Source organism: Oryctolagus cuniculus, chromosome 21, assembly GCF_051225735.1.
Source record: "Oryctolagus cuniculus isolate XC-2025 breed Fujian yellow rabbit chromosome 21, ASM5122573v1, whole genome shotgun sequence".
Taxonomy (NCBI): domain Eukaryota; kingdom Metazoa; phylum Chordata; class Mammalia; order Lagomorpha; family Leporidae; genus Oryctolagus; species Oryctolagus cuniculus.
The window spans coordinates 16,988,211-17,055,023 of record NC_142887.1 but is presented as its reverse complement, the minus strand read 5'-3'; the positions used below and the strand labels follow the sequence as shown (position 1 = coordinate 17,055,023).

Here is a 66,813-nt window from a genome sequence, read left to right as displayed (position 1 = left end):
GTAACACGCTGCTCCGTGGCAGACACCAAGGGTCCTGCCCGTCACTCCCCAGTCCTGGCAGGGTCGCCAGAGTCACCTTTGTCAGGAGCAGGACCAGGACCCCACTGCGTGCTCCGGTGTCTGTGGGACCCCAAATTTCCAACACATCCCCACCAGGCCGCACCCGGGAAGCCCTGGAGGGTGGGCACTGAGACTGGCTCCTGTGCAGGCAGCACCAGCAAGTGGCGCCTGACAACCCCTGCCTGCCGCCGCCCCACCTCACATCAAAGGCGCAGCGCTCCCGGGACATCCGGTACAGCCGCTTCCTCTGGACCTGCGCCCTTGGTCCCCTCCCCCTCCCGCCAGGTGCTCCCGGCCCTGGCTTTCCAGCTCTCTTCTCTCTCGGCCCAATCCGGGCCAGGTCCCCGGTTAAAGTCCGGCCGTGCCGCTGTTTCCTGCTTGGTAGCAGTCGTTATTCCATTCGTTCTTTGGGTTAATTACCCGATCGCCGTCTCCTCTTGACTGTATGCTCCATGAAGGTGAGACCTCTGAGCACGTGGCCTCCAGCACAGAGCGCGGTGTGGTCAGCTGAAATACGGGGCACAGCCGGCAGTCACTGCTCGGGCTACCAGCGTCCCCCTCACCGTGCGGGTTTCAGTCCTGGCTACACCACAGCCAGCCCAGCTTCCTGCTGATGTGCACCTGGGAGGTGGCAGGTAATGGTTCAAGAACTTGGGTCCCTGCCACCCACATGGGAGATTGCAGGAGCTCCTGGCTTCAGCCTGGCTCAGCCCTGGCCATTGCGGGCATTTGGGGAGTGAACCAGAAGATGGAATCCCTCTCTCTCTCTCTCTCTTTCAAATAAAATAGAAATGAGATAAAAAAAATTAAAAAGAAATATAAAGTAAGCCAAGTATTTAGAATTTGCTAACAATAACGTAAAAAGAAACAGATAAAACTAAAACTAATTTTAATGATACACTTAACCCAGTATACCCCAAATATTATCATTTCAAAGTGCAATTAATGAAAAATGTTACTATGATGGTTCCCCGTCTTTTGCTCACACCAAGCCCTCAATCAGTGTCCTACGATCCAGCGCAGCGCAGTCTGGGGGCTGGATTTCCACTGGCAACGCTTCATCGTATGTAGACTGCAGATCGGGGATGGGGAGAGTAGACTCACTTGCACAAGCTGTTCCAGACATATGCGAGAGCTTTCTGATGGTTGCGTGAACAAGTTCTCAGCTTTAAATTCACTGAAATTAAGTAATATTTAAAATACGGTGGCTTGTGCAAAGAGCCCTGTTTCTAATGCTGCAAAACCTCCGTGGCTGCCATCTGAAAGGCAGAGAGACACACACACGTGCTCCCGTCTGTGGGACGGGACGCCTTCAGAAACCGAGGGAGCCCCGGGGGCTTGTGAGCCCTGAACTCTGATTCTCCACCTCCCAAAGGTGGAACCTGCTCCCTGCCACCTCGGGGCAGAGGCCAAGGCCGATGACTCACTGCGGAGTGCAGGGCTGGGGCTGGGTGACAGCTGCGACTTCCCAGGCTGGGTCACCCAAGTGTGTGGCTTTCTCCCGGCAGCTGTGCAATGGCAGAGCTAACACAATCCCACAGGAGGGGCCACGTGGGAAGGGACGGAGGCCCCCAGCCCATAGCCAAGAGAGTGGCCTCTGAGCCGTGGCGCCCCCAGCCCCGGTGAGGGCCCAGGTCATGGCAGCGTCAGCTCACGCCTTCCCTACACCTTCACGGCACACCCGAACCCGCACCACCCGGCTGTGCTGTTCCCAAACCCTTGACTCACAGAGGCAGGGAGGGAGGGAGTTTCTTGTTTCAAGCCACTAAATCCTCCGGTAATTTATGGTGCAGTACTAGATGAATAACACAAACCGTAGCCTTTTTGAGTCTCAGTGGTTTCATCTATAAAATGGGCCCAACCATTTTCTTACTTAAAAGGATTTTGAGGGGCTGAGAGGAGACACATGTAGAGTAATTAACAGAGTTCTTGGCACACAGCAAATAGTCCATCAGTGGACACTAGCATTGCCTTGTTTTCTTTTTTTCTTTCTTTCTTTCTTTTATTTATTTATTTATTTATTTATTTTTTGACAGGCAGAGTGGACAGTGAGAGAGAGAGACAGAGAGAAAGGTCTTCCTTTGCCGTTGGTTCACCCTCCAATGGCCGCCGCAGCCGGCGCACTGCGGCCAGCACACCGCGCTGATCCGATGGCAGGAGCCAGGAGCCAGCTGCTTCTCCTGGTCTCCCATGGGGTGCAGGGCCCAAGCACTTGGGCCATCCTCCACTGCACTCCCTGGCCCCAGCAGAGAGCTGGCCTGGAAGAGGGGCAACCGGGACAGAATCCAGCGCCCCGACCGGGACTAGAACCCGGTGTGCCGGTGCCGCTAGGCGGAGGATTAGCCTAGTGAGCCGCGGCGCCGGCCAGGCCTTGTTTTCTTTAAAACACACACACACACATACACACACACACTCAACTCCCATCTGCGGGTTCACTCCCCAAATACCTGCACAGCCAGGGCTGGGCTGGGGCCGGAGCCAGGAATGCAATCCGGGTCTCCTGCATGGGTGTCAGGAGCCCAGCCCCACGAGCCCTCATTGCTGCCTCCTCCCAGGGTCTGCATAGACAGGAAGCTGACGCAGGAGCTGGCACTAAGACTGGAGCCCAGCACTCTGCCGCGGGATGCGGACCTCTTACCCAGCGTCTTAGTTGGAAGGTCAAGTGCCCACCCCGCTGTTCCCGTCTGTCTGTCTTGTCTTCTATCTCCTTATGTTTCTCTTGTCCATTCATTCATTCACCTTCACGCTGACCAAGAGTTTTGTTCAATGCATGTAATTTGACTTTGGAAAAATAGAGGTAGATGTTTACATTTCATTTTCCAGCCGCCTTCTAGCTGCTCTGCTTATCCCAAAGGCACCACAACTCCCTGCACGAGCAGACGAGTGAACGAGTCGTTCCCTGGGGAGTCGCTCTGGTGAACGCTGTGATGAGCCAGTGTTGGCTCATGGCTCTTGGACTGCGGAAGGAATTTTAGCCCGCTTCAGGGAGGGACTAACCACCCGGGTGCTGGGACGCAGGCCCACAGCGGGCCCACAGCGGGCAGCCCCTCCAGGAAGCACCTCAGCCACATGGAGCCCTTGCACAGGCTATGTCCTTCCAACTGCTGGCTTTGGCAGGGGGCAAAGGATGGGCCCATTTGGCCCATTTAGTGGGGGAGCAGCTCTGACCGGCTGTATACGCCCATGGGGGTTGGCCAAGGTCTTACAAAACCTGCGTCCCCCACTCAGCTGCTCCCTCTACCCGGTCCTGCCGCCCCCTCCCTCCTCCCCTCCCCACGTGTTGATTCCTGGTGGACATCGTGGGCCCCAAAGTCCATCCAGCCTCTGCGTCACAGAATCCACCCTAACACACCTAGTGCAGAGACGGTCAAGGTGGGTGTCTCCACTTCTGGACGACTGACATTCTGGTTCGTTCTTGGTGATGGGGTGGCCCTGTACCTTGTGTGAAGGAGACGAGGCAGAGCCCCGGGCCTCTGCACACCGGATGTGAGCAGCACCTGCCCCCCAAGTGGAGAGTCTTCGGATGTTGCAGCTGGAAGTCCCTCCCCCGTGGAGAATCCCTAGTTTGGAGTAAAGATAACGGGGAAATGGGGAGGGGCGATCAGTCTTAGGCCAGGCACTGCCGGGCCGAGCCGTGCTGGGAGTAGAAACAGGATCCACCATGCCTCCACATCCTGTTGCAGCCCCGGGGGTAGAAGTGAGTCGTGGTCCAGTAGAGTATTCTTTCTGCAGATAAACTGAGCCAGCTTCACCTCTGCATCCGCCCCCCGCCATTGCTATGGTTTGAATATGCTTTGCTCCCCCCATTCGCGCCACTACTTCTTCTCCTTTGTGAAGTATCAAGAAAGTGGGAACTCAATGTCCCCTTCTTCCAAGAGGCAGGGCTCTTGGATGGCACTGGGTTCAGATAAAGCCATCAGGTGCCGCCCCATGACCGCAGCCTGGCGGCTTTCCAGGAAAGGGGAGCGACCAGGCACACGTGCACCTGTGTGCTCCCTATCTCTTGCCCCGTGACGCTCTGTGCCACCTTGGGACTTGAGCAGCCAGGAGGTCACCACCAGCGAAAGCCCCTGGACCTTGCACTCCAAAGGCATGAGCCCAAATGCACCTCCTTTCCTTGGAGGGAGGCCTGCCTCAGGCATTTCAGGATAGTTACAGCAAGCGGAAAGCAAGAAGAGACCAGTTCACTGCTTTAACAGCCAATCTTGGATCAACACGTGCTGCTGACTCATGGGGAAACTCATGGTTTCTGCTGACTCATGGCTTCCATTGACTCATGGTTTTTGCTGAGTCATACTGCTTTTCCCCCTCTCAGCTTCTGCCCAAGCTTTTCGAGGGTCACCTCTCAAAGCCTTAGACTCACCAGAGAGAAGGGCCAAGTCTCAGGCAGGAGTCTCCCGCAGGGTCTTGGCTTTCGGGTCAGGCCAGTGTCGAGTCCTGTTAGCTGTGGTCAGGGTGGGGAGGTCACACTTTGAAAGGCCAAAGCACTGAGGGTGCGAGTGTCTCATCTCGGTACAGCGACCACGGGTTAGTCCAGGAAAGATTGTGGGCCTCAGTTTCCTTGTCTGACAAATGGAACAACAGTGTTTAACAAAGCCCCTTTCCAACCTCAATGCCTCACTGCAATATTATGGCTAGAGGAAGGCAACTCTGTCTCCAGGAAGCGGGGCTGCGATGCTAGTAATTCCAGTACTCGTCAGAATTGTCCTAGTCAAAGGCGTCACGTAGACCCAGGACACTGGACCCACGTTAAGCACCAGCGAGAGGCAGGAGATGAAGCCGGCTCTTGCCTGTGGCATTTTTAGCTTGTGCACAGCGTCCCTGTAATATTTCTTCTTCCCTTTTTTGTTAATGGCTTGGGGGTTTGAACACTGTTTTGTTCAGCCACACGGGGAAATGCTTAATGAATCCTCGTGAATATTCATTAAATGCTGTTAATATTTCCTAGCGGGGGAGGCCACGCTGCCCGTCCAGCGGGTCTCCAAACGGCAGCGGCGGGGGCACAGCCCACCTCTTGATTTGTGCTATTTGTTTTCCATTTCAGCTGCCCTATTTTCAGGGATCTCGGGAGGTTTGCCAGGGCCAAGGGTGGAGGCAGAGCTCACTTCCTTGCCTCCTCCCTCTGGACTGGGAAAGGAATTTTAGTGGGGAGGGTATGAAATCGGAGAGCCAGAAACCCTACACCCCAGCGACCCCACTCCTTGGCGTGTGCCTCCAAGGAGCACCCGTGTGTGCACAAAGAGATGTGCAGGGAGTGTTCACAGCCCCGCCGCTTGTAACAGCAAAAGAGCAAGAGACGACACAAAAGTCCACTCCCAGGAGAACGGCTGGATGCCCGCTCTTCGGACGCGTGGACTATTACACGGCACTGAAGATGAAGGACCTATGGGTTGCAAAGGTTGACTCTTTTATAAGTGAGATAGAATCCGCATCTCATAAAAGCCACTCTTTTAAAGTATCCAGGGGCCGGCACTGTGGTGTAGTGGGTAAGGCTGCTGCCTGCAGTGCCGGCATCCCATATAGGCACCAGTTTAAGTCCCGGCTGCTCCACTTCCAATCCAGCTCTCTGCTATGGTCTGGGAAAGCAGTAGAAGATGGCCCAAGCCCTTGGGCCCCTGAACCTATGTGGGTGACCAGAAAGAAGCTCCTGGCTCCTGGCTTTGGATCGGCCCAGCTCTGGCCATTGAGGCCAATTGGGGAGTGGGGGAGTGTACCAGTGGATGGAAGACTCTCTCTCTCTCTCTCTCTCTCTCTCTCTCTCTCCCCCTCTCCCTCTCTCTCTCTCTCTCTTCCTCTTTCTCTTTCTCTCCCCCTCTCCCCCTCTCCCCCTTTCTCCCTCTCTCCTCTCTCTCTCTGTCACTCTACCTTTCAAGTAAAATAAACAAGCATTTTTAGAGGTTTATTTTTATTTGAAAGGCAGAGAGAGAGAGACAGAGAGACACAGATTGTCTGTCTGCTAGTTTACTACCCAAATGGCCACAATGGCCACAGCTAGGCCAGGCAGAAGCCAGAAGCCAGGAGCTTCTGCTGGGTCTCCCACATGGGTACAGGGGCCCAAGCACTCGGGCCATCCTCTGCTGCTTTCCCAGGCACATTAGCAGGAAGCTGGATTGGAAGCAGAGCACCTGGGACTCGAACTGGTGCCCATATGGGATGCTAGTGCTTCAGGCAGCAGCTTAGCCCAGCTACCCCACAGTGCCATCCCCTAAATAAACATTTTATTTTTATTTTCTTTAAAAAAATTTTTTTTGACAGGCAGAGTGGGCAGTGAAAGAGAGAGACAGAGAGAAAGGCCTTCCTTTTCCGTTGGTTCACCCCCCAATGCTGCTACAGCCAGCGCGCTGCGGCCGGCGCACTGCGCCAATCTGAAGCCAGGAGCCATGTGCTTATCCTGGTCTCCCATGCGGGTACAGGGCCCAAGCACCTGGGCCATCCTCCACTGCACTCCCTGGCCACAGCAGGAAGAGGGGCAACCGAGACAGAATCCAGTGCCCTGACTGGGACTAGAACCTGGGGTGCCGGCGCAGCCGGTGGAGGATTAGCCTAGTGAGCCGCGGCGCCAGCCCTAAATAAACATTTTAAAAATTGCTTTGGGGCTGGTGCTGTGGCTTAGTGGGCAAAGCCGCTGCCTGTAGTGCCAGCATCCCACATGGGCTCCAGTTCAAGCCCCAGCTGCTCCTCTTCAGATCTAGCTCTCTGCTGTGGCCTGGGAGAGCAGTAGAAGATGGCCCAAGTGCTTGGGCCCCTGCACCCACGTGGGAGACCTGGAAGAAGCTCCTGGCTCCTGGCTTCGGATTGGCCCAGCTTCGGCGATTGCAGCCATCTGGGGAGTGAACCAGCAGACGAAGACCTCTCTCTCTCTCTCTGCCTCTGTCTTTCTGTAACTCTGCCTTTCAAATAAATAAACCTTTGGAAAAAAAAAAAAAAGGAGGGGGCCGGGCTGTGGCTCAGTGGGTTAACGCCCTGGCCTGAAGCGCCAGCATCCCATATGGGCGCTGGTTCTGGACCCGGCCGCTCCACTTCCAATCCAGCTCTCTGCTATGGGCTGGGAAAGCAGTGGAGGATGGCCCAAGTGCTTGGGCCCCTGCACCCGTGTGGGAGACCAGGAAGAAGCTCCTGGCTCCTGGCTTTGGATCGGTGCAGCTCCAGCTATTGCGGCTAATTGGGGAGTGAACCAGCGGATGGAAGATCTCTCTCTCTCTCTCTCCCTCCCCCTTTCCCTTGCCCTCGCCCTCTCCTCTCCTCTCCCTGTGTAACTCTTTGAAATAAACAAACAAATCTTTAAAAAAGTAGCAGCAGCATAGTAGCAGGCGCCTGCAGCAGCCTCTCTGATATGGGGTTGGCGTCCCAGGCAGCAGCTTAACTCACGGCACAACACCCGCCTCTCTCCAGAGTCTTTGTTCTCTTTAGGGATGGAGCTGAACCTGGGATAATACCGTGGCTTATTTCTAGCAAACAAAAGAGAGGGGCCAACGTATGATTTCAGAGCCATGGTCACGTCCGTCACTGGGGCGCCCTCCTTCTGACTTCCATGGGTCACTTTCATCCTGAAGACAGGCAATGGTCAAGCTGACCCACCGGGAGGGTACAGGGGGCGGAGCTGAGGCCTCCTACCCGCCCTCTTGGACAAGGCTCCTCCAGCCCCAGTGCAGCTGGCACTGGCCCGGAACCGGCCAGGACCTCCTAGCTAAGCTAGGATCCCCAGCTTCCAGGTTGGCACACAGCAGTGGTGTTAAAGGATTCACTTCCGCGCATGCCGCGTTTCCAGAGGGAGCAAGTCCCAGAGCGCTGAATTCATGGCATCTGAGCTCCCATGATCACTCCATCTTCTGCTTGGCTCTTCCCTTCGCGCTTGTCCCCGCAGGATCTCAAGGCGGCTGCCACAGCTCCAGACATCACATCCCCCTAGGACTGCATGGAGAAGAAGAGGTGAAAATGCCTTTCCCATAAGCCCCCAGTATCACATAGGTCCAGGCACATCTCCTAGTCCTGCCCGAGCAGGTGCAGCCCCAACCAGCAGACTCACTTGGGCTTGGACGGTGATGTGAGCCCGTCAGGTGCCCCTGCAAGAGCGGCTGCTCGGGGCGGGGGGGGGGGGGGAGCGGCCTGGCACCTGGAGTTGCTACATGTTCGGATCTGCGTCACGCAGAGGCTCTGCTCTCCCAGGCTGCTCCCGGCAGGACCGGCGCAGGGCCGGGGTCCCAGGGCCAGGCGCTCTGCCCTAACCCCTGAGGCTCTCTGAGGCCCCCAGCATGCTCTTCCTGGTCCTCCTGCCTTCCCCTCCCTTTGCAGGGACAGACCAGCACTGGGACCTGAAGCCTCCTCCCCCCTCCTCCCCCCTCCTCCCCCCTCCTCCTTCCCCCTTCTTCCCCTCCTCCCCCTGCCCTCCTCCCCCTCCTCCCCCTTACTTCCCCCTCCCCCTTCTTTCCCTCCCCTCCTCCCTCGTCTTCCCCCTCCTCCCCATCCTCCCTCCCCCTTCCTCCCCCTTTTCCTCTCTCTTCCCCCTCCCTCCTCCCTCGTCTTCCCCTCCTCCCCCTTACTTCTCCCTCCTCCCCCCTTCTCCTTCCTCCTTCTTCCCTCTCCTCCTTCCCCTCTTCCTCATCTCCCCCCTTCTCCCTTCTCTTCCCTCCTCCTCCTGCCCCCTCCTCCCCCTTCTCCTCCCCCATCTCCCCCCTCCCCTTCCTCCTCCTCCTGCCGCCTCCTCCTCCCCCTCCTCCCCTTCCTTCCCCTCCTCCCCTCCCCTCCCCCTCCCCTCCCTCCCCCTGCTGCCCCCTTCTCCTCCCTCCTCTGCCCTCCTCCTGCCCCCTCCTCTTTTAGAGGCAGGGATTTGGGAGGAGGCTGGGGTTCTGGCCAAGCAGTGTGACCCAGCAGCAACCTGTAGCCATTGCTCTGTCTCCTGGGAACAGCCGGCGCATCGAGGGAGTGTGAGCCCGGTGGGCATCCCAGCCCCCCCCCCACACACACACTCAGCTCTGCCACCTGGGTTCCCTGAGCCTCAGCTCCCCAGCTCGAACCCTGGAGACGAACAGCATCCACCTGGAAGAGCACCCTCTTGTTTTTGCTTTTGCAGGATTTAAACGGGGAAAAAGCGTTTGTTCACAGCTAGGACAGCGCCGATCACGCTAGCAGGCTCTTAATTAATCGTCACAGGATTCCTGGTGCTGTTGACATTTATCCCTGATTTTTCGTCTTTACAGAAATCGTAAATCTGGTTCTGATTATCACCTCACGCACAGATTCTTCCCAAGGATTCGCAATCTTGTTCTTTTATCCACTCTCTAAAATATGATCCAATTTGCAAACTTTGACTTACGGCCCCGCGAGAAGCCCAGTTGCTGCAGGCAGCGACGCACTGCGCAGCGCGGGTCCCTGGGGCCCTGGCCAGGAGCAGCAGCTACAGCTCCTTTGTGTACCGCAGGATGCTGCTGCAGACCGGGTGGCGCCACATCGTGTCTCTGTTAGGACAATCCAGGGCCTCCTGCCTAAAGCTGAGCCCCACCCCCACCCCCCAGCATCTCATTGTCCCCAGGCAAGGCCAACGTCATTGTCACCCCTTCAGCTTCCGTGATTGGGGGTCACTATTCTGCTGCACCTGATGTCCCCTCGCTCAGTGTTCTCATCTGTGAAATGGGCGTGAATCGTTGCCCCATATCAGTATCACCTGGGAAAATGAACCCAGGCACGGGAAGTCCTTGGCCCAGCAAACGCTTATGGACTCTGAACTGATTTAGTCATTTTGGTCACTCAGCAAGAATCCATTGAGCCAGCCCCACAGATCGGAGAGAGATATAAGAGGCTGTCATTGGGCTGTAAGAGGATAATTCTCCAGCTGAAAGACACACTGTTACATGGAGCGGCTTCTCTATTTCTAGAAAACAGAGAGAGATTTCCCATTCACTGGTTTGCTTTCCAAATGCCTGCAACAGTTGGGGCTGGGCCAAGCTGAAGCCAGGAACCAGGAACTCAACACAGGCCTCCCACGTGGTCGCGGGGACCCAAGTGCTAGAAGCCATCCCTGCTGCCTCCCACGGTGCACATTAGCAGGAAGCTGGAGTCGGCACTCAAACCAAGGCATCGTGATATGGGGTCCAGGTGGCCCAGGGGAGGCTTGACCCACTTAACCGCTAGGCCAAACGCTCTCCCTCGAAGTCTTTTTTGGGGAGAAGTAGCCGATGGTTTCCCGGATGCAGACTCCTGGGGAATCCATTTCCAGGCACAAAGATTCAGCTCAAACCAGGTGACTCCACTTGGATCCCCTGCACAAAGCAAAGCTGTTCCCTCCTGCACAAAAGGGGGCGCGCCTGCAGGGCCAGGAGGCAGGGGAAGGGTCTCAGCAGGCGCTGGGCTGCAGGACCCCAGGGCGGGGCCTCGCCTGGTGCTGGGGGACAGAGGATGTGTGCACGCAGGGAGCCCAGGGAGGTGGCAGGAAGGTGCCGAGGACGAGGACGGGGTCCCTGGCTGGTGGCCGCACCTGCTCCCAAAGCTTCCGAGGCTGCTTAAATACCTGTGAATCTGTGCGCTTCCAAGTGGGCAGCCCTGGGCCCAGGTCCGATGGGGTCCCAGGGGGCTTCTCATGCCCGCCCTCGGGGCTACATGTCAACCTCAGCCGCTCAGGGAGGCTGCCGGCCTCCTCCCTCTGCCGCTGCCCGCCAACCTCGCCCAGCCCTCGAGCCACTCCCTGACCCATGCAGTCCTCCCCGCTGCCCCTGAGACTCTGAGAGGTGGCCCCCGTGGAGTGCCAGTCCCACAGCCCCGTCTGCCCCAGCTTCCCACCCGTCCCATGTCTGCGGCTCCAGGCTCCAGCCCTGCGCCCACCCCACAGTGCAGCCCTGTGTGCTCCCTCCCTGCTTCCCAGGAGGTGCGCCCAGCACCCAGCACCGACCCCGGCCCCTCCAGTCAGGGTCAGTTGCCCCCTGCCTCCTCGAGGTGTCCCCAGACAGTGCCACGTGTCCCTGGTTCAGAATCCCTGCTCTGTGAGAGGCGGCAAGAGAGGGCTCAGACCGCCCACTGCTGAGCCCGAGAGCCCTGGGCCGGGTTCCCGTCCCTGACTCTGACAGCTGCACAGCGCTGAGCCTGTTGCTTCCAATGAGGGTGAGCCGCTGCCTGCCTCAGAGGACGGCTGACTGGCACAACCTCACAGGTATGAAATCGCAGGGCCGGCATTGTGGCGCAGCCGGCTAAGCCACTGCCTGTGACGCTGGCATCCCATATGAACAGCTGTTTCAGCCCCGGCTGCTCCACTTCTGATCCAGTTCCTTTCTAACCCGCCTGGGAAAGCAGGGGAGAGTGGGCCCTGCCATCCGTGTGGGAGACCTGGAATGAGTCCCAGGGTCCTAGCTTCAGCCTGGCCCAACCCCAGCCATTGCAGGGGTGAACCAGTGGATGAAAGATATTCTCTCTTCCTCTCTCTCCCTCTCCCTCTCTCTCCCTCCCCCTCCCCCTCCCTCTCCCTCTTCCTCCCTCCCTCCCTCCCTTTCAAATAAATATATTTTTTTTTTAAATTTAAAAACAAGAAGCGAAATAGTAGAGTCACTGTAATAGGCTGTTTACATGTTGACAGAATTCTCCGATTCCTCCAAAGTCTGTAACAAGTCCCAGTATGGTGAGCAGTGTCACGGTGCCAGCACTGGACGCGACCTGACCGACCTCTGATTCTCTGCACAACCGATGTCCCAGGTAAAGAGGCGGCGGCATCACACCCCGCGTTTCACTGTTGACCGCCACACCGGCATCTCTTTATGTTCCTTAGCCCCAGCTTGCTTTCTCGACACCGGTGGACATCCACGTTCTCTAAACGGACCCCACTATTTTGTTGTCAACCACTGCATTCACCCAGCGCAGCGCTCCACTCAGCGTGTGCACTTCCCCACCACTCCTACTGAGTCTCGTGTGCCCCCACTCCCGACTTTTCAATCAGCTTCTTTTTTTTTTTTAAGATTTATTTATTTATTTGAAAGGAAGAGTTACAGAGAGTCAGAGAGAGAGAGAGAGAGAGAGAGAGAGAGAGAGAGAGAGGTCTCCCATCCGCTGGTTCACTCCCCAGATGGCCACAATGGCTGGAGCTATACCAATCTGAAGCCAGGAGCCAGGAGCTTCTTCCAGGTCTCCCACATGGGTATAGGGGCCCAAGCACTTGGGCCATCTTCCACTGCTTTCCCAGGCCATAGCAGAGAGCTGGATCGGAAGTGGAGCAGCCGAGACTCGAACTGGCACCCACATGGGATGCAGGCACTGTGGGTGGCGGCTTTACCTGCTACGCCACAGTGCCGGCCCCTCAGCTGCTTCTTGTTGAGCGCTTCCACCTCTCCCCTTCACTGGTGGGCTCTGCTCCAACTGTGAATAGCATCGCATCGTAGCTAAGTGACAAGTGACACACTGTCTTATTTCCTCGCGATGACTTCCTCGGAGTGGAATCGCTCATGCATATTTTAAGGCCCTTGCCCCGCACCCTCCGGAACAGCTGGCTGGCTGCACTCCCACCCGCAATCCCCGAGCTGGCTGCAACCGGACATCGCCGCAACTGCCCATGCTTGAGACCCAGTTCCTTAGAGACCAGACCGTCTGTGTGCCCAGGCGCCTGGCCCTGCGTCTGATTGCACTTGGCGAACCTTGACCTTGAGTGTTCTACATGTGGTACCGTATGTTCCTACTTCACAGCCAGGCAGTTTTCAAGGGAAATCTGACCCCTTCCGTTTTGTAGTAGGTGGTGGGTGGAGAACCTAACTTTCCCCTTCAACCTGACACCTGCCGCCTCCCTAAAGAGTCCTTCTCGTGCCCAAGCCTCCTCCCCATGGCCACCGCGATTACTGCCATTACCGAACACCTGCAGTGGCATCTGGCAGTGTGTGGCCTCAGGTAGACCCTGTGAGGTTGGCACTGCTGCTGCCCCATCTCTCAGGGTGACTCTGAGCCACACGAGGGTCAGGGACCTTGTCCCACACTGCACAACCCGTGAGTGATGGAGCCCGTGTGGCCCCAGGCAGTGCTGCTTTCCAATGGACAGTGGACCGCAGCCGTGAAAGAGTGTGTCCACAGTTGGCTCCTGTTTGTTGACTGACATTGTTGCCTTTTTTATTCCAAATCAAGTAGATGAAAATTCAAAAGTATAGCCTCCGTGGCCTCTTGCTCTATGGGTCTTCAAAGAACAAGGATCAGTACTGAGATAGGGACAAAGTATGGGCCAGGCATCAGTCTTGGCTGGCATGGAAACAGCTACACCCAAAGGTGGTGGTTGGCTTAAGCAGCCTCTTAACAAGCCATCCGTGTCGAGGTGCAGCGCCGGCATCCCATATGAGTGTTGGTTCAGGTCCCAGCTGCTCCACTTCCCATCCAGCTCCCTACTAAGGCACCTGGGAAAGCAATGGAAGATGGCCCAAGTGCTTGGGCCCCTGCTGCGCACACAGGAGGTCTGGATGGAGCTCCTGGCTCCTGGCTTTGGCCTGGCCTAGCCCTGACTGGAAGTTGTAGCCATTTGGGGAGTGAGCCAGCAGAAGAAATTTCTCTCTCTCTCTCTCTCTCTCTCCCTCCATCTCTGCATCTCTGTGTTTCAAATAAATAAGTAAATCTTTAAAAAAAATCTGAAAATAAAGTGCCCTCCAAAACCCAGGTTCTGCAGCTGCTGACGTAAGTTCTGTGGTAGGGCTGTTAGAACTGCCTTCGAGCTTCTTAGATGACACTACACTCAGAGCTTGCAAGGGTGGATGTGTGCGCGCGTGTGTGTGTGTGTGTGTGTGCACGCGCGCGCTTGCACAAAGGCAGCCACCCATGCCCTCTTGCCTCACCTCCAAGAAAAACTCCTGGCTGTAAAAGAGAGGAGCCCTTTGAGCTTCTGGGAGGAAGGTGTGCCCACAAAGCGCAGGGTGTGATTAGGTCGGCCAGCACCTTCCTGTTCCAGCCAGAGGAGCCAATTAGATGATCTAATGGGAAACGTTTTTGTTGTGCAGAAATTATACTCCGCCGCCGCCGTGAAGCTGCCCGCGATTACAATTCCTTGGTGATGATGGGGGAGGGGGGGAGGGTAGGAGAGGGAGGAGTGGGGGAGGGGGGAGGGGGATACTGTCTCCTTCCGGGATCTCACAGCCGAGGGGATTCAACCCTGCACAGCCTCAGCGTTGATGACTGCACCCATCTGGCTGCTGGGTAGAATGAGACGGAGACAGGTGCTTGCCTGGCTCATCCGTCCTGTTCATGGTAACATTCACCCAGCGGCCTCAGTGAAATTCCAGCCGCACTGGAATGTCCCCCGAAGTTTGCTCTGGGGAGCACCAGTTTCAGGAGGACCTCCGTGGCCAGTTTAGACAATGCTGCTGCTTTTCCAGTCCTCTGCCAGGTACTAACCTGTTCATGCTTCAAAGGCTCTGAGAAGTCCTGCAGTGGCGGCATCTCTGGTGTGGTAATTAACCAGGTACTTCTAAAACTTGTTTGACCAGAATTGCCCTGAAAATCCCCCCCTGGAAACCCCTCTGGAAATCTGGGGTTTGAGAAATTTCCACGGCTTCTGATGTCTCAGAAATGTTTACAGAGAGGTCTTTTGGTCCGACAGGCAGACGTTGAGGCCGTCACTGGATCACGGGTTCCAGGATCTGAAGAACCGAGCGGCTTCTGGGGCATTCTGGCCATCCCGTCAAGCAAACGTTCCTGTCCGGGCACCGGAGGCGCCCCAGCCCCTGCCAGCTCAGAGACAGCCTCACCACTGGCAATGCCACTCACTCTGCACCCACTTCCAGACTGGGGCAGACTCAGCGCCCGGTGCTGAAGTGACGCATGTCACCTTGGGGCCAGAGCTGGGTTTGGATGCGATGGGCCCACAGGGCCTAGGAAAGCAAGCCGTGGGCAGACAGGCAGGTGAGCGTGAAGGCGGAGGGGGAGTCCCTGTTAAGCTCCAGCACCGCCTCTTGTCCTCACCTCCCAACCCAGACGTTAGCAGTACAGCAAGGCGGAGGGCCACGTGCCACAGTCGTCACCCGGCCACGCGCCATCAGCTGGAAGGGGGAGGGGGAGGTGAGGACAGAGATGGAGACCAGGCCACAGGTAGAGCTACCTGGAAGAGGCAGAGCAGCGGCGGGGAGAGCGAGGGGAGGGGAAGAGGTCTCCGGGGCATAAGCCTGGAGTGGAAGGGCTCGATGGTGCACAGGGCGCACCTTCAACCTCCCGAGATAAGCAGCTGTGCAAGGGCTCCTGTTCTCCACTTCCTCACTAGCATATTTCCTTGGCCATTTCCTGGGGTTTAAAAAAAATATTTATTTCTCATTTATTTGAAAGTCAGAGTTACACAAAGAGAGAAGAGGCAGAGAGAGAGAAGTCTTCCATCCACTGGTTCACTCCCCAGATGGCTGCAACGGCCGGAGCTGCGCCGATCCGAAGCCAGGAGCCAGGAGCTTCTTCCAGGTCTCCCATGTGGGTGCAGGGGCCCAAGGACTTGGGCCATCTTCCACTGCTTTCCCAGGCCATAGCAGAAAGCTGAATTGGAAGTGGAGCAGCCGGGACTCAAATCGGCGCCCATATAGGATGCTGGCGCTTCAGGCCAGGGCGTTAACCCACTGCACCATAGCGCCGGCCCCCATTGCCTGTCTTTTATTCCCCATGATCACCTGCTGTGTCGTCCCTCCCCCATCTGTTCACACACAGACAAGCGAACAGGCTGGGCACAGCACACCGGGTAGTTACACAGTCAGAACACCAAAGAGCTGGTCCCTAGATCCAGGTTTCTCACCACCTCCCAGAGTGATCCCGACCATCAGCCTTGCGTGAAGTACGTGACCTACAACTTGACAATTACTTATAAAGTCCTGGGGTTGAGGGTCCTCCCCCCCCCATACTAAATCTTATGCAAAACGCAATGTCTGCAGGCTCTCCAGAGATCTTGTAGTGTGTCCAACGAAAGGACTATTCCTGCACTTCCAAAATTTGTGCACCAAAATCAACTTATCTTTTTTTTTTTAAGATTTATTTACTTAGGCCGGCGCCGCGGCTCACTAGGCTAATCCTCTACCTTGCAGCGCCTGCACACAGGGTTCTAGTCCTGGTCAGGGCGCCGGATTCTGTCCCGGTTGCCCCTCTTCCAGTCCAGCTCTCTGCTGTGGCCAGGGAGTGCAGTGGAGGATGGCCCAAGTGCTTGGGCCCTGCACCCCATGGGAAACCAGGAGAAGCACCTGGCTCCTGGCTCCTGCCATCGGATCAGCGCGGTGTGCCAGCCGCAGCGCGCCGGCCACGGTGGCCATTGGAGGGTGAACCAACGGCAAAGGAAGACCTTTCTCTCTGTCTCTCTCTCTCACTGTCCACTCTGCCTGTCAAAAAAAAAAAAAAGATTTATTTACTTATTTGAGAGACAGAGTTACAGAGAAAGAGAGAGACAGAGAGAGGTCCTCCATCTGCTGGTTCATTCCCCAAATGGCCGCAACAGCTACAGCTGGGCTGATCAGAAGCCAGGAGCCAGGAGCCAGAAGCCAGGAGCCAGGAGCGTCTTCCAGTTCTCCTATGTAGGTGCAGGGGCCCAAGCGCCTGGGCCATCTTCCGCTGCTCTCTCAGGCCATCAGCAGGGAGGTGGATCGGAAGTGGAGCAGCCGGGACCCAAATCAGTGCCCATTTGGGATGCAGGCGCTGCAGCTGGAGGCTTAACCTGCTTTGCCACAGCACTGGCCCCCATCTTAGATTTTAGTTCTATTTTCCATAAGCATTTCCATAAGCAAGAACCAGAGCTGCCTGCTTGGAGCGTGGGGGTCAGAGTGCAGGATGCCATGAAACAGGCAGGACAGCTCTTCGCCACACTCATCCCATTGCCTTCTGCAACAGAGCCAGACTACATTTCCCAGCTGCCTTTGCAAGTGGGTGCAACCATGTGACCGCGTGAATTTGCACAGAGGAGTGGAGGGGGCGTTTCCAGGCAGGGATGCAGGCTAAGTGCAGAGGATGTGGAGGCTGAGGGGTGAGCAGAGCCCTAAGCTGAAAGGGGCTGGGGTCCTTAAAAGATTGTGCAGCAGGTGCCTGACAAGCAGGGCTACCCATTGTAGATTCTGCCCAGTGAGAAATAAATGTTGTGTTGAGCCACAGATACTTGGGCATTGTTTAGAAGACCACACTACAGTGAAAGGACATGCCATGTGCCATCAGGAGACTGGGACCTGGGTCTTCCTTCCCCCGTAAGAGTGGGGACAGGGGACCCTGCCTCTCTTGGCTTTTGCAAGGATTTCGTGAGATAATGTATTTGGAAAGCGCTCCGGGTGTGGCGACAGGCATCTCAGATGTGAGTTATATTTAGTGATCAGTGCCGCGTTCCCGCATGCTTCTCCCACTGCATCTGCAGCCAAGCCTCTCTCCAGTGGCCACTCCACAGAAACCAAAGAAGCATTAATGCAGTAAATCTAAAACCTCGGCCCCTCGCTCCCTCCTCCAGGCAGGGCTGGGCCGCTGTCCCCAGAGCAGCTGGGCCTGAGAGCAATGCAAATGCGGAGAGCAAGGGGCTATTTTAAGATAGGCAAGGAGTACAGCTCCCGCTCTCCCCATAAGAAATGGACATCATTCCCTGTTCTTTAATTTACTTTTGATTAAAAAAAAAAAAACAGCCTATCTGAAAAATAGCTACTGTCTGTGCTGAGACAGACGAGAGTATTTTTTTTTTTTTAAACAACAACAAAATATGCTCCCTGGCCCTTCCAAGTCACAAGGACCATTTAGGACGTCTTTATTTTTTGCTGTGCGAGCTGTGTGGATGAGGGTATGGGAATCTGACTGGAACAGACTGGCGCTTAGAATTACCACTGGGAGTCGGCTGCACTTCTCTGGACGGCAGGAAGGGACAGGCCTGAGGGGTGGGTGTTGGTCCTGCAGTTAGGGTGCCCCAGGACACCTATACCCCATATCAGAGTGCTGGTGGGGTCCAGTTCTGGCTGCACCTCTGACCCAGCTTCCTGCTAATGTGCACCCTGGGAGGCAGCAGGTGATGGCTCAAGTACTTGGATCCCTGCCAACTGAGAGACCTGGAGCGGGTTCTGGCTCCTGGCTCCAGCCTGGCCCTGGTTTCGGGAGTGAACCAGTAGATGGAAGATATCTCTCTCTCTCTCTCTCTCCCTCCCTCCCTCTCCTTCTCCCTCTCCCTCTCCCTCTTCCTCCCCCTGCCTCCCTCCATCCCTCTCTGTCTCTTCCTTCAAATAATCTTTAAAACATTTAAAGAGGCAGGTTCAGCTTCTAAAGCATGTGATTCTGATCCCAGCTTCCAAGCCAGCCTCTCCCTGTCTGATGGGACCGCCCCCGCTTTTCTCCTGGTCTCCAAACACTGACCCAGACCCTTACACTGTCTTTGACTTCCCTGTTTGCCCTGGGTCCATCCCTGCTCTCTGCACATACCCATTCATTGCAGCAGCTGTCTACCAGGCCCTAGCACCCAGTAGGGTGGACAGTTCCCATTCCCTCGAACGCACAAAGTCCTGAGCACGCAATCCAGCTCCCCACCACAGCAGGTCTCCCTGGCACTCAGGGCGCTGCCCCCCTTCTCTTCTCATTTATATATGGGGGAGGGGAGGGGTGTCAGTGAGAGTGAGAGCAAGAGAGAGAGAGACCACTCCCATCTGCTGGTTCACTCTCCGAATGCCTACAGTGGCTGGACCCAAAGCCAGAACCCGAGAACCTAGTCCAGGTCCCCCAACGTGTATGACAGGGACCTATGATGGGAGCCTGCTGCTGCCTCCCCGGGGTCTTCGTTGACACCAAGTGGGAGTCAGGAGAGAAACCAGGAATCGAACACACGGCTGCAGGGGACACGGCTGACTTAGCTGCTAGCTAGAGAGCCAGCCCTGCTGCTGCTTCTCCCTGTGTCCAACACACAAGTGACTCTCCTAGGGCTGCTGTCACAAATGGCCATGCCATGGGTGGCTTAGGAAAGCCCAAGTTGCTTCTCTACAGTCGTGGAGGCCAGAAGTCAAGGTCAAGGTCTGGGCAGGGTTGGTTCCTTCTGCAGTCGCTGCCGAAGAAGCTGTTCCGTGCCTTTCTCCTGGCCCCCAGCAGCTGTCCTTGGCCTGCAGTCACCTCGCTCCCCTCTCTGTCCCTGTGGTCCTGCCTCCTTCCTCCCTCCTGGCCCTGTGTCCTCTCCTCTTTAATGACACCAGCCGTTCAGTCTGCACAGCCCTCCCTGCCCACCAAGCTCCAGTCATTCGATTTGCCCTACCCCGAGATCCAGAATGATTTCATCGTGAAATCCTCAACAGATGGCATTGGCAAAGACCCTATTCCAAATGAGGTCACATTTTGAGGTTTTGAGTGGACATAAATTTGGGGAGAGAGGGAACACTATTCACACCCATTATAATCCTCTCTCTGCACCCCTATCACATCCATTCCACATGCAACGTACACTCACCCCCACGCCAGCATCTGGAAAGAGAGGTGATTGCAAGACCTCCCACAGAGTGTCATCGGGACAATAAGGTAAGGCGCCCGGGGGTCAGCACAGTGCCCCGCTTGTAGAAAGCTGTACAGGGGGCCAGCGCCGCGGCTCACTAGGCTAATCCTCTGCCTGCGGTCCTGGCACCAGGGTTCTAGACCTGGTCGGGGCGCCGGTTCTGTCCCAGTTGCTCCTCTTCCAGTCCAGCTCTCTGCTGTGGCCCGGGGAAGGCAGTGGAGGATGGCCCAAGTGCTTGGGCCCTGCACCTGCATGAGAGACCAGGAGGAAACACCTGGCTCCTGACTTCGGATCAGCGCAGCGCCGGCCGTTTCGGCCATTTGGGGGGTGAACCAATGGAAGGAAGACCTTTCTCTCTGTCTCTGTCTCTCTGTCTAACTCTGCCTGTCAAAACAAAAACAAAAACAAAAACAAACGAAAGCTGTACGGGGGAGCAGAGGACAGAGCTAGAGGCCCAGGGCAGCACTCGGCAGCTTCAGGGTTCCAAACCTGGAGGGTGGGCGGGATTGCTTTTACAAGGATGTCCTCTGCCTCCTGCTGGGCTGGTGCCGATGCCTTCCTGGGAAGCGTTTCTGCAGCAGGCTGCAGGAGACAGCCACACGCCGCCGTGGACTCCACGGTTCAGGCTGGGAAGGCCAGTGGGCGGGGCTGCGGGGCAGGTGGTGCCTTTGGCATCCTTGAGAGGCAGCCTGTCCAAGGCCACCTGAGTGAACCGAAGCCCAGCCCTGCCGATAACAGGCCCCGGCGTGAGTCTCGGCATTAATATTTACAGCCGGTAGTGTTTGCACACCTGGCACAGAATGCCCCAAACAGCAGACCTTGTACCGTGCATGCAAAGGAAAGTCATTGCCTTGGCTGGGAAACTCCAGGATGTGATTCAGTAAATGTCCCGCCCACCGTTCCAAGGGCGTAGAAGACGCCAGAGAGATGACGGCCACCTCCTTGCCCACTAATCCGGGCAGCTAGAGGTTTGTGGTTGAGAGTTCGGTTGCTGTAGGGACATAAATCTGAATTCAAACGCGCTCTGTTCTCAGAGCTGCTGTGAGAAGCAGGAAGGGACACAGCTGACTGCAGCCTCCACTCGCCCCCTAGATGACCTTGACTAAGTCATTTATGCTTTCAGTCTCCTCATCTGTGAAATGGGCATAATCATAGCCCCTACCTTACCGCCTAGGTGGACTAGATGACCAAATGTATGCCAAGCACACAGCAAGCACTTAGTAAGTGCCAGTGTTAACCAGATTATGGCAACTATCATATCCTGCCTGCCTGGAGGGAGACCAGATGCCCTGGCTTGCCCAGGACTTAGAGGTGGGACTTTGGACTTTCAGTGTTAAAACGGGAGAGGCCAGTGCTGTGGCATACCAGGTAAAGCCACTGCCTACAGTGCTGGCATCCCATATGGGCACCAGTTCAAGTCCTGGCTGATCCACTGCTGATCCAGTTCTCTGCAATGGCCGGGGAAAGCAGTAGAGAATGGCCCAAGTCCTTGGGCCCCTGCACCTGCGTGGGAGACCTGGAAGAAGCTCCTGGCTCCTGGCTTTGGATCGGCGTAGCTCTGGCCATTGCGGCCAACTGGGGAGTGAACCAGTGGATGGAAGACCTCTCTCTTTCTCTCTGCCTCTCCTCTCTCTGTGTAACTCTGACTTTCAAATAAATAAATAAATCTTTTCTAAAAAGGGGTGGGGGAGCTGCCAGCCAATGGGGGTCAGTGGGACACCCCACTGCTGGAGCTGTGCAGGACAACCCCAGGGCCATCCTAGCTCAGGCCCAGTTGCTGGGCAAGGGTTCCACATCCTACACTGGGCTCTTGACCCCAGAGGTGCGTGGCTGGGTCTTGGAGTGGATATCGCTGCTGACCTTGGAGGCTCCTCCGAGGTAGCGACAGAGTCTACTTTGCTTGGCACGGCGTAGGCAGACCGGAAAGAGGTGCTGAATTGGGCATGCGCACCTGCTCGGCGTGGCCAGCGTGGCCTCGGGCCAGCTTCCTCACCCGGAACAGGTGCATGCTGGCGTCTGGGTGAACAGTTGGGGATCTTACCAATGTCCAATCCTGGGACAACCGGGGCTGGGGAAACAGCAACCAACAAGCCTGGGCGCTTGCCTTGAGCTGGGCTGCTGGTCCTCACTTCCCCCACTCACACACACCACCACCTGGTTCAGTCCTTGCCACAGCCAGCCTTGCGGGTGGGAGACATTGTGGACCGAAGTTCACAGCCAAGGACTCGGAGGCTCGGCAGAGTTGATGAACTCAGCCACCAGCTGTGGGCACAGGGAGAGTGTCCGTCTTCTCTGGACTGGCTCCACCGACCTTGACAAAGTCTCCTAGGCAGAGAGGAACCCATGAGCACGGGTTTGGAGTGCATCAGAAGGGCGCAGGTTCAAGGAAGAGAGCACCCCTTGCAGTTTAGCTTCATGGAGGGGCTTCCGGGAGCAGAGGGCCGAGCGCCGCCCCTCGGAGGAACTCTGGAGAAAGCCAGTGGCAGCATTGCTCCGAACGCCATGGCCCCTCCGTCTGGATTTGCTCCCGTTTCTCTTTGAATCTCTCTGCACCTTGGAGAAGCTGCGATCCGAAACTGCAGCCATCTTGTCAGAAGTCCAATGACACAACCCAGTGACCACTTTGGCACCATCAACTTGAGCATGGCCACTGCCCAACGGGGTCATGGCATACATCCAGCCAGGGCTGGGTGCAGATAGCAGTTCATGGAAAATGTGCATTATGGGAAAAAAAACACCCAAAGCAGGCCCTTAGATAGCACATCAATTTCGTAGATATTTAGAATTAATGTAGTATCCTTTCTTTTAAAACTTTACTTATTGGAGAGGAAGAGAGAGAGAGAGAGAGAGAGAGAGACAGAGAGCTCCTATCTACTGGTTCACTCCTTCAATGCCCGCGGCAGCCGAGGCTGCCAGAGGGTGAGCCAGGACCCAGATGTCGCATGTGGGGGGAAGGAACCCACTCGCTTGAGCTGCCACCTGCTACCTCCCCGGTTTGCATAGGGAAGCTGGAGCAGGAGCCAGAACCAGGCTTGAACTCAGGCCCTCGGATATGAGATGTGAGCGTCTGAGTTTGTTCAGCTCCCAGTGTGGACGGGAAGGGGTCCGGCCCCTTTGTGTGGGTGGATGGGTCCCCAGCCCTGGGTGCAGCACCATGGGCCTGGCCGCCTCCGGCCCTGCAGCCTTCATTTCAATGATGCCAGGAAGGCCTCGGACGAGGCCACGAGGGGGTTGAGGGGCACCTGCTCGGTTTTGAGCAGACTTCGTTTTGTAAGGGGCAGGCGTTTGGTGTTGTGTTAGGTCACTGCTGGGGATGCCCATGTCCCATATTGCACTGCCTGATTCAAGTGCTGGCTCCTCCACTTCCACCCCAGCTCCCGCTAACATGCCCCCTGCACTGCAGTAGATGATGGCTCAAGTACTGGGGTCCCTGTTACCCCCATTAGAGATGTGGAGAGAGTTCTGGGCTCCAGGCTTCAACCTGGCCCAGCCCTAGCTGTTGGGGTCATTTGGGGAATGAACTAGCAGTTAGAAGATTCCTCTCTCTCTCTCTCTCTCTCTCTCTCTCCCTCTCTCTCTCTCTGTCCTCCTCTCTCTCCCTCCTTCCCTTTCTCCCTCCCTCCCTCTTTGTAGTCTGCCTTTCAAATCAGTAAAGTTAAGTAATAAAAATAAGTTAATTTAAAAAGCATTTTTAGGCTGGCACCATGGCTCAATAGGCTAATCCTCTGCCTGCGGCGCCGGCACCCTGGGTTATAGTCTCGGTCGGGGCGCCGGATTCTGTCCTGGTTGCTCCTCTTCCAGTCCAGCTCTCTGCTGTGGCCCGGGAGTGCAGTGGAGGATGACCCAAATCCTTGGGCCCTGCACCCGCATGGGAGACCAGGAGAAGCACCTGGATCTTGGCTTCAGCACGCCGGCCGCAGAGGCCATTGGAGGGTGAACCAACGGTAAAGGAAGACCTTTCTCTCTGTCTCTCTCTCTCTTTCACTGCTCACTCTGCCTGTCAAAAAAAAAAGCATTTTTAGATTTACAGAAAAATTATGACCGTAAGTACAGAGAGTTCCCATGTACCCCATGCCCAATTTTTCCTATAATTAACATCTTACATTGGTAATGATATATTTGTCACAACAAAAGAACCTGTATCGATACCTTCCGGTTAACTAAGCCCATGCCTTATTATTCATGTTATGGTAGCTTTCCCCTAAGGCCTTTCTTTTTTAAAAGATTTATGTATTTATTTGAAAGAGTTACAGAGAGGCAGAAGGAGAGGCAGAGAGAGAGGTCTTCCATCCAGTGGTTCACTCCCCAAGTGGCCACAACGGCTGGAGCTGCGCCGATCCGAAGCCAGGAGCCAGGAGCTTCCTCTGGGTCTCCCATGCAGATGCAGGGGCCCAAAGACTTGGGCCAACTTCTACCGCTTTCCCTGGCCATAGCAGAGACCTGGAAGTGGATCAGCCAGGACTTGAACCAGCGCCCATATGGGATGCAGCACTCCAGGCAGCGGCTCTACCCACTGTGCCACTGTACCAGCCCCTCCTCTGAAGTCTTTTTTTTTTTTTAAATCTGGGAGACCTTGTCACTTTGAGTCCTTCTGTCTGCTCAGCCTGGGCTGTGACAATCCTTCAAATTCTCGATTTTGGTGGCCCTGACGGCTTTGAGTATTGGTCAGGTATTTGGTGGACAGTTACTCAGCTGGAACCTGTCTGATAACTTCCTGGTGATTGACCTGGGTTCTGTGTGTTGGGGTGAAGGAAGGACATTCTCCCCACATCACATCAAGCTCAACACGACCTTACCACCCGTGATGCTCAAGCCTGGCTGTCGGCTTTCTCCACGGTCAAGTTCCTTTCCTGCTCTGGGGTCTACCTTTAGATCACTTAGAGTTAACATGCTTTATTTATTTTTTTAGCTAGAGGAACTTTCTTTGTTTCCACCATATGTAATCTGACCTAGAATGGCAGCTCACAGGACCCCACAACCAGGGCAGGCTGCATGGTTTTTCCTGCTGCACTGACATGGTCTTGAAATCCTTAGTAATTTTATCTTGGAATCTGCTTGGCAAGTGCAAGTTGATGGGACAATGCAGCACGTGGAGCAGGCTTGAAGCTTCAGCCCTGCGCGACCTGGCCTCCTCTGGACGGCTTCTCGGTGTCCGTGCCCTCCCCTGACTGTTGTCACCCTCTGTCCCCAAGGCAGCACAGAGGGAGCTGGAGTTGGCTGAGAGTGTCCTGTGGCATCTCAGGTAAAGACACAGCAGTGGCCACCAGCGGTGCGTGAGGCTGGCAGCTCCGTGGGACAGTCAGCGGACAAGGCAGAGCAGGTGAGCCCTATAATCCACGCAGACTGCGATATTCGAGGGTTGGAGCAGCAGGTTCACAACAAGAAGCGAGGTCGGGCTCAATTTTCCCCACTCCTCCCCAGGCCATAGCTCGTGGGTCCAGTGGCCGGCAGGAACCCAGAAGCTGGTTGGTCACACATCTGAGTGTGCCAGGTCATGGGCACAGCTGGGCGTGGGGGGTCTCCGCTCACTCTCAAAACATCTTCATGCCTGAGAGAGCTCGCAATAAACAGTGATCAGATATACTGCAGCAGGCAAGAGAGGAGCAACTTTTCTGTTCTAGGAATCGTCCCGGCCCTGTTCCTCCTTTTCGAGCAGGGCCCTGCGTTTTCATTTTGCTCGGGCAGCCACAAACGATGCAGCAGGACTGCCCACACTGATCCTGGCGTCCACACCCTGCGTGGCGCCCGAGTGTGTCTACAGAACCCCATGCCTCCATAGCAGGAGGGTTGGAAGCTCCGGGCAAGCTGTCTTTCCTCTCTGAGCCTCAGTGTGCTCATCTGTGGAATGGGAGTAAAGTATGCTTCATTAAGATAACGCCCTTGAGAGGGGCAGGTGTTGTGGGGCAGAGAGTTAAGCCCCCTGGGAGGCCTGCGTTCCACATCAGAGCTCTTGTCTGAGTCCTGGCTTCTCTGTTTCCGATCTGGCTTCCTGCTCATGCACGCCCGGGCAGGCAGCCGATGATGGCCCAAGTCCCTTGGTGCCCCCCGCACCCTCATGGGAGACCTGGATTGAGTTCCCTGCTCCTGGCTCAGCCTGGCCCCGCCCTGCCTGGAGAGTGGAGCAGCAGACGGAAGCGCTCTCTCACTCTGTCTCTCTATTGCTCCGTCTTCCATGTAGATGAACACAAATACGAAAGCATTTCAAATGTTTTTTAAAATGCCCAGGAGACTCTTAAGCTCCGGAATGCCCAACCCGAGGACGAGGTGTCAGCGCTGTGCCCACTGTGACTTCATCCTTGGCTGTGTCTCCACGTGTCCACACTGCCTTTCGGGAGCTGTGGATACCCAAGAGGGCCAAACTGGGCTTGGCTCACGTCCCTCCGGTGCTGGCTAGAGCAGACCCTGGCTTAGGGAGGGAGGTGGACGTGCCCCCGCCTCACCTGGAGCAGGCTCCCCGTCTCAACTCCATAAACTGTGAAGGCGACAAAGCCCTTTCTGTATTTTGCAAGAGATGCGGTTGGCACATGGGCTCCGTACCCCCAGGGCCAAGTGTGCGCTCCGGGGAGGAGGGGGGACTCTAACAAGTGGCCGTAAAACCTTCCAGGTCCCTCGGCCCCTGCGCTCCCCCCTCCGAGTCATGTTCTCTGTTTGGGGTTGAACTTGCTGTTTTCCCTCTTTCTCCTTGCACTTTCACTCATGTTAATTATATTAGTTGCCATGGAAACAGTGATGTCATTGGCACGGGAGTGCTCAATGACATCCAAAAAGCACAGTTTATAGCATGGCTCGAAATTTATTCCATGGCTCGCAGCCTTGGAGGGGGGTTATATGGCGATTCTATCTCGGGCACCATCTGGAAATGAGGGTGGGAAGAGAATGAAAGTGACTAGGCGGCGGGGGGCTTCGGACGCCCCAGTTTCGGGGGGATGTCTGTCCTGGGAGGGCCTGCAGGCCGCGTGGACAGTCCCACAGGGAGCTCTCCGCGTGTCCCAGCACGGCCTGCCTCGCAGCACCACGCACCACGTTTGTGCCCCATTCAGGATCCCAGCATCCCGAGGCCGAGCCGAGCTAAGGGGTGGGTGCACGCGAGCGCGTGGGCGTGGGCCTCCAGCACCCTGGCGGACGCGATCGGGTGGTTCTCACGCAGCGTCGACATGCACACTTGCGCTCCCATCTGCGCCAGGGTCCCGCATTCTAGAAGGTGCAGTTCCCCCACGGCCGCGGGGTCTGCCGGCCTCCCCGAGCTGTCCCTGCCGGGGCTCACCGTGGCAAGGACAGGGCTGGAGGGCCCCGCCTCCGGAGCCCTGGGGAAAGTTGGGCTCCCCTGTGCTTCTCCCAGATGGGAAGCTGGGGCTGGACAGCGTGGACAAGATGAGGGAGAGGGGGCTGGCAGCTGTCCACGGCCAGCCTCCACGGCTTCTTCCTGTCCCCATTGAGCTGGGCTTCTCCCCCACAGTATTCTGCCTTGCTCTCGTGGGAACCAATACTGCTGGGACCCAGCGCCTCTGCCCCACCGCCCAGCTCCCAGCCAGGCAGGAGCTGCCGAGGAGAAACGGAGCCCCTGTGCTTGCCAGGAGCCCCGGAGAAGTCTTTGGAGAGGCGGTTAGGTCAGAACCAGGCCCTGGAGGAGGAGAAGCAGGGAGCAGGGTGGAGAAAGGGGGCTGGGGGCCAGGCAGAGGAAGGGACAAGTGCACAGTGCAGAGGTGTGAAAGGGTCTGGCTCAGGGACACAGGCGCCACGGGCACCGGACGTAGTGACAGTAAGGCTACCCAGGGTCAAGATCAACCTCACATCAGCCCCGCGACATGGGCGGGCCCTGAGCAATGAGCTGGTGTATGCACAAAGCCCGCGGTTGGGTCCCTAGCCTGCAGACTGCTGTCTCTGATGCATAGGTGACAGGGCCACTGCTCAACGTCCCAAAGCACACAGGCCAGCCCTGCCCAGCCCCAACCCTCGAGAGGCGTGAGGTTGACAACTTCCGGCTTCAAGGAAACACGGAGACTGCCACAAAACGGGCAACGGATGCTCGCAAGGCGCTCTGGGCAGGACAAGGGCCCTGCGGTGACCAAGCCTGGACCAGCCTCCCAGCCTCCTCTCCCACCCGCGGCTCCGCGAAACCCCCGTGGGGGTGGGGTGGCTGGCAGGGCCAGGTGCATGTCACCCACCAGTGGCACGGTGGCCGACTCTCGCTGCTGAGTTCCAGATGCAGCTCCTGTCCTGCGTCAGCTCCCAGCCTGGGGATTCGGAGTCTTTTTGGCCACTCAGCCTGCAACATCATGACGCCCTGGGTGCACACAGAGGGGAGAAAGAGGGAGAAAGAGAGACGCGGCGAGTCCAACACCAGGAGGACTTCAGTCAGAGCCTTGGAGAGACGCACTCTGCTGGAGAAAGACCTACGAGGAAGGAAAAGCACAGAGGATTGGGATGGAAGGAGGCAGAGCGAAAGGGGTGGGAAATCAGAGACAGAAAAACAGAGACCGGGAGCTGGGTGGTGCGGGCCTGGCTTCGCTGGGCTCGAGCCCCGAAGCTGGGAGCGGGGGCTGTTTTCCCACGGGCGGGTCTGGGACGAGTGCGCATTGTTCACGTTACTGCTGGCATTCCCGCTCCCTGGACGGTCGCCAACAGGAAACTCCTGGGACAAATCTTTCCACTCAGAGTCTTGAAAAACTAAACTTTTATTTATTTATTTAATTTTTTTTTTGGCATGGGTTAAAAAAAAAAAGGAAAATTTTAAAAGAAAAAAAAAAGAGATGAACCACCTGGTCTTAGAAAAACGGATTGAACCCCAGCCCCAGCCCCAGCCCCATTGGGCCAGGGGAGGCTCGGGACCCACGGTGTCCCCTCTCCACATTCTTCCTCCGGAAGGATTTATGACCTCACACTCCCATGACATCACACAGCGTTGCCATGGGCCCTGCTTTGTTGTCATAAACAAAGGCTGTTCCTTGGGACGCTGGCTGGCTGAGGGGCAGGGGAAAAAGCTCTGTGTGATGTGTTTTCCTGGGAAGGCCGCTTGTTCAGGAGTCTGGAAAGCTGCGGAAACCATTGTACTTGTTCCTCCCTGTAGCCCTGTGGCCTCTGGACAGGGTTTGGGCCAGGAACAGCCAGGCTGACATCAGCCCCCCTGCAGGAGGAGCCCGGGCATGGCTGCTCCCCCAGGCCCCCCCTCCTGCTCCCAACAGGCTGCTCATTCATGCCCCTGGGGATGCACTGAGCACCTACTGTGTGTTAGGCACCGACCGAGCTGGGTTCGTAGAGTGTTGAAAAAGCACAGACATCAGCCATGCTCCCTTGGAACGTGCGAGATCCAGCAAGTACAGGAGGAAGCCCAGGTGAGCGTGTGAAGTGGCAGAGTGGGCTCGCTGGGCGGAGGGAAGCGAGGATGGGAACAGAGGGAGGACAGCGCTGAAGATCAGCAACCGATCGGCACCTGTCTGGGAGGTAGCGTTGTTTTAGATTTAAAAGATTTTTTTTTTTGCAAGGCAGAGACACAGAGAAAGAGGTGGAGAGACAGAGAGGGCTCTTCCGCCTGCTGGTTCACGCCCCCAGATGACTACAACCACCAGGGCTGGGCCAGGCCAAAGCCAGGAGTCGGGAGTGCCATCCGGGTCTCCCACAGGGGTGGCAGGGGCCCAAGGGCTTGGGTCATCTTCTGGACACTTCAGCAGGATTGGAAGTAGAGCAGCCAGGAATCCAACCGGCGCTCATACGGGATGCCGGCATCGCCGGTGTTGGCTTAACACGAGCCCCGAGATAGAATCTCGACATTCTCTTAAGAGAAATAAAGAGATCTGAGTGGCACGGCTCCGTACGCCGTTCCTGCCAGTGGTGAGACAGAACATACGTTAGGCTCTGTGGCGAAGTCGTCTGTATCGCGCTTACCCGCTGTGCTCTTCACAGCCCGGACGTGGCAGACACGTGGGCCCGAGCGTTCGGATGAAGTGCTACTTAAAAACGGGGGGCGGCAACTTGGCCCTGCTAGGACGGCTGCATCTACAAAAGCCCCAGTGACAAGCGTGGGTGAGGATGTGGAGACGCCGGAAGCCACCTGCGAGGACGCAATGATGTAACTGACTAGAGAAAGCAGCCGCCAGGTCCTCAGATGGTTAAACGCAGCACCACTGGCCGGCGCCGCGGCTCAATAGGCTAATTCTCCACCTAGCAGCACTGGCACACCGGGTTCTAGTCCCGGTCGGGGCGCCGGATTCTGTCCCCGTTGCCCCTCTTCCAGGCCAGCTCTCTGCTGTGGCCAGGGAGTGCAGTGGAGGATGGCCCAAGTGCTTGGGCCCTGCACCCACATGGGAGACCAGGAGAAGTACCTGGCTCCTGGCTTTGGATCAGCGTGGTGTGCTGGCCACAGTGCGCCAGCCGTGGCAGCCATTGGAGGGTGAACCAACGGCAAAGGAAGACCTTTCTCTCTGTCTCTCTCTCTCACCATCCACTCTGCCTGTCATAAAAAAAAAAAAAAAAAAAAAAAACAAGCAAGCACCGCCTCCCCTCCCCGCCCCCGGGCAGATAAACATAAGACACAGAAAGGTTGGGCACGGCTGCTCATGCCAGCACCATTCAGATAGCCACCGAGGTGGAAAGGGCTCCGTGTCCACCAACCACTGCGTGGAGAAACACGACGTGGCCTGTCCACCAGTGGAATATTACTCAGCATGCAAAGGACAGCAGGCCTGCTCCAGGCTGCACCACACGTGAGCCTTGAAGGGCAGTCAAGGGAAAGAAGCCAAATACGAAAGGCCACCCATCGTGGCTGGGGAGCGTCAGGCCCGTGGGCCGGGAAAGGCCGGTGAAATCATTTGGTCTGACCCCTGCCACGGCCACCACGGGCTGATTTGGAAGTCGGGAACTTTGTATGGCCCGTGAATGATGTCATGGATCTCCAGGTGGCCCTGGGCAGAAGCAGGGTTCCCCAGTCCTGGAGCCCGCTGGTGTTAAGGGTCTCGAACAGACAGCTTCATAGAGAGAGAGGGGGTAGGTTACTGGTTTCCAGGGGCTGCCGTGGGAGGGACCAAAGAAGGGGAGTGGGGGAAGGAGAGCTCAAAGCTGCAGGGATCTTTCTGGATTGATGGAAGTACTCTGGGGGGCAGCCCCGTGGCATGGAGGCTGAGCCACCCCAAGGACGCCTGCATCCCACACCAGACTGCCGGGTCATGTCGCGGCTCCTCCACATCCAGTCCAGCATCCGCTAATGCATCCCGCAGGCAGCAGGTGGTGGCCCAAGCGGTTGGGCCCCCGCAACCCACATGGGAGACCCAGATGGAGTTCCAGGCTCCTGGCTTCAGCCTGGCATAGTCCTGGCTGGGCAGGCATTCGGGGAGTGAACCGGCAATGGCAGATCTCTCTCTCTCTCCCTCTCTCTCCCCCCCTCTATCTCCCCCCTTCTCTCTGTCCTTCTGTGTTTCAAATAGATCACACACACACACACACACACAACTCTGAAGCCAACCATGGTGATGGCTACACCTATCTGTGAATACATTAAAACACGGAATCATCTCTCAACAAAGCTGAAATTTAAAAAAAATTACTGATAAAGCCAAAAGGGCAGGAGGGAAATTTGGGGGGTCGGTAGAAGTGCTCCCAAAATTGATTTTGCTGCTAATTGCATGACTGTATATATGTGTTAACATGTATCAAATTATTCACTTTAAATAAGTGAATGTAATATTATGCAAATTATACTTCAATCAAGTTCTCCAAGGAAAAATATGTGGTCGATTGTATTTGGCCCATAAGCCATGGCATGCTGACCCCCAGTCTAAATGGGGAGGCGTTTTAGACACTGGTTAAGATGCCTGCATCCCATATCAGAGTGTCTAAGCCCCAGCCCCAGCCCCAGCTCCAGTCCCAGCCTGCCACTGGTCCAGAGCCTGAGAGGCAGCAGGTGCCGGCTCAAGTGGCTAGACTCTGTCCACCCATGTGGGAGACCCAGCCTGGGTTTGTGGCAGGCACGTGGGGAGTGAACCAGCAGATAGGAGCACTTGCTCGCTCACTCACTTACTTTTCAATTTAAATTCTATTTTATTTATTTGAGAGACAGAGGGAGAGAGATCTGTCATCTGCTGGTTCTCTCCCCAAATACCCACAACAGCTGGGGCTGAGACCAGCCAAAGTCTGGAGCCTGGAACTCAGTCCAGGCCTCCCATGTGGACCGCAGAAACCCAGCTACATGCACTGTCGCTTGCTGCCTCCCAGGTCCCCATTAGCAGAAAGCTGAAATCTGCAGAACCCGCCCACTTCCTATGGGATGTGGGTGTCCCAAGGGGCGGCTCAACCCTGCTGCACCCGACACCCTCCGCTCCCTGCCTAACTTAAAAAACCGGGGGGTACATCAGTACTCCGCAGATCCCAAGTAGGCAAACGACTCCAGCAGGCTAGGGCAAAATGAAGTCACCCAGCGAAAAGTGTCGAGGAGAGATGGGATCTATTAGGGCTCTGCACAGAGGCAGAACCAACAGGCGCGCACACACACGCACAGGCTGGGCCCCATGTAGACTCGGACACGTGTGTGCACACCCACAGGCTCACGTGATGGCAGAGGCTGAGCAATCCACGCTCGGCATCTGCAAGCTGGAGACCTGGGAAAGCCGGTGCTGTGCTTCCGTTCGAGTTCCCGAGCCCGAGATGATGTCAGCCCCAGCCTGAGGGCAGGAGACCGGTGCGAGGCCCCGGCTCCCACAGCAAGGCAGGCCAAAGAAGTGACTGCAGCCTTCCTCTGCGTTTTGCTCCATGCGGGCTCTCAGCAGCCTGGACACTGGCCACTTCCAGGGGGAAGAGCCAGCTCCTTCACTGAGCCCACCGATCCGAGTGCTGATCTCGTCCACAAACCCCTCACACACGCACACACACACACTCAGAAGCAATATCTCACCAGGACGCCCCCAGCCTGCCCGCGTGCATGCATAAAATCAGCCAAACCAGGTGAGCTTCAGGCATGGCTGGATCTAGGGGCGCAAGGATCAGCAGAACCAGGCCTCTCTTCTCCAGGCTGCTTCCACGCTCAGTCTCCACGAAATCTCTCCCAGAGGAGCAGCCTTTTCCAAAGACTCTTCTAAGCATCACCATGTCCCTTCGATTCTGATTGGTCCGCATGCTCAGGTCAGAGCCAATCCCCGTGGCCAGGAGAATGCAGTGTTGTGATTGGCCCAATTGTGAGTCACATCACCCCACCCCCTGAGCTGAAGAGTGTGCATTTAGTGTTGTCCAAAGCTCAGAACAGGAGAGGTGACCCTAGTGGAAAACCAGGGTGCTGAGCCCGGGGGAGCCCAGTGACATCACCAAAGCACTTCTTGTGCCTTTTTTTTTTTTTCTTTGCTTAGGCAGTTCCAAAGCAGAGGAATTAAATCAACGCTGTCAGTCATGTGGTGTATGTGAGAGACAGGAGCCCCCAGGAGTGGAGGCAGCCTGCAGGTCGTGGCAAAGCCAACCCCCGGCCCGGGGAATTCCACCTTCGCTGTCCGCGTGGGGCATACCCAACGAGCGAGGCAGACCGGAAGGGGTCACTTATTCCGCAGACGGTCAGCACAGTCAGCCGCGCACACCCTGTCTGCGAAATTCTCCAAGATCAGGAAATTGAAAGTCCCAGAAATGAAAGGGCAGATGTGACAGCTGTGGAGCTGCGCCCCGGGCTGGCGCCCGAGCTCTGGGGGCAGTGCCCACTGCGCGGACGAGTCCTCTTGGGCAGGCAAGAGCCTTGGGGTCCTGACCCCAGCTCGATGCTAGCAAAACTGTGTGACCTCAAACAGTTTTGAGGCCTCGGCAGTGGCCGGGAGTGAGAGTCTGCTCACGCATCAGACTGTGCCCAGCCCTGTGCCCGCGTCACCTCCCCGTCCTACCTGACAGGTCCTGTCTCTTGTGCCTTGGAGACCCGCTGGCTTTCACTGCCTTCCCCTCCCCCCATCACAGGGCCAGCCCAGGAAGGCCTCTCCCGACCGAGAGCCCCTGGCTCTCTCCCTCACAAGGTCTGCTGTTGCTTTCGCTGTAGCACTGAACACCGCCATGAGTGTTTTCTTTAGCTCTCATCTGTCCGCCTCCACTGGAGTTCATACACATCGCGAGAGCAGAGGCCGCGTGTCTTTCCTGTGTCTCTGTCGTCTGGAGCCTACAGGGGTGTCCGGCCCTGTAGCATCTAAAGCATCTGTGGGGTGGCGTGAAATCCTGCCCGGCGTCAGAGCCCAGCCATGATGCCCTTCCCAGCTCCCCCGCCTTCCTGGCCGCTTTCAGGGCTAATTTCTTCCACCTCTTTTGAGAACTTCTGTATTTATTTTCCTTGTATTTGAAGATATAGGTAGATCTTCCATGGGCTGATCCACTCCCCACATGCCGCAGCAGCCCAGGCTGGACAAGGCCAAAGCCAGGGGCCTGGACTTCAATCCAGGTCTCCCAGGTGGGTGGCAGGGACCCAGGTACTCGAGCCATCGCTGCTGTCACCCAGGGTGTGCATTAGCAAGAAGCTGGAATCAGAAGCAGACCTCTGAGAGGGGGTGTAGGCCTTAAGCACAGCGCCAAATGCCCGCCCCTCGCACCTCTTTTTTTTTTTAAGGATTTATTTTATTTATTTGAAATACAGAGTTACAGAGAGAGGTAGAGACAGAGAGAGAGGTCTTCCATCCGCTGGTTCACTCCCCAGATGGCCGCAATGACTGGAGCTGCGCCCATCCGAAGCCAGGAGCCAGGAACTTCCTCCGGGTCTCCCATGTGGGTGCAGGAGCCCAAGGACTTGGGTCATCTTCCACTGCTTTCCCAGGCCATGGCAGGGAGCTGGATTGGAAGAGGAGCAGCCGGGACTAGAACTGGTGTGCATATGGGATGCAGGCGCTTCAGACCAGGGCTTTAATCCACTACGCCACAGTGCCGGCCTCCGTACCTCTTACTTTGAGCATTTGTGTGTGCCTGGGTCTTGAGCCCAGCTTTCCCACCGTCATGTGACTCTGCACCTGTCACGCCCCGCTCTGAGCCTCAGCATCCTGTTCTGGGAGCAGGAAGGGCGAATGGACTCCGTGCCGTGGGGTGTGAGGGAGAATGGGACAGCGGCTCTGCAGGGACTGACGTTCTGTGTGCTGTGTGTTCTCTGCTGAATTCCTCAATGTCCATGTCAGTGCCAGGCATATAGAAGGTGCCTAATAAATGAGCTCATGTCAGTGAACTGCTTGGCATGGTGTCTGGTACAAGTCAGTCATCCGTGAGGCAGGACTTGATGTTGTCACATTCTGCATGCACGTGTGTGCTTTGAGTGTGCATGTGTGTGCCCGTGTGTGTGTGTGTGTGTGCGTCTGTCTCCAGCACTCTGCATGAGCCCCCCTGAGGCCAGAGCGTTCATCCTAATTCTCTTTGGACACTGAGGGTCCAGCCAAGGAGTGCAGTTCCAAGATGCTTAATAGATATTTTCCCAAAGGACAAGAAAAACACAGGCAAGGACATGCAAGTGCATCTTTGCCCAGGACCCCAAGTTCCATCACCTGAGCCAGTCCCCAAGCCCGGAGCGGTGTCCGGTCTGTGCACAGCAGAGCAGCCTGGCTCACACGCCCTCTCCTGGTTTCTCCCGTGCATTGGTCAGTCCGGAAGTTGACCGTGGGCCTCCGTCCTCCCTCCCACAGTGCTTTGCCACCGCAGGCCCTCAGTCCTAACTGCCAGCCAGGACAGCTGCCCCACTGCCCATTCCGGCAGGGTACAGGGTTCGGACGGCTCTCTGTGAGCCAGGGCCCTTCTGCAAGTCCTGCCAGCCCCCACCTTGGCACCACTGCAAACCAGACCCCCGCCCCTCCCATCAGCTCCCTCCCATCCTCCCTGCCAACCCCTGGCATCTTCTAGGGGCGACTTTGCCTTCGGCCTTAACACCCTTCCCTGTTTCTCTGCCTCCTGCCAGTTCCCTCTTGGGAATCAGCTCAGTACTATAGCTTTCTAGAAGCTTCTTGGAGCAGCCCCTCCCTCTCTCCCTCCTCAAGGCTTTGTGCCCTAAAGGAAATTGCCTGCTGCCTTGTCTCTCCCTCCCCCACTGGATGTAAACATCTTGAGGACAGAAATGATGTCATTTGTCTTTGCTGCACCTAACAGTGTCTGGCACACGGTAAATGCATGATGGATGCTTTACTGCAGGAATGGATGAATCGAGTGAACGGATGCAGGTAGGAATGTGAATGCGGTGGGACTGTATCCATTTGGTCTCCGGTGTTGCTGATGCCTGAAAGAGGCTGGTCTATGGTGGGCACTCAATATTGAATCATTGAATGAATGAAAGGAATGGGGGGGGGGGGCGGGTGGATGGATGGACAGACGGATGGACGGAGGGGCAGATGGCTGGCTGGATGATGGATGGACGGATGTGTGGGCAGACAGATGCATGGCTGGCTGGATGGCTGGGTGGATGGACAGGTGGACGGGTACATAGATGGAGGATTCCTTCAAAGCTTAGGTGAAGTCGACTTCTCCATGCAGGATGACAAGTCACCCCAGTTTTCTCGGATCGTGGGCTACCCAGTGCTAAATGCAGGCAAGTCTCAGACAACCCCACCCTTCTTCCTGCACAGCACCCTGTGGGCCCTGACCCCTCACGTGCTCCTTCCACGTGTTCTACAGCTTCCTGACGGCTTCACACATGTATCCCTGCACCGTAGTTGGGCGGAGTCCCTCCTTCCTTCCAGTGACAGGAACAGATGGGCAGGGCAGGCATTTGGCACGTCCATTAAGATGCCACTTGGGATGCACGCACCCCATACCAGAGCGCCTGTTTCCAGTCGCGGCTCCGCAGCTTCGGAGGCAGCTTCCTACCAACACGCACCCTGGGAGGCAGCGGTGGGGGGGTGGCTCAGTTGGGTTCCTGCTGTCTGCGTGCATGGGGGCCCCCTGCCCTGAGTTCTCCGTTCCCAGACATTTCCAGAGTGAATGGGAGCTCGCTCTCTCCCTCTCTGCCTCTCAAATAAATAACTTGTGAATACCTTTAAGAGCGTATAAATGTTATTGACGCGCCATAACCATACACATTCGTGGAGCTCTGTGTAATATCTTGACCCACATACGGGTATACAATCTGTAGGAACCAAAGCAGGGCAATTGGCATCCGCATCACCTCAATCATCTTTAATTTCTTTGTGTTGGAAACATCTCAGATTCTCTCTTCTATCAATCTGAAACATGGAGTAAGTTGTTGACCACCATCATCCTGCTGCGCCGGAGACCCCCAGGGCCTGCCCTCCCCTCCACCGTCTGTTGTCCGTATCCACACCCGAAACCAGCCCTCCCTCTCCCTCTGTGTCTCCTCCGCCTACAGGGACACCTATCACTGGAGACAGGGCCCGTCCTAAATCCACGACGCCTGCATTTCGAGACCCTGGCCTGGTTGCATCTGCAAAAAGGTCACACCCTGATATTGCGGTGTCATGAATTTGGGGACCACCACTCAACCCCCTGCAGAGGGTGGCTGCCTCGGGGCCTCCCAGTGTCCACTGAAAATGTTGCGCTCGTCCCCACCCCCTGCCCCTGTTGCCAGGACACTCCTGCAACAGCTGCTGTGGAGGAGGCTGCCCCGCACCCCCCGTTCTGGGAGGGGCCCCTGCTGGCCCCCTGGAGGTCTGGCAGCTCTGGGATAAGCCCATAGCCCTGCTGGGAGAGGCGTGGGGGCAGCCCCAGGTGCAGGAGCCCAGCGCGCAGAGAGGGAGCGTACTGACTGTGGCACGGAAGGCCTGGCAGATGCGCGGCTTCCTAACCCCGCAGCGCCTCGCGGATCCCAGCGCCTTTGCTCGTGTGCGTCTTCATCAAAGCGACGAGCGCTGGCCCCGTGGCGGCCCGGCCTCTGCTTCCACTTCCCATGCTCGGTTCTTCTGCCCGCTCTCACTCCTCCTTCCCCGCGCCCTGCGCCCTGCGACCCCTCCCTGTGTTCATTCCTGTGCTCCCCTTCCCCAGCGCCCCTCCATCCCATCCTCATCTCCCTCCCGTCCTCCTCCTTCCCGTGGCTCAGTGAGATCAGCATTGGTTGAGCACATGGAACCCCAGCGTGGCTTGGTCCATGTGGGCCACGGGTGGCTCATGTACAAACAACAGCCTTTCAGGGCGGGCAAGTTCAAGATCGGGGATGCCAGCAGGCTCGGTGTCTGCTGAGGGCCACCTCCCCGGTCACAGGCGGCGCCTTCCTGCTGGATTCTCACAAGGCAGACGAGCAAAGGAGCCAGCCGTGCCCCTCCGGCCAGGGCGGTGTGCAGGTGCAGGGGTTCAGCAGCTGCTTGCAATGCCCACATCCATGTGTCAGTGCCAGTTCAAGTCCCAGCTGCTCCACTTCCCACCCTTCATCCTGCTAACGCACACCCCGGGAGGCAGCAGGCGAGGGCGCCAGTGATTCAGCCCCTGCCACCACATGGGCGATCTGGGTGGAGTTCCGGGCACCTGGCTTCGCCGACCTGGCCCAGCCGGGGCTGTTGTAAGGCATTCGGGGAGTGGACCAGCAGATGGGAGATTTCCATCTGTCTCTGTCTCTCCTTCTCTGTTACTCTGCCTTTTAATTTTTTTTTTTTTTTTTTTTTTGGAAAAACCATCAAGCCCATTTTACAAAGGCACTTGTCCCACTCACGAGGCAAATGCTCATGACCCAGGCCCCGCCTCTCGCTACAGCACCTGCGGATCCGACTTCCACACAAACGCAGGAGGGAGCAAGCGTTCAGACCCCAGCCATGAGGCCCTGAAGACAAAGCAAATGACAGCACTTGTCCCGCAGGGTTCTCGTCACCTCTTCCTGCCCTGCCACTTGCTCTCCCTCCTCCCTGTGTCTCCCCTCCTTGCTCCGGGGATCTGATCTCTCTCCTTCCAGTTCCAGGCCAGGCCGGGCCGGGCTGCTTCTCCCTGCTTTGTACCGGGCACTGCGTCGAGTACCAGGGATGAGAGCAGGACTACCCAAGGAGGTCAGACTTGCCTCGGTCTCCCCACTCCATCTTGCCTCCTTTCTCCGTCATCCCCTCTTTCATTGCTGCAAACACGACCATGTTCTCCCTTCTCCCACTTGCAGTCCCAACATCGGCATCCTGAACCCGACAGGCACCATGCTACTCGCTCCCTCTGGAGCTGAGGCCTGGCTTGGCCAAACAGCGAGGCAGCGCTGGAGCCCTGGGCCAGGGGCAGGGACTGGCCGATGCACACAGACAGCCCACATCCAAAAGGTCCAGGCTCAGGACTGCGGAGCTGCCAGATCCCTCCGACCGAACAGGAGCAGCTGTGAAGGGCCCAGGCTCTGCGGGGGACACGTGAACGGGAGCAGAACGACACGTCCCCCGCCTGGCTGCGAGCCTGGCTGGCTGATGGGAACCGACGTGCAAGGTCACTGGTGGGTGGGACCCCCCGGGGCTGGGGGTGGGGGCGGCCCAGGGCAGATAGCCAGTGAGGATGCCCAGGTGCTGGGCTGCAGGCTGCAGGAAGGCCTTCCCGGGGCTCCGCTTTCCTGAACGCCCAGGAGGTTGAGAAGGAAGCAGCCGTGGGTTCAAGCCCAGGCTTGGGAGCGAGACCGCGTAGCCACCGGCTGGGTTGTAGCGGGGACGTGCCTTTCCCTGGATTTCCTATTCTGTAGGAAGTGTTGACTTGTCTTTTTCACGCATGTAAATTTTTAAATAGTCAAAAAAAAAGCACTACAATGATAGTAGTGTATAATTAGTATCATTTTGTTTAACAAAGATTTAAACAAAGTTTGACAAAACACTGAATTTGCAGCAAAATTGATATGGCTTCTCTCTCTCTCTCTCTCTCTCTCTCTCTCTCTCGCTTTCTTTTGATTTTAGCTCCCACACGTAAGGGAGAACATGTGCTCTTTGTCTTTCTGTGTCTGGCTTATTTCACTCAACGTGATGTCCTCCAGTTCCAAACACTGTGCAGCAAATGATAGACTTGCATTCTTCCGTACAGCTGAGTAATACTCTGCCGTGGCTCTGGACCACATTCTCTCTGTCCGTTCATGTGATGATGGACACCTTGCTTGCTTCTCTGTTGAGGCTCTTTGGAACAGTGCTGCAGGTTCTCTCTCTGGTACGATGAGTTCATGCCTTTGGGGCGTATACCCGGGAGTGGAATTGTTGCTTCATTGCTAGCTTCTGTAAGAAATCTCCCGACTATTTTCCACAGTGGCTACACTAATTTACATTCCCCTGTGACTTCTTCCTCTTCTTCTTCTTCTTTTTTTTTGACAGGCAGAGTTAGACAGTGAGAGAAAGAGACAGAGAGAAAGATCTTCCTTCCGTTGGTTCACCCCCCAAATGGCCACCACGGCTGGTGCGCTGTGCCGATCCAAAGCCAGGAGCCAGGTGCTTCCTCCTGGTCTCCCATGCGGGTGCAGGGCCCAAGCACTTGGGCCATCCTCCACTGCACTCCCTGGCCACAGCAGAGAGCTGGACTGGAAGAGGAGCAACCAGGACAGAATCTGGTGCCCCAGCCGGGACTAGAACCCGGAGTACTGGTGCCGCAAGCGGAGGATTAGCCTAGTGAGCCGTGGCACTGGCCTCTCCCATGACTTTTACAATCTAAAGCCACTGGCACTTCAGTTGTGCTGACTGTAACCTGCAGCCTATAGAATCCTCCGGAACAGACTGGCACAGCCTTTCCTGTCTCCAAACATCACGAGAGCTCCTAAAGCCTGCACCCCAGGACTGCTGTGAGAATTCAGGAAGCGGTGCCTTCAGCGGGGTGCGGGGCCCCCAGGGAGCACCCAGGGGGTGCCTACAGATCAGTGCATTCTTTCCCATCCGTTAGACGTGGTCACTTCTGGCCTTCTCCCCACTTCTTGGTCCCTGTGAGTAATTCACACCGGCCAGCCCCACCCCCACCACCACCTTGCAGCAGCTCGGACCAGTACTGCCCTGCGGCAGCTCAGGCACACTGGGCACACGACGCTGCCCGCTTCAATGCCGCTTGGACAGAGGTGCTGATGACAAAGCCGCCTGGCCTCCAGTGAGCTAGCTCTTAACTCAGACACACCTCCCCTGAACGGGGCCTGCGCAGCCTGGAGCGGCCCCGCCAGCTGCTGGATGGGGGCTTTTCTGGACGTCTGGAAGACGGTGCTGTGTCTGGTCCAGTGGGCAGTCACGGACTCCTCTCAGCCCCCCGAGGAGTCAGCCATTTCAGAGCCGGCGTGTGGTGCAGTGGTTTAACCTGCTGCTCGGGATCCCAACTCCCAGTGCCCATTTGAGTCCCACCCGTGCTGCTTCTGATCCAGCTCCCTGCTAATGCACCTGGGAAGGCAGCAGATGACGGCCCAAGTATTTGGATTCCTACCACCCATGTGGGATACTGGCTCCTGGCTTAGCCTGGTCCAGTCCTGGCTGTTGAAGAATGAACCAGAAGATGGAAGACCTCTCTCTCTCTCTCTCTCTCTCTCTCTCCCCTCCGCTCTGCCTTTCAAATAAATAACTCTTTAAGAAAAAAAAAGTGGGGCTGGTGCTGTGGCACAGTAGGTTATGCATCTGCCTGCGGTGCTGCCATCCCATATGTGTGTAAGTTCAAGTCCCAGCTGCTCCACTTCTGATCCAGCTCCCTGCCAATGTCCTGGGAGAGCAGTGGAGGATGGCTCAAGTGCTTGGGCCCCTGCACCAGTGTGGGACACCCAGAAGAAGCTCCTGGCTCCTGACTTCGGATCCAATCAGCTCTGGCCATTGCGGCCATTTGGGTTCAACCAGCAAATGGAAGACCTTTCTCTCTTTCTCTCTCTCTCTCCCTCCCTCCCTTCTTCCCTCTCCCTCTTATTCTCCCTCTCTTCCTCTCTCTGCCTCTCAAGTAAATAAAATAAATCTTAAAAAAAAAAACAGTTGGCAATTTCAAAACATACTCACAACAAACAAAATAGCGAGGGTTGGTGAGGATGTGGAGGAATCAGAACCCCTGTACGCAGCTGGTAGGAGGGAAAATGGTGCAGCTGCCCTGGGAAACAGTCTGGGCTCAGCACAGGTAGCAGGTGCAATGGTTAAGATGCCACTGGGGATGCCCACACCCCACATCAGGGTGCTGGGTACAAGTCCTAGCTCCACTTTAAAAAATTATTTATTTGAAAGTCAGAGTTATGCAGAGAGAGAGAGAGAAGGAGGGATCTTCCATCGCTGGTTCACTTCCCAGATGGCTGTGACAGTCAGGGCTGGGCCAGGCTGAAGCCAGGAGCCAGGCACTTCTTCCAGGTCTCCCACATGGGTGCAGGGGCCCAAGCACTTGGGCCATCTTCCACTGCTTTCCCAGGCACATTAGCAGGGAGCTGGATGGGAAGTGGAGCCACCAGAACTGGAACCAACACTGATATGAGATGTCAGTGTCGCAGGGGGCGGCTTTCCCTGCTGGGCCGCAGCGCCAGCCCTTCCCCTCCATGTTTTAAAAGTCAGAATTACAAAGGGGTAGGGAAGAGAGGCAAGAAAGAGGAATGGCGCCCAGCTCCACCCTAGAGAAACCCAAACCCACATCCTGCCAGGCCCCAGGCACTTTCTCGGCCTGTCTGTCCGGCACAGAGCCTGACGCATAGTAGGTGCTCAGTGACTGTTCCTTCTACACCTGCTCCCCAGGTAGAGGGAGGAGCCTCTGTCCACCGTGGTCACCGCCGCACTGGCCCCTTTGGGCTGAGTCGCATCTGCCCCCGAGGGAGGGGCCTGTGCCCTTGTGCTCTGCCACAGGCCTGCACCTCGGGACCGGCGCCACCAGCAGCGCCGCTTGCCAGCTTGAGAAATCTGCCCAGCTCAGCTCCAGCCGGCGTAATTACACGTTGTGCTGGGTTTCCCGGTAGCTATTTATAGAGCTGGCGTCTCCCTGAGCCATTTGTTAGGGTCTTTGGGGCCTAGCTGGGCCTCCCCCGTGGCCACAAGCTCCAGCGTGCCCTGGTTGCACGCTGCTTTCCGGAAAGCCCCATTCCCTGCCACCAGCCTGCCTCTCACCTCCTCCGAGAACCCCTGGGCTGGAAGCTGTTCTTGGGGTTGCTAAGGGGAAGTGGGGGCGGGAACAGCAGCTGTGGCCCTCTTTACCTGTCTCTCCCGGCCAGAATGCAGGGATCTGCCCCGTGCTGGGCATGGGCTGGGCTGCACATGGACATGAGACTGCTTCATCCTAAATCCCAAGGAGTTCACAGTTTGGGGAGGGAGGCAGGGCCGGGGCAGGGGGTGGGGGGGAGGAGCTGTCCCTGTAAGATCCGCAGCAGGAGCAGGCAAGGAATGCTCAGGTCTGGTGCGAAATGACAACGGGGAGCCCCTTGTTCAAACATTAAGACTTTGGGGGCGGGGGTTTGGCACAGCCCGTGAGACACCCTCACCCCATATCAGAGCACCTGGTTTCTACTCCCTGCTCCACTTCCGGTTCCAGCTTCCTGCTAACGTGCACCCTGGGTGGCAGCAGGTGAGGCTCAGATACACCTGCTGCCCGCGTGGGAGACCTGGAGTGAGTTCTGGGCTGCTGGCTTCGGCCTGGCCCTGCCCTTGGCTTACTGCAGGCGTTTGAGGAGAGAACAAGCGGATAAAAGACTCTCTCTCTCTCTCTCTCCCTCTCTGTCTCTGGCTCAGTCTCTCTGGCTTTTAAACAAAATGAAAATAAGTAAACTTTTTTAAAAAGAAAAAAATTTGACTTTCAAGAGCTTTAAACACACACGGCCTTCTAAGCTCCGGGCCCTGAGTGGCCGCCGTGGTCTCCCACGGTGCAGCTGTGAGCGCTGCTAACAGTGACCCTGAACTGAGCACTCAACATGTGGGCCATGGCTGCAGGGCTCCGATTCCAGCTCTGTGTCCTGAGACCTGGGTGATCTGGGCACACGCCCCAGTGCCTCCAGGCCTCAGGAGCCACCTCTGTCAGAAGGAGGCAGTCCTCGTGGAGAGAGTGCAGGCAGGCGTCAGCTTGTGGTCTCAGCTCCAGAGCTCTGAATTTCCCGGAGGGACTCAGCTCATCTCCATAGCAACTAGAGATGGATGCCAGTGTTACACCTGTTGCCAGATAGGGAAACTGAGGCACGCCCAGTGTGAATGATGTAATCTCAGCCACCGGGAACCTAGGCATGGATTTGAACTCAGGGGGCCCAACAGCTGGGCTGTGGCCATGACCTTGTCCTATAAGGAGAATGGAGGAGTGTGCAGGGGAGGCCTTGTGTCCAGGCCTGTGGGGCAGGAGGCACAACTCCTCCCTGGAGGGCCTGTGCTGTGTGGGGCTCCCCTGCCCCAGGAGAGGGGCTGAAACTGAAGAACTGGCTTTAAGGACGGATCTGGGGGGTGCGGGCACTTTCACAGGGCTCAGCTGTCCGTTCAGCTGAGTTTGAGCATTCCCAGTTCCCAAGGGGGGCGTCCGGCTCAGCCCCAGGGACGGGCTCCAGGCCAGCGGCGCCCAGCCAGGAAGTGGCGCATCTGAGCGTGCTCTCCTGGCCCTCAGACTCCAAACCCCAGCTCTCTCTGGCCCAGGCCGCTGATCCCTCCGGGCCCTGCTTCGCCAGGGAGGACCAGACCTCCTGAACACTGCCACCATATCCTTCTTTTTGTTTCTTTATTTAAAAAAGTTACCTCCTTTATTTGAAAGGTAGACGACAGACAGACAGATGAGATTTCCCGTCTGCCGTGCCACTCCCCCAGACGGCTACAGCAGCCAGGGCTGGGCTAGGCTGAAGCCAGAAGCCTCCAGGAACTCCATCCGGGTCTCCTGCACGAGTGGCAGAGACCCAAGCGCTTGAGCCATCGCCTCTGCCCACAACATGCACATCAGTAGGCAGCTGGGATTAAAAGAAGAGTCAGGACTCGAACCCAGGCCCTCAGGTTTGGGTTGCAGACATCCCAGGGCAGCTTAGCTGTGGCGCCAAATGCCATGCAGAGGTTCAGGAGGAGAGGGGGAGCTCAGCACAGAAGCCTGGAGTTACTGCAGCACCCCCTCCTCGCTGCCGCCGGCAGTCCCCAGCGGCAGGCCCCCAGCCAGGCTTCCTGACCAAGGTGGGCGGGGGCGGGGCTCAAGGCCCTCACCTCCTCTGGGTGGGAATCCCCGAGACAAGCACAGCAGCGAGTGGTCCCCGAGGCCTTGCCAAAGTGCTTCCAGGGATCTCCCTGGGTGGATTTTTTTCCCCCAACAGCCCCTGGGAAGAGGCGCTATCTGTGGATTCTTATTGTGCAACGGCCAGAGCCCAGCCCCGCCTTCACAGCCTCCTGGGAGCCAGCTGGGTGGAGGGGGTGAGCTCAGCGGTAGCTGCTGATCCATTCCAGACGCTGCGGCACCGGCAGCCCAGGCCAGTTGGTGGCTCCCTGTCCCACGCATGCTCCTTCTTGCCGCTTAGGGCACAGCCGTGCACACCCCACAATCGCCCTCCTTCCCAAAAGTTATTGCTATTTGACCTGAAAGGCAGAGAACAGAGAGAGACACAGAGATCTTCCATATGCTGTTTCACTCCGCAAATGCCCACAACAGCTGGGGCTGGCCAGGCCACAGCCCAGAGCCCAGAACTCAGTCCAGGTCTCCCACATGGGCGGCAGCAACCCAAGTACTTGGGCCACCAGGTGCTGCCTCCTGGGGGGTGCATTAGCAGGAAGTGGGAGTGAGAAGTGCAGCCGAGACTGGAGCCTAGGCACGTTAATATGCAATGTGGACCTTTGATTATTATTATTATTGCTTCTTATTTTAATATAATTCAGCTCATGGAAAAGTTGCAAAAATAATACAAAGAATTACCATACACCTTTGCCCACATTCCCCAGACCTTAACCCTTCACTGTTTTTGCCTCTCCTTTTCTCCTTTGCTCTCTGCAGATACAGAAACACCAGGGGTCTTCAGAGAGCTTGTGGGGCAGGCGTTCGGCACAGCAGTTAAGTCACTACTTGGGACGCCGCCAGCCCGTGTCAGAGTGCCTGGGTGTGGGCCCCAGCGCTGCTCCCAATCCAGCTTCCTGTTAATGCACACCCTGGGAGCAGCAGATGATGGCTTGGTAGTTGGGTCTCGGTGCCCACGTGGGAGACCCAGATGGAATTCCCAGCCTGAGTTCAGGCTTCAGCCCTGGCTGTTGTGGGCATTTGGGGAGTGAAGGAGCAGATGGATGATGTGTGTATGTGTGTGCGTGTGTGTGTGTGTGTTGTCTGCCTTTCAAATTAATAAATAAATCTTTAAAAGTTCATGAAAGGGGCCGATGCCATGGCATAGTGGGTAAAGCTACCACCTGCAGTGCCGGCATCCCATATGGGTGCCGGTTCGAGTCTAGATGGCTCCACTTCCGATCCAGCTCTCTGCTTTGGCCTGAGAAAGCAGTAGAGGATGGCCTGAGTCCTTGGGCCCCTGCACCCAAGTGGGAGACCTGGAGGAAGATCCTGGCTCCTGGCCAGGCTAAAGCCCGGCGTAGCTCGGGCTGTTGTGGCCATCTGGGGAATGAACCAGTGGATGGAAGACTTCTCTCTCTGTCCCTGCTTCTGCCTCTCAGTAACTCTGCCTTTCAAATAAATAAATAAATCTTTTTTTAAAAAAAAAGTTCATGAAAGTGTGTATTATGAAAAAACTATGCATGGATTTCAAACATTTTTGCACCAAAATAAACTTATCTTTTATTTCATTTTCCATGAACTTTTTGAAGCACTCTCATGCAGAGAAGAAAGACACACACACATCTTGGTCAGAATCATGTACTCTTTTTTTTTTTCTTTGACAGGCAGAGTGGACAGTGAGAGAGACAGAGAGAAAGGTCTTCCTTTGCCGTTGGTTCACCCCCCAAGTGGCTGCTATGGCTGGCGCGCTGCACCGATCTGAAGCCAGGAGCCAGGTACTTCTCCTGGTCTCCCATGTGGGTACAGGGCCCAAGCACTTGGGCCATCCTCCACTGCACTCCCTGGCCACAGCAGAGAGCTGGCCTGGAAGAGGAGCAACTGGGGCAGAATCTAGCGCCCCAACCGGGACTAGAACCCGGGGTGCCGGCACCACAGGTGGAGGATTAGCCTAGTAAGCCATGGTGCCAGCCTATTTAAAAAAAGATTTACTTATTTATTTCTTTGAAATGGAAAGCAAAAGGGGGGGGGGAGAGACTGATCTTCCATCCACTTGTTCACTCCCCAAATGACTACAGCAGCCAGGGCTGGGCCAAGCCAAAGCCAGGAGCCCTGACCTCCATCTGGGCCCCCTACATGGATGGCAGGGGTTCAGATGCTTGGGCCATCACCACTGCCTTTCTAGGTACATTAACAGGGGGCCGGATTGCAGGTGGAGCAGCTGGGACTCGAACCAGCACCCAGATGGGAAGCTGGTGCTGCAGGCGGCGGCTTAACCAGCCGCACCACAATGCCTGCCCAGGAGTCACCAAACTCTTCACCTTGAATTACGTGGGGTGCACGTCCTAAACCCAACAACACTCTGTTGCAAGACCACAAACACAATGAGAAAAATCAGGCATCGTTGCAGCATGATTGCCTCATCTATGAACTTCATTCAGATCTCACCATTTCCCCCCACAACCTCCACTCTCACAAGAAGAACACCTGCCTGGGCGCCGGGCATCTCTCTCTCTCCCTCTCTCTTTCTCTCTCTCTCTCGGCACTCAGGGAATGTGTCTCCTTAGCTTCCTTTAAGCCGGTTCAGTCCCTAAGTCTTTTTATATCTTTCCGGACACCGACATTGTCTAAGCGGACAGGCCGGTTAGTTTCTAGAACATCCTTCCATTTCGGTTTGTCAGCTGCTTCTCTGGGCGGCACGCGCTGTCATTTTCTCGGTACTGGTGATACTGCCATCCCTGGGTTAGGGACCCTGCACTGTTTTGGTTCACTCCCTAAGTGTCTGCAACAGCTGGTGCTGGACCAGGCCAAAGCCAGGAGCCAGGAACTCAATCCAGGTCTTCCATGTGAGCAGCAGGGACCCAGGTACTGGAGCCATCGCTGCTGCTTCCCAAGGGTGTGCATGAGCAGGGAGCTGGAGGCTGGAGCCAGAGTCGGGACTCAGACTTAGGCCCTCCAGTGTGGCATGCAGGTGGCTTAAATGGCAACTTTATCATTACTTAATGAGAAAGAGAAAGAGCGCTACATCCCAACTCACTAAGTCTTGTGGACGGGAGGAGGGGCAAAGCCCTTGAGCAAGAGCGTGTGATAGGATCTGTGGGAATCCCCTCTCTTCGCAGCTGGGGTCGGAGCCCCGAGGAGGAACCCAGCCTTGGCCAGGCCTTTCCCAGGGCAGTGTCCCAGCCGTGCTCCGGTGCCCCGTGTTCACTCTCCTTTTCAACTCCGTGGTCCAACAAAGCCTGTCCCGGGCAAGTGATGTTTGCTGAGCACCTGTTTCTGTCCACAGGGCTCAAGGCCGGAAATGAGCTGGCCACACCCTCTGGGAGCTCACAGCCTGGAGACAAACCTTGGCGGATCATCTGTCAGGAAGTGGGTGTATGGGGCACGGAACCCAGAGAAGGGACACCAAAGCGACAAGACGAGGGGCTGGGGTCGAAGGCAGGGCGCCTTCCCTTCTGCTGCTGGGGCCTAGGGAGGGTGCAGCGCGTCTCTGCACAAGTGTAGCTAATCTCCCGCCCCCGAGGAGCCCACGTATAAGCACTTAGCCATGCAGACCCCCATGCGCTTTGCACTGCAGAGACCTGGCCTCGAGACGTGAGAAGGGTAAGAGTGGATTTCTAGGGAGACCGACTCCATGGGCCTCACCCTGAGCTGGGAGGAAGTGGGAGGAGCCAGGGGTTCCTCTGGGAGCTATGGGGTTTGGGATGGGCATGAGAGGGCGGAGCTTGTGTTCCCTGTAGCTGTTGGATTTGGTCTGGGTTTACTCCTCAATAGCCAGACTGCAGGTCATTAAAAGCCGCTGGGCCCCTAGAGGGAATCCCATGGGGCCCCATGATGCGTATGTTACGCCTCCCTTTTCACACACACACACACACACACACACACATCACCAGGGAGGTCACAGCTTTAAAGGCGAAGCGCCATGGCTCGAGCCGCTGCGTGGGATGCCCGCAGCCTGTATCAGTGCAGGTTCAAGTCTCTGCTCCTGTGCGCCTCATCCAGCTTCCTGTTAACGCATCCTGGAAGACAGCAGGCCATGCCGCAAGTGCTCGGGTCCCTGCCACCCAAAGGGAGACCCAGATAGAGTGCAGGTCCCTGGCTTCAGCCTGGCCTAGCCCTGTCTGTTGCAGGAGTGAACCAGCGGATGGAAAATCTGTTTCTTTCTCTGTCACTCTGTCTTAAAAATAAATAAGCATTTTTTTAAAGGAGAGCGAATGCATTTTTAAAGATCTTTACATAGTTAAACCCTCAAGTAACCCAAGCATAGCCCCGAGGAGAGTGGCCAACGGCCGCATCATTAACACGTGGCAGCATGCTGAAGTTTTGTGAACCATGTAACGGTTCATATAGAGGATTTTCAAGATTTATTTATTTATTTGAAAGGCAGAGTTATACACACACTCTGATACACACACACACACACACACACGGAGAAAGAGAGACTATGAATCTTCCATCTGCTGGTTCCCTTCCAAAATGGCCTTGGCTGGGACTGAGCCGGACTGAAGCCACGAGCCCACAGATCTCTCCTGGTCTCCCGCGTGGGTGCAGGGGCCCAAGTTCTCGAACCATCTTCTGCTGCCTTCCCAGGCCTTTAGCAGGGAGCTGATCAGAAGGGGCACAGGTGCTGCGTGGGGCAGCTTAGCTCACTGCACCACGATGCCGGCCCCCCGATGTGGGGTTTTTAAATTGAAGAGGCATGGGTTATTCTACATTGTACACCCATGGGAGACTTTATCTCCTACGTATTTTTATGCTGGGCTGCTTCAAGTTTGCCATTCTCTCTCTCTCTCTCTCTCTCTCTCTCTCTCTCTCTCTCTCTCATGTCGTCCTCAGGAGTGCGAGACTCAGAGGGGTCAGGTCCCATCCAGGAAGCTGAGCCCGAGCCCAGCGGGAGGAAAGCCCATCCTTAAACTCTGAGCTGCACAGAGGAGTTAGAGACCCAGCTCCTGGCCTCCTGGCTGACCTGGGGCAAGGCATTTTTAGCCCCCTCTGAGCTCGGCGTCCTACCACGGTGACTATCGGCCCCCTCGGGGTACTGGGGAGTTCCCTCGCTTGGGGCTACAGGTAGGTAGCCTGTAGGTGCCTACAGGGAGCCGCTCCTCCGTTTTGGACCACACTGGCAGTCCCCTGAGGGCAGGGCCTGTGTGGCCTCCAGGGTTGCAGCCCCAGCCCCGCCCCACCTTGCATGCTCCCTGCAGACCCTAGGAGTGGCGGGAGAGACTCCGTGTGCCTCCGGGTGCTGTCCTTCCTTCCCGTTCCACACCCAGAAGCCTCCTCTCTGCCTCCCTGGGAGTGGATGAAGCGAGCCCCTTCCCCTCCCGGCACTAGCTGTTTCTCTGGGCCCCGCCCCTCCATTCCAGGGGAGATGGTAAACACCGATAAAAGTGGTTTACCCTGAGGCTCTGGGGAATCAGAAGCGAGATTTGCATCTTAAAGGACCCCCGTGGAGCGAGGGCAGTGGAAACTCAAAGGAAGGGCTCCCTAATGCTAAGGAGAATTGGGCCAGAGAGCTAGAGAGGGAGTTTGGAAATGAGAGCGACCGCCTGCTTCAGTGACAGCGAGTTGGAGTTACTGATCTCTGCACCCAGAGGCAGAGACCAGAGCCCGGGCAGGACACCTCCCGCGTCACCAGCCCCCGGCGCTAGGCTTCTTCTGCACAGAGGCGAGCCCCTGCTCCGAGAGAGGGGACGCACAGCCTGCAGGCTACAGAGCGGGGTCCAAATCCGGTATGGCCGCAGCCAGGCCGGAGTTCCTGGTCGGATGCTTCCTGCCGGGAGAGACTGTGAGGACCACTCAGAGGAATGGAACGTCTGACATTCAGCGGCCTCACCAGCTCCCCCAGAAGCCCCCCGAGGGAACTCGACTCAAGCCTTGGAAATGAGTCCCCTCGGCCCGCCTGCCTCCTCCCTGCAGCCACCCTGGATCTCAGCATTCCCTAAACATCCCTTGTGTCGGTACACAGTGTTCCAAGTCTGGAATTCCCTCCTCCCCCGCCCCGCCTTGAAAACAGTCTCACCTCTCTAATGGTCCAGGCTGCAAGTCTCCCTGATCCTGTGAGTCCCGCTCACGGCCTTATCTTTTTCTCCCGGAAAGCAAGGCGGCCACGCATTGTTGTACAGGTTGTGCACTGCACAGCTCCGGGAGTGCCAGCCACATAGATTGCAGTAGAGACCAAGCCATAACTGGTACCAGGGCAACACAGATGTCCAGTGACTCCTACAGGAGTCCTGCCAGAAACTCGCTCCTCCAGGCTAGCGCACAGGGTCCCTCGCAGGGCTGCGCCGCGCACGGCCTACCAAGGCCTCAGGTCCCTCTGGAGTTCCCCCCTCTGGGGAGTCTGAGAACCAGGCTCCAGGCCACACAAGGAACTCCTGCCTCCGGCATTACGGTCCCAGGCCTCTTCTCTTCCCAAGTATCCCGGGCTGCCTCACCTTTTATTCCTCAGGCCTGGTTCTTCCACCCAAAGGACTGAGTACCCCCTCCCATACACACACACACACACACACACACACACACACACCGGAAACGAGGACCCCAGGCTGCAAGGAGAGGGAGAGGCAGGGGCTCACCCAGCGCTGACTCCCAGGGTGCGTGGTCCGGGGACGGCCTCGCTTGGTGGACACTTGTATGGGTGTCCCATAAAGCGCTCGAACAATGCCGTGGAAAGCTGTGCACTTGGACAGAAATGGATTTTGAAATCCAAGGGTGATTTTCTCACAATTTGCATGACTTCGTGAAGATCCCTTGTACTTGGGTAGGTTGGAGCCGGGGCCCGGGGGTGGGGTGGGGGGAGGTGTTCACAAATCCACTCTGAAGGGCACAGTGATGCATGTGGGGACTGTCCCTCACAGGCAGGGGCGGGCGCCGCGTCGGAGAGATGCTCGGACGTGATCTTACTTAATCTTCGGAACCGGGTGGTGGGAGGAGCCTAACTCCCCCCCCCCCATCTTGTAGACAAGCAAAATTGAGGCTTGGAGGGGCCAAAGTACCTGCTCCAGATCCCGGGGGAGCTGTGATTGAGATCCAGGCCTGTCAGCCATCTGAGCCCAGCGTCTGTCGCTGCTGCTCTCTCAGGGGCTTTGGGGGGAGGGTGCTACAGACAGCTTCCTGTGCTGTGTCGCAGCCCTGCGAGTTGGGAGTCTGGGCTTCCTGGGACTCACTCCCCTGGAGGCAGCTGTTTTAAGCTTCCCTTGCAGCTAGGACTCAGCCCTACCTGTCAATCAGATTCAACTTTCTGAACTCATGGAGAAGCCAGTGGTAGAAGGAAGTGGGCCCCGCCCCCTCCCACACCTCCTCCTTGCTGGTGAGGTGGGCGGCAGCAGCAGCTGCAGGGGGTTTCAGAGACGTCAGAGGCTGCCGTGTGCGTAGCACTGACCAATGTCCAGAACTGCTGGCCATGCGGAAGCCAGAGAAGTGCGTCTGCACCAGAGGGGACAGCAGTGGTAACGTCCCCTCCCCTCGGGTAAAGGTGGGGGCCTCCTCTGGGCTGCAGGAGCTCCCAGTCTAATCGGCCAGCTGGGGATTGCACCCGTTGCCCCATAGCCTTCAGACACTTCTTTGCTAATAAAATTGGCCAGCGTGGGTGTCTGTTGTTCTCAGGGGTGACCCGAGCCAGTTTACAACAGCCCAGAGGAGCTGAGTCTTTGTATCTCTTCCAAATCAGGGCTTTCTGTTTTTTAAGAGCGGATTTATCAGCGTTCTGTGGGCTTCTCTACAATTCTAAAACCGAGCCGTGGGCTAGCTCATGTATGCAGCCCATAGGAAAGAGTTTGTAATCGTCTTTCTCCAGATAAGGAAACCAGAGAGATAAAGGGGTTGTTTGAAATAAAAAACCCACCAGGTGATAAACCAGGGAACCGAATTCCTAATACCACATCCTCTAGTTCTAAACTAAGCTAGGAGCCGGCACTGCGGTACAGCTGGTTCACAGCCGCCGCTGGGGATACCTGCGGCCCGTATTGGAGCGCCAGTTCGAATCCTAGGTGCTCTGTTCTGATCCAGCTTCCTGCTAATGCACCTGAGAGGCTGCAGATGGTGGCTCAAGTGCTTGAGTCCCTGCCCTCCCTGTAGGAGACCCGGATGGAGCTCCTAGTTCCTGCCTATGGCTGGCCCAGCCTTGGTGTTGCAAGCATTTGGAGGAGATGAAACAGTGAATGAAAGATCTCTCCCTCTCTCCTCCTGCCTTTTGAGCAGGTGGAAATAAACCTGGAGAAGGAGAAAAAGAAATAAGAATGCTTTAAAAAAGAAAGTCAAAACAAAACCAAAAACCATGCAAACTTCCAGAAACTTCCACTGACGCTGTCCAGTCACCCCATTCAAATCACTAAGAATCTTTGGCTGCAAATGGAGGGCCGAGGGTAAGCATAGAAGCATTTGGTCCGCTGTGAGGCACAGGCTGCTTGGTGGTTAAAACCCCCTCGGTACTTTGGATGAGGAAGGAGACAGAGATACAAAGAATCCTTTGGAGGGGAATAGATCACAGGGCTACACACACAGGCAGACTCACCTGGATGCTCTGAGTCTCAGGCTCGCGCTGGGGGCGCCGACAGGTTCGCCCTTAGCACGGCAGGTGCAGAGCCTGCACGCCTACCCACAGGAGGCATTCGTGACACCCGCTCAGCGGCAGGAGCATAGCAGCTGCGGGGTGCCTACTACTTCCGGGCAGTGAGGATTCCTGGCTGCACAGCTGGCCTCGCTGCTGCCCGCTCAGCCTGGGAGCCAACACTGTGGCATCCTCGAGGCAGTCCTGGGGACAGTCCCCTTCCCTTCTCCAGGGACTTCCTGGCCACTGCCCAGGAGACAGGCAGGTGTCCCAGCAGGGGCAGCAGCTCCCCGAAGGTGCACAGGGCTCTGGGGGTGGGAACACCCTGCAGGGCTGGGCAGAAGCTGTTGGCGTCGCAGAAGTCGGCTGCAGAGAGTGGACATGTCCAGGACAGACTGTGGCAGTGACAACAGTGACAAACTCTTCCATTTTTACGACAGCGACTGTGTCTGCTACACACATTGGCTCCAGTCCTTCCCACAGCCTTGCTGGTCTCACATTCTACCCCCCATTTTCCTGTTGAGCAAATAGAGGCCTGGAGAGCGTGCTTTGAGTTCACCACTTGTAGGCGGCATGGTCAGGATTTGAACCCAGGGCTTTATGACTCCAGTGCTTGGATGCTGTGCAGGGTTGAATATCACTTCCCCTCCCTCTGGCTCCAGCCCAAACCTGCCCACGTGACCTTATTTGGACGCAGGCTCTTAGCAGGTGTAATCAGTTAAGGTGGGGTTCTACTGGGTGAGGGCGGGCCCTACAGCCAATCTGGTGTTGTTATAGGGAGGAGGAGCTTGGACCCAGAGACAAGACACACATGGGGAAGCAGCCATGCCAGAGCGCGTGCGGAGACTGGTGTGGAGCAGCTACAAGGGCCTCTAGAACTGCCGGCCACAGCAGAAGCTGGACGAGACCAGGAAGGACCCCGCCTGGGTGACAGTGGCCCTGCTGACCCCTTGCGTCCACCTGCTGGCACCCAGCAGCATGCAGTGGTAACCTGACGCGGCTTCCAGCCGCCCCGTCTTTGGCATGGGTCAGGGCGGCCCCTTGGCAGGAAGGACTTTGGTGCTGGGGTTGGGGGCCTGCAGGAGGCGGGGTGAGGCTGCCCACACACACCTTGACCTCCACCGTGGTGCTCCAGGGCAGGTGTAGGACCAGGGTGCTTCCTGCTCTGGAAACGGAAGACAATTCTAACTCAGCCTAAAGACCCAATGCCACCGTGGCCCGTCCCTCCCCTCTCCATCTTCTTCCTCCTCAGGAACCCGCCCAAAGCGACCCTGCAGTTGTGGGTCCAAAGCTGACAGCTCTGTTTGCAAGACAGGCTCCCAGCTGAAGGCTCTGCAATGTTTCCCTCTCACTGTTGTTTTGGGTCCGGGATCACAGTCCACCACGGTCACTCGGTGTCTCTGGGGGCCACCGCAGCAAGTCCCTCCAGACTGTGTGGTTGGGTGCACCCTGCCAGGGGAGCACCCAAGGAGAATGGGCCGCCCTCTGCTTGCTGCCTGAGGGGAAGTCTCCGGGCCCCAGTCACAGTGCATTGCTGTACTTCCTCTGGCACCCGTCTCCCCACGTGACAGTGGTCCTGGTTTCTCCCTTTTTGGGTTCCCAAGAGCTAACATGTGGTAGGGTCGTTGTAACTGTTTGTGCACTGCACACATCCTTCCACTCGCCGTCAAGAATCTTGAGTCTTGCAAGCCAGTTCGCTCACCGATGGGGCCACTTGGAGCAGGGGAGTGCCATTTTGGACCTCCTGCCGAGCGTCTGCTGTCACCTGAGCGAATATGTGATGAGGAGGCAACCTGGGCTCGGAAAGGTGGCCTCACAGCGCAGACGGGGGAGGGAGCCGCCGGAGTCCGGGTCTGCAGACTCGGGAGTGGCCTCCAAACCCGGTCTATTCCCAGCACGCCCACTCCCTCCAAGCAACCATCTATTCAGAGGCTGTGGGACGCCACCGGGGTCCAGATGGTGCAGAAACCAAATGGAAAAACTCGCACCGTCTCTGAGTCGAGCATTCTTCCTGCTAGGTGTCTCCGAATCTCCTCAGTCCACCTCCCTGAGGTTCCCCAGGAGGCCAGGGATAAGGACCTCCTACCCAGAACCTTGTCATTGCTGTCGCAGAGTGACTGTCGTCCTGGAAGGTCTGGGAACGGGAGGTGAGCTTTCTTACCCCCATCAGACCCCGGAGCTTTGCGAGCCGCTGGATCTCCAGTGCTAGGAGATGGCTTTTTCCTAAGCAGGTGATGATGGAGATGGTGGTGATGATGATGATGGTCATGGTCATGGCCATGATGGTGGTGATAGAATTCTGATGACAATGTTTATGGTTTTGATGATGGTGATATGACGGTGATGGTCATGGCCATGATGGTGATGATAGAATTCTGATGACAATGTTTATGACTTTAATGATGGTGACAAGACAATGATGATGACAGTGACCAAGTAATGATGATGGTGGTGATAGTGATGAGGATGATGATGGTCATAGCTGTGATGGTGACTGTAATGGCGCTAATGATAGAATTCTGATGACGACGATGGTTGTGGTTGTGATGGTGGTATCATGTAATGATGGTGATGGTGGTGAAGTGCTGAGATGGTGACCGCGGTACTGACATAACTCTGAGTCCCCGCTTGTTGAGGATGTGCTGTGGTGCGCGCAAGTTTCCACACTCAGTCCTCGCACAGAACCCTGTGCAGGATGCTCTCCCCATTCTACAGATGAGGACACTGAGTCACCTCTCTGCACTCGAGCCCTGGTGGCCGTTAAACTGCCTCCCACTTCCTGACACTGCTGCCTCCAGACAGAGCACGGAAGGGCCTTCCAGAATGTTCCACCTTTAGCTCGCCTTTCGCTCCCACAGAGGACAAGCCTACTTGGCCTGCAGGCTTTTGCCCTACAAGAGACTTAATTTACTTCTGCCCAGAAACCAGCGGGATCTCCCCATGCTGCTGCTGCGCCCCCCGGGGAAGTGGGACCCAGCATGAGGGCGGAGATTTCCATGACCCCTGGGGTCACCTTGGCAGGAAGGCTGCAGCCCCCCTTTAACCTGTCAGTGGCTTGTCTTAGCATCAGCCCGGTTTCCGGTGTCCAGGTGGAGCCTAATCAGGGCTAAGCAGTTTGAAGTCTGAAAAGCACCATTATCTCTTGCTCCAGGGTCTTCCTTCTCCAGGCCTCCAAGCAAAATACAGAAACACACACGGGTTTCTAATGCAAATTGGGTTTGAAGAGGCTGGCTGGGCTCTCAGGAGTTCCTGGTCGCCCACCACAGAGGGCACACCCCAGGGGGCACCGTTGCCTTGGGCAAAGAATTTCCTCTCATCAAGACAAAACCCAGATACAGCCGCTTCCCCCTTTCAGACCCCACCGGGCTGCCGTCCCGCCCCCAGCATCCAGCTGGAATGTGTCGGTGGGATTCCCAGCTCTGCGCTCCCCTCCCCCGGCCCGCCCCCTCCCGCTGCCTGGCTCGGCGCACCGTGCACGCACCACACTGGCTCACACCCACACACACAGTCACCCAGTGCACTCACACCGTTCTCACACGGTCACACATAAATGCTCATTCACACCCACACACGTGCATGTGCACACGGACACACAATCGCACAGTGCACTCACACAGTTCCTGCACACCCTGCAGACACGCTCGCATGTGTGTGTAAGGACTCAAACACACACACAGGTACACCCTTGCACACCCACTCCCAAGGAGACACCCTCCCCTCGTATGCTCACACACCACACACACACATTAACACACGGACACACACATATAGACACGTGTCTGCACCGTGCTCACACTCATATTCCTACACACACACAATGCTCGTGTGGACACTCAGCACGTGTCCAAAGACAGCCACTCACACACGTGCACACACGCTCTCAAAAACTCCTTCAGGTGCAGACACTTACACACGTGTGCACGCGTGGGCATCACACACTCCTTGGCCCTTCCCTGCTAACCTACTCCTTTCTCCCTGATGTCATTTTTGTGCACTGTCTTGGTGTCTTCGCCTCCTCCTCAGCCTCTCCCAGCCCCGGGCCCCCCGGTTGTACCACCTGCTGCCCTGTGAGTGCCGCAGGCCCCCAAATGCCCTTGGCCTTAATGGACATTTTCTTCTGAACGTCTGGCACCAATGCCACCTCCCGTCTGGGAGACACCATCTGGGACCCTCACATCCCATATCTGAGTGTCGGAGAGTCCAGCTTCCTGCTACTGTGCACCCTGGGAGGCAGCGATGATGCAAGGACTTGGTCCCTGCCACCCAGGCGGGAGACCTGGAGTGAGTTCTGGGCGCCTGGCTTCAGCCTGGCCCAGCCCCAGCGCTTGTGGGTATTTGGGGAGTGAACCTGTGCATGGAAGATCTCTGTGTGTCTGTCTCTGTATAACATCATCCACACAGAATTAAATTGTTTGACCCTAAAAGCTAACTTTTTTCCCCGTTGATTCTAAAAGAAATGCAGGCGCACTGGCAGGGAGCAGGATCAGAAGCAGAGCGGCCGGGACTTGAACTGGTGCTGTGACATGAGACGCCTGCATCGGAGCCCATGCTTCATCCACTGCATCACAACGCCGGCCCAGTGTCTCATCCTCAACAGAAACAGAAGCCAATACCCGTGCGCTGGGGGGAGGGGGGGCTCCCCGCACCCCACCCGCCACCCCCTACCCCCAGCTCACCCTGGGGAACTCGCCCGTGAGCCTGGAAGCTCTTCCCGGTTCCCAGCCCGGTTTCCCTCCTCCTGTGCCAGGCCTGATAGAAAGCACCTGGGCCCACAGGGACCCTGGCTGCGCTTCCAGCGCGCTGGATGGCCACAGGCCAGAGCCCGTACTCCATGACCCCAGGGCCCGCGCTGGCCTGCGACTTATTTTCCTTGGCCCGTGCAGTGTTCTTACGAATGTGCAGTTAGTTGCCAACATTTCAAAACTGAGAGATTTCCCATGAAACACACACACAGTTTCCAGCTCCTCTGGAGAAGTCAGAGGCGCCAATCACTCTGGGTCCGTGTTCCCTGGTGGCTGTGGGAAAAAAACAGGCAGTAGCTGTCCTGTTGGGAGGACCCTGGCCTCCAATTTGCCGCAGTCCCCACCATGCCCTATAGTCCCAGCATCTATGTCTCCTGCCTGGCCCCTGTGGCACTGCAGTTGATGTTGCCAACCTTGGGCAAGTGATTAGACCCCGTCAGCAAAATCAAGGGGGTGGATCAGGTGGTCTTTAGGGATCTTTTCAGCCAACAGTCTGTGGTTTTTAGCTGCAAGCTTGGTTTCTCCCTGTAGCCAACCCTGATGTGCAGGCTTGGGGACAGGAATGAGAAGTTGTTCCAGAACACTCTTCCCCCACCCCCTCCCACTTTCCGGTGTGGCCCTGGCTCCCTGGGCAGTGAGTGTTGACTGCTGACAGTTGGCAGCACTGACCTCAGCCAACCAGGGAGGGCGTTCCCTAGTCTGCTCCCACCCCCAGAGCAGCCCACAGCCAATGGCTGACTGAGAAGGGTGTGAAGGGCCCGCCCCCTCACCTCAGTGGTAGGAAAACTACCTGTCTGAGGCCACTCTGGCTTCCGAGCTCTCTGTGGGACCAGGCTGAGCCTCGCTCCCCACTCCCCGGCCAAGGCCTGCCGCCACCCCTCCGTCGTCCTGAGAGCCTGTGGCAGGGTCCAGCACCCTGTGTGTTCACTTGTGGTACACGAACATCTGCACGTGTGTGGTCTTGTGTGCATTTCATTTATGCAGATGGCACCCGCAGTCAGCCCCATTCTGCAGCCTTTCCCACTGCACGCTCTGTGCCGGACAGGCGTCTGTTGGAGGCCATCACCACCATCCCATCCCTGGGGCTGCCAGGCTCAGCCCCAAACAACCACCACCCACCCACCACCACCTCCACAAACAGGACAGAAAAAGGGAAAAGAAAGCATATAGCCGGAGCAGTCGAATCTCAGACATCACTGTAGGTAGAGCCCCTGAAATACAAGTGTGCTATAAAGGTTTGTGGAAAAAATGGAATTTAAAGGTAAATTCATTTTGGTGCAAAAAAAAAAAATCTGGAAATCCACGCACACTAGGGGGGTCTTCAAAGAGTTTCTAGGCAGATGTCATGACAGGGCGGGCTAATCCCCCACCTGGGACACACACCGCCCCTATCCCGGTGCCCGGGATCTGGTCCTGCCGCCCCTTGCTACCCGGCTTCCTCCTAACGCGCCCTGGGAGGCAGCAGAAGCAGCTCCAGTGGTTGGGTTCTTGCCACCCTGCGGCTTCCTCTGGCCCCGGGCTTCCTTTAAAAGCGTCCGTTCTCGCCAGGTGGGAGGGCAGCTGCTCGTGTGGGGGCCTGTCTTCCACGGCACACTCCTCGTGTCTTCACCCACGAGCACGGCACCCAGTATACAATAGGTGTGCGTGCAGCACCACATCCAATCTGCACATCCCTGGCGTTTAGCGCAGTGCCTGGTGCCTAATGAGTGCTCAAAGCACATTTGACGAATGGCTGATGATTCTTACGAGGGCAGTTGCCCCGAGAAACGCTGGCGCGCCTCTCTCTCTCGGACCACGTGTCAGAGCCCCGCGCGGCGCAGGAAGCCCACGGTGGCCACCCACCGAAGCCCATAAATCACAGCACACCTTAATGACTGCGCCACCACCAACATCTGTCTCTCTCACCTGCAAACGTCCTTTGAAACTCACTCCTAATCATGACTGAAAGCAACATGTTCCCGATTTCCATATTATTAGAAAGAGGTGGAGCTCGCCATAAATGATTCAAGACGTGTCAATCAAATGACAATACAGATGATGCGTTGCTTTAGATGGCTTGCTTTGTTCCAGCTTTCTCCTTCTGGGGGGTTCTCACGCCCTCCCTTTCTCTTTGAAGTGCGTTGGTTAATATTTTATTCATGGCAAAATTTAACAAAGGCTGCATGGCAAAAGAATCCAGGTTAGTATCTGTAAAAAAAAAAAAAATGGTGGTTAGGGGCATCAGCTAGAGACCCTGCCACTCCAGTTGGTCGTCTCAGACAATTCTGAGTCCTCCAAGTTCATTCTACCTCTGGAGGAAGAGCGGGGACACACAGAGTCCCTGCCCTCCCCAGCAGAAATCCTCGTTGTGACAGCCGCTGGGTGACCAGGTGGGAGGCATGACCTCTGGCCCTCCCCTGGGGTGCTGCTCGTGGTGCCCATTCCCGCTTCTGCACAGACCCCAGGCCGCCCACAGTAATGAGGGTTTGGACTTTGCAAGTGCGGTGGTTTGGATGCTGTTGGAGTGTGTCCCCCTGAGGTTCCCATGCTGGAAGCATGGTCCCCGGTATGGCCCCTTTAAGGGGTGTGGCCACGTGGAAGGTGATCTGGTCATTTGGTGGCCCCACCCTTGGGAGGGAATGATATTCTCGCAGGGCCCCAGTTCCCCCAAGAGCAAATTCTCACAGAAAGAACAAGCCTGGCCCCTGTTGCACGCTAGCTCTTCCTCCTGCTCCACCGCCATGGCGGTGCCGTCCTCACCAGGGCCCCAGCGCGTGGAGCTCCTCGGTCTTGGATAAACCGTGAGCTCAGCAGACCTCTTTCCTCCATAAAGCACTGAGCCGCAGGTATTTTATCACAGCAGCGGGAATGAGACTGATACAGCACCCGGCAAACGGCCACCCGCGTGTGCGTCCCCTGTGACACTGGAGTTGTGCTCCCCATCATGTCTCCTGGGGAACCATGAAGATGTCACAAAGCCTGAAGCCCGTGGCAGGGAACCTCTGACCTTATAAAGGTGCTTCCTGTGGGCTCCCCATTTCACTGTCGGGCAAAGCCTGCAGAACCCAGGTGGGCTGGCATGGGTCTGTGGTCGGAGGCTCTGCACCACAGGTGTTTGCTAGACCGCGTCCAGAAAAGTCTACGTAGCTGAAGGTAACAGCAGGGCTCTCCAGACAGATTGCTTTAGTTTAGATTCGTTTCTTGCAGCCTGAATCATCTTCTGAGACCATTACTTACCTATACTCTGCCAAAAATTACAAGTGAAAATGAAATGCCTCATATTTAATCAACCAGCCAATCACCTGTGCTCTTTGTCTTCTGTCGTGAACGTGACCCCGTGTCACAGCCAAAGTGGCCATCCCATCACTGTGGCTGGAGGGGTCCCCGCCCCGTGTGCGCGCCAGGGTGTGTGTCTCCTTCTGTCCGGCTCATGTGCCCTGCAGGGATTGTGAAATCGAGGCAGATTGCGCAAGGGTGGCTGTTTATCACCCGGAGTTATTTTTATTGGTTTGTAAACTGAGCTCTCTTCCTTGGGAACTTCTTGGGGCTGTGGAAAACCCGAGACCCTGTGGAGCGAGGACAGTGTGGGCCAGAGCTGGGAAGAGCCTTGGCAGGGACCCCCTCGCCCAGGGTCAGACAGAGGTTGGCATTTCGGGCATTCGTCTGGGCTGCCTGGTGGAGGTGATGATGGTGATGGTGATGGGGAGGAGGAGGAGGAGGAGGAGACAAGCCTCCCTTTGCAGGGGTGTTCTGGCTGAGATTGTGCAAAATGATCTCAATGACCGACAGGAAGGAAAACGTTAATCTGTGACCCGGGGCTGACGCTGTGGCACGGGGAGTTCAGTGTTGCTGGCGTTGCTGACGTCCCATACTAGAACAGTGGTTCGAGTCCTAGCTGTTCTGCTCCCTTCCAGTCCAGCTCCCTGCTAAAGCTCCTGGGAGACAGCAGGGGATGGCTCAAGTACTTGGGCTTCTGCCACCCGCCTGGGAAACCTGGATGGAGTTCCTGCCTCCTGGCTCCTGGCTCCTGGCTCCTGGCTCCAGGCTCTGGGCTCCTGGCTTCTGCCTGGCCCACACCTGGCTTTGCAGCTATTTGGGTAGCAAACCAATGGATAGAAGCGCGCGCGCGCTCTCTCTCTCCCCTCCTATTACTGTACTTTTCAAACAAATACATAATTTTTTTTTTTTAAAAAGGCAGAGATACAGAGAGGTAGAGACAGAGAGAGAGGTCTTCCATCCGCTGGGTCATTCTCCAGATGGCCACAACAGCTGGAGCTGGGCTGATCTTAAGCCAGGAGCCAGGAGCCAGGAGCTTCTTCTGGGTCTTCCACATGGGTTCAGGGGCCCAAGCACTTGGACCATCCTCACTGCTTTCCCAGGCCATCAGCAGGGAGCTGGCAAGGAAGTGGAGCAGCCGGGACTCACTGGCGCTCCATATGGGATGCTGGCCCTGCAGATGGCAGCTTTACCTGCTACACCACAGTGCCGGCCCCACATATATAAATCTTATATATATGTAATATATATATTTATATTAAGTATACATTTACAAATATATAAATCCCATTTGAAATCTCTACATTGGTTATAAATGTTTAAAGAAATGAAAAAACATGACCTTTCTTCCGTACACTTTAAGCTAGAACACAAGAAGCCCCGAGATTGTATTTTTCTCTATAAAACTATCAAGGAGAACTTGAGCAGTCCTGCCTGCTCCTACTCATTGCTGAGCCACCGACCCAGGGAGATGGCTGTTTAAATGCCTCGGCAAACGGTTAGCCCTCATTCTAAGACCGGCGCCCTCTCCACCTTTTTATCCTCTGCACGTTCAGTGTTGGGAAGTATCTCCCCCAGTTCCAGGGACAGCTTCACCATTTTGGCCACCAGACCCACCCTGGCCTGTTTCTCCTGCGACTCGGCTGGTTGATTTCGGGGGTCGGCTGCTCTGGGGCTTGGCGTCAGGTGTTCGGTCAAACTGGGTGTTTCGTGGAAGTATTGTTTAGGTAAGATCTGTATTTAAGTCAGCAGACGTTGAGGCAAGCAGATTGCCCTCTGTGCGTGTGGTGAGCCTCGTCCAACCAGGTGAGGATCAGGACAGGTAAGGAGTTTCCCTGAGAGCGCAGCAGCTCGGCCGCCCGTGCCTCGGCGCTGGAACCCAGAGCCCTTCTTCCCTGGGTCTGCCTGCCCTGCGCGGCTCACCTTCCCCAGGCTCCACAGCCGCCTGAGCCAGCTCCTCGAAACCTCACGCTGCCTATCCATCCGTTCATCTGTCCACCTGAGCGTGTGTCCGCCCGTCTGGTCATACACCTGTCACACCTGTCTATCATCTGCACGCTCGTCTACTTACCTGCACGTCTATCTTCGTTTGTATCTGTCTGCACACCAGTCTGTGCATCTGTCTGCATGTCTGTCTGTCTATCCTATTGGCTCCGTTCCTCTGGGAAACCCAGACCAATACAAACCCCACTGATGTTCCATTCAACTCCAGCGTTACGGCTTCTCATTTCTCTGCTGTACTGCCCGTCGTCTTTGTTGGCCAGTTTCTCCCTCTTCTCTCCTCTCTCCTCTCTCCTCTCTCCTCTCTCCTCTCTCCTCTCTCCTCTCTCCTCTCTCCTCTCTCTCTATCTCTCTATCTCTCTATCTCTCTCTTTTTTCTCTCTCTCTCCTTACTTATTTGCAAGGCAGAGTTGCAGAGAAAGGGAGAGACGCAAGGAGACCTTCCCTCTGCTGGTTCACTCCCCAGATGGCCACAAGTGCCCGTTCATGGAACGCCAGCATTGCAGGTGGCAGCTTTAACATGCCACGTCGCAGCCCCGCTCAGCCGGTTTCTTCTTTTCATTCTCCATCTGCGTCCGATGTCGCGTGTGTTACCGCTGAAAGCCAGGGCAGCGACACAACTCTCCCCTCAGCGGCCTGCCAACAGCCTTTACAAGAAGCGTGGTGACCGGCCATCGATCGGACGCGCATCTGCTGTTTGCGTAGTGATTTGTGAGCTGAAGAGAGAGCAGCGGCGTTTGCACTTGACGCAATTATTCACACCTGATAGACCGTGGAGCGTGGAATTGGAGACACGTTGCTGGGGACAAGTGTTATTTTTTAAACACGATAACCGAAACTCATGCCTATCCAAAGTGAGCAAAAGTGAGGACTGCTGTCGCAATTAGTGACAGCTGGCACTTCAGGGCCCAGGATCCACGCCAGGCAGAAACCCAAATGGAGCCCTGATCGCTACCTGAGTGCTCCACGTATCTTAACTCATCTGATGCTTGAAACTGATCAGGCGTGAGGCCGGGACTGCGGGCTCCCAGGCACTCGGCTTTCCAGTGTGAGTCATCTGCCGGGTTCCACTGTGGGCGCCATTTGATGTTGGGCTCGTTTCTCAAGATGGATTTTTATTTGAAAGGCAGAGTGACAGAGAGAAATAAAGAGAGATTCTCTATCTGCTGGTTCACTCCCCAAATGGCTGCAACAGCCAGGGCTGAGCCAGGCCAGAGGCAGGAGCCTGGAACTCCATCTGGGTCTCCCAAGCCCTTAGGCGGTCTTCTGCTGCCCTCCCAGGCGCCTTAGCACGGAGCTAAATCAGAAGCAGCGCAGCTGGGACTTGAACCAGGCAGCGTGAGGCGTGCGGGCTGCAGGGGTCCCGAGCAGCAGCATAGCCAGCCACACCATCACAGTGGCCCTAGGGCTTTTGTGTGACTCCACTGTGGCTTCTCTTTCTCTCTCTCTCTTTTTTTTTTTTTTTATTTGACAGATAGAGTTAGGCTGAGAGAGAGAAAGAGAGAGAGAAACAGAAACAGAGAGGTCTTCCTTCTGTTGGCTCACCCCCCAAATGGCTGCTACAGCTGAGCTACGCCGATCCAAAGCCAGGAGCCAGGCGTTTCCTCCTAGTCTCCCATGTGGGTGCAGGGGCCCAAGCACTTGGGCCATCCTCCACTGCCTTCCCGGGCCACAGCAGAAAGCTGGCCTGGAAGAGGAGCAACTGGGACTAGAACCCGGTGCCCATATGGGATGCTGGTGCCGCAGGTGGAGGACTAACCGAGTGAGCCACAGTGCCGGCCCCATTCACTGTGGCTTCTCTATGATCTCCCAAAGCCCACAAGCCGTCGCATTTGCTATGCCCTCTGCCTGCTGATGAAGCACCCCCCATGCCGTATGAGAAAGCCCAGCCTGCACGTACTGACCACAGGACCTCAAGGCAGAGACACGACCTTCTAGAAACAAAAGAGGCTGGAGCCCAGCCTCATCAGGACCAAATGAGATCAGAATGAGTCAAGTGCGTGGCAAGTACTTGACACAGGTTAGCTGTTATCATTGCTATCAACGTCCCAGCCGCGACGAGGACCTCAAACTGGTCACACTTCTTCCTCCCCAGTGCACAAAGCTACTTAAGGAAAATGAACCTTTCCACCTCTGGTCTCGGCTCCCAGTGCAGTGCCTGGCATGGAGTAGGTGCTCATTAAATGCTTGTTAAGTGAGTGAACGCAAGCCAAGAGGAGCTTTGCTCCCAGCCTGCCCGTGTGGAATGCAGCTGCAGATAATGGCCAATAACACTTATTGAGGCCTCACCCTTGCCAGGAAGCCATGGTGCCGGGCCCTGTAGGAACACTATCTAGTGCTCTAGCCAAGCAGCTCTGTCAAGTGCGTGCTATTAGTTTCCTTGTATTTAAGTTGCACAGAGGCAAGCCTGGGATTCCGACTCAATCATATGCACTTTGCATCTCATGGACTCTGCCCAGCAGGAGCCAGGGGGCCAGCCAGTGGCAGGGGAGAGGAGGCGGGGTGGGGGGGCAGCCCTCCCCAAGGGTGCGCGCTCCTCTGTGCGGGACAGACCCGCGGCAGTTGTGGGGTGCACCAGGCTTTGCTGCCCCTCTTCAAAGGCACGTCACTGCGATGCTGCGCCTCACCCAGCCTTCCCGTCTCCTTCCAAGGAGGGCCTGACTGTCTGCTCTCTGTCAAAACTTGCCAGCCTGGGTTTCGTGCCCCCCGGGGCTCCTGTTCCCTGCCGCTGATACATGGGTGGTACCGGGTTACTCAGCTCACACGATCCGGGCTGGCCCCGACCACACAAGTCACTGTGGAGCAGCTCATCAGGGAACCAGATGCATCGTGGGACCGCGCTTCTGGGGCTGCACGGAGCCGTTTTTTTATGGTTCTTCAAGTTTTCACACGTGGGTTGTTTTGCAAGCTCCCGTTTCACTGCCTGAAGCCACCCCCACCCACCGCGGGCCAGAACACAGCAGATAGCCAAGAACCCCCCCACCCCGCCCCGTTTGCTTTTCCTCTTGTCTGATCTCCCCTGGCAAAGCCCCCGCTTCGTACCACTAGAGACACGAGAAAGAGATCTGGCCAAGGACATGGGGGAGGCCCAGAGCCAACCCCTCGGCCCACCCTGCTCCTGCCTCCCAGCCCCCGGGGACCCCGTCAGCACCAGGCAACCAAGTTTCAAGAGCTCTTGACTGTTTCGTCATGGGTGTTGAGTTTTCTGTTCTCTGCAAACTTCATTTTTTAAAAAGACTTGTTTATTTACTTGATGGGAAGAGTGACAGAGAAGGACACACACACACACACACACATGCACACACACACAGGTCTTCCATTCGGTGAGTCACTCCCCAAATGCCCGCAGCAGCCAGGCTGAACCAGGAGCCTGGAACTCGATTCGCATCTCCTACAGGGGTGGCAGGGACTCGAGCACGTCCATCAGCTGCCTCCCAGGGGCATTAGCAGGAAGCTGGTGAGGCAGACGCAGGTGGAGTCCCCACCACTCCACTATGTCGGCCCCTTCTGTAGATTTCTTGAGAGCAACCAGGATGAAAGAGAGAACACGCGGCACCGGGAGCCAGACTTGATTTGCTTCTGTGCTTTGCCACCTACCACCTGCTTGGCCTGCAGCAAGCCCACCTCTGGCGGCCTCAGTTTCTTCCTCTGGGCAGTGGGGGGCATTCACACGTGCCTGTCTCACAGCGTGGTTACCAGGATCAGGTGAGCTATGCTGAAGCACCGTGTGAAATCTAAGACAAACTGGGGTGGCTCCTTGTCCTGTGAGGGTGTATACGCAGTGGGGCTTAAAGAGATGTTGGCTGAGTTTGAGGAAACAGGTAACATTTCCTGGGGCAGCAGATGCGGTGGTGGAGAACTCCAGTGCAGAGATAGGACCATGGGGG

At 56.5% G+C, this 66,813-nt stretch overlaps 2 long non-coding RNA genes across 3 annotated transcripts; one reads left to right on the top strand and one right to left on the bottom strand.

Moving 5' to 3' along the window:
• Nucleotides 1-23,126: 23,126 nt before the first annotated feature.
• On the bottom strand, nt 23,127-27,976 carry LOC149119836 (uncharacterized). 2 transcript variants are annotated; one of them, XR_016227212.1, is made up of 2 exons: nt 27,619-27,976; nt 23,127-23,450 (listed from the first exon to the last, which is right to left on the bottom strand). It is a non-coding gene; the product is annotated as an uncharacterized LOC149119836 (long non-coding RNA). The 2 variants fall into 2 exon arrangements; XR_016227213.1 differs by lacking the exon at nt 23,127-23,450 and adding an exon at nt 23,663-23,893 and having other exon boundaries at nt 27,619-27,925.
• Nucleotides 27,977-53,711: 25,735 nt separating this feature from the next.
• Nucleotides 53,712-57,514, top strand: LOC127484715 (uncharacterized). Its single transcript, XR_016227208.1, has 3 exons — nt 53,712-53,914; nt 54,947-55,075; nt 57,383-57,514. It is a non-coding gene; the product is annotated as an uncharacterized LOC127484715 (long non-coding RNA).
• The last annotated feature ends 9,299 nt before the right edge of the window (nt 57,515-66,813 follow it).